Source organism: Pezoporus flaviventris, unplaced genomic scaffold (assembly GCF_033815535.1).
Source record: "Pezoporus flaviventris isolate CSIRO_AGI_PZ_B2104156 unplaced genomic scaffold, CSIRO_AGI_Pfla_v1 ptg000009l, whole genome shotgun sequence".
In the NCBI taxonomy this organism is placed as follows: Eukaryota; Metazoa; Chordata; class Aves; order Psittaciformes; family Psittacidae; genus Pezoporus; species Pezoporus flaviventris.
In genome coordinates, this window is record NW_026892557.1 from 3,164,479 (window position 1) to 3,235,919 (window position 71,441).

The window sequence follows — 71,441 nt, forward strand, 5'->3', positions numbered from 1 at the left end:
GGACTCTGCGTTACGAAGGGGCTGAGCATTATCATCTTGATCATCCCAGCAACATTCAGCTCTGCCGCCTGGCCAGATTACAGAGGAAACCACTACATACAGCATTCTAAAGGCAGCGTGGAACTCAAACCCTGCTAAGCCACTGGACTGACTTGCACACACCAGAATTATACACAGCGTAGTAACTTGTTGCTCATTTGTACTCTCCAATCATACACAAACACGCACTTCTAGCTGGTACTACCATTTATTTCAAGAAGTCACTATCACACTTTGTATATAATACAAATGTTTATATACATTGTATATGCACTTCAAAATAGGAAATCATTGCTAAGTATACCATATGTATAACATATAAGAATACATATGTTTAACAACATGTTTGTAGACACCAGTTGTATTCTTGAATACATTTTCTGCTGCATATTTTGGCATATGCTTTGGTCCCGTGTATATAAAATACCTGTATTCAATGAGTACTCTGCCTTTCCTCCTATTTTGAACAAGTTTCCACTACTAATGTTCTCATCAAAAATTACCATTCCCTTTGCCTTCTGGCGATCCACATATTCTACTTTATACACACATGAAGATTTCCATGGAGATTTCCAAACACTTGGAGATCTGGATATACTTGGTGATCATGAGTAATTCCATTTGTTGGGAGGACAGCAGGGATGCTGCTCAATATGTTAACATGACATTTTCTCAGTGGGTGTTTGAAGAAATGCAGGGAAGAAAGAAGTGGCATTGAGCAGCCATCTCTCGATAGTCACTCAACAGCTAGCACCAGGATTGTGGTGCTACTCCACTAGACCAAGAAGAAATAACCTGAAGAAATGGAAGCAAAAAGGAAGCTGGCTAGGTTCATCAGGGGAGATTCTTCACCTAATGTAAGGAAAGTTCATTTGGGAACCAAACTGAAACACTGCAGATACCTGTACTGAGAAAAGAGAGGAAGGCTCTGCTTAAGCATCTCAGAGCTGTAAGACAAGATACAAGTTCAGTTATAAGGCAGGTCTTTGGCTTTCCCTGTTTTGTGTCTGCTCAAGGATCAGCTCTTACAGCTTCCTCAATACTTTATTCAATTCCAAGACAATTCCCTATCCTTATATACAGAACTGGCTAGAAACGCACAGAGGACTATAGCCACTCAGTCCTGGCAACAGGGATGCTGTGCACAGGATCTGCTCAAGAGAAAGAATCACATCATTCCACCAAGAACAGCTACTCCCATGGCTCCTAACACCAAACGGGCACTCAACGAGCCCCAGAGGAACTAAAGTACAACTAAACAGGACATCCCCTCCACATCCAGCCACAGAACACTGACACATCATGTGTTACTACAATCCATTAGCTCAGAAACACAGGAAACGGTAACAGAACGTGGAGTCAGTTTTTGATGAGACTAGAATTGAAGTCAATTTGTTCTTCCTGGATAGGAAGTCGGCAGCTGTTTTCTTCTGAAAGACAGGTAATAAAACATAAGATACAATAAATAAGTGTACAGAGCAGAAAGAGCAGGGAAAGAGAAGCCAGGGACTTTCCTAGTTTCATGGATGGTGAGGCACCTACAGATGACATTTGGGTCAGCGCCTGTCTTTCCAGTCAGGGCTAGGAAACATCAAGTGTCAGGAACAGTGAAAATACACTTTACCATTACTCTATGAATGGAACATGAGGCAGCTGTGGGCTGACTCAAGAGCTAAACTACTGCTTGATTCTGAATACAGAGGTCAGCTCTTCTCAGTCAAACCTTTCTTCTGTTTGCAGGAGATACTTTAAGGCTGTTCACTTCTATGTCGGCAAAAGATTTCACAATACACTCTTCTAAAGTCTGTTGATTCTGGATCTTCTCTGTACTGAATAGAATTTCCTGCACAAAATCATTACACCATTTTTGCAGGGACTAAGGGCTAGCTTAGAAAGCTGGGAAGAGCTAAAAACAGAGAGAGAATCCTTCTGCATGACGACGAGCAAGGGAATCCATGCTCTATAAGAACTGAAACATTGAATTGAAACAACTGACATTCAGCGCATAAGGACTACATAGAGGATCAACTACTGTTGGATGTCACTGTGCTACCTGGCAAAGTAGGCTTCATTGTGACTGAAACAATTAGTAAAGTTCAAACAAGGGGCCCTGACTATTCTCTCCTATACATTTTTCCATATAAAAAGAAACTCACCATTATGGTTGTTTCTATGGGGCCTCCTCTTGGTCTCCTTTTTGGCTGCTTGGATAATCAACAGGAGGATGGACATTCCACTCACCATGAGCAATATCAGACAAATAAAGATAAGTGATACAGACCCTGTAAGAAAAACAGAAGAACACCACACTAAGAAAGATTCATGGCTCTAATGGGAGTTTCCATGGCTTCCCAGATTCAAAAGGAACCTAGATGTCCCGAAGTACCCCTGAACCACTCAGCCTACACAAAATCCCAGCTGCCAAGCTGACGGGGAAGTAACGTGAAAACCTGTGTCTCACTGAAGACTGTATAAAATACAGATATAGCTTCTGAGAAAGAGTGTGGTTTCATTTCCATTAAATTCCTGGCAAGCTCTAGTAATAAAGAGAGAGACTACACTTGGTCATTCCCTCTCCTTACCCCAGTTAGTCGCCATGGGGCTGTTTGTATCCAAACAAATGGAAGGAATCAGGCTGGGTCTGGATGGTGAGAACGCTGCAGTTGATGTATTATTCTTGTGGTGTGTGGTGGAAAGGTTCAAAGCAGGTGTTGTACTCTGAGAGGCAGTTGCCTGTGGGATCTGGCTGCTGCAAACAGCATCATCTGTTTTCGTCCCTGGTCGAAGAGTCCTTTTCCCAAGAAGGCTGCAGCTAAAGATGTAAGACAAATCAGTGTTATTTTCAAACAGTTGTAGTAATGACTTTAATGCAGGTTTTCTCTACACACCATGATTTAGGCAGCAACTGCTATAGAAGTAAACTGAAAGTAAGCATAGAATGTTGCTCTGAACATACTGGATCAGTGATACATACTTGGTCCAAGGTTGACACTTCTCATAACCCCCTATGGAATAAGACCCTTCAGGACATGGTAAGCATTCTAGAAAAAAAGAAAGAGGCAGAATTTGAGGTCAGTTAGCAACATAATTGTACGACAGCTAAACAGTAACTACACTAACAGCTTATACTAGTAGTCTAGCTTTTAGACCAGAGCCAAGAAAACCCATATAGCCTCTAAAATCTATAGCCACTGAGTCAGAAGTATCATAACATGCTTAGTGGTCCATTTTAGTCTGCAATGGGCAAGGTTTCCTGATCTCTCTACTGACTGATTATGGATATTAACAAGAGAGCATTAAGATTTCTGACAGCTCAGGAATCACAGAGCAACAGTCCACACAACCACCCTGCTGCAACACTCGTGTGGAGATACCAATGAGACAAATGACAATAGCTTTTACATTAGAAATAACAACCTTCTTAAGTGGGAGCAAGAGTTTGGAGTCTGACACACCACTAACTTACCATGTCTCAGTTTGCTTCTGGCATCTGGCATATAACCTGCCACACACTTACAAATTCTGTCAGAGGTCTTCTCACACTTCTTCACTTCCACACTCCCCTTTCCTAGCAACAGTGGAATAAAGGGCAAGTGATAAACAAGAAGTTAAGGAATTAAATAACAGAATTATTCAGTGTCTATCTGTTGTGTGCAGAAACAACTGCAGAGAATAGTTTATTAACAATTCTGAAGACACCAGTTTTCCGGCAGTACAAGCCTGCTTCTCTCTGAAGACTCAACCATCAGCTATTGAAACGATAACCCAGTTCTGGACTTGGCTGTCTCAAGTGACAGGCTTTACGGCATCATAAGCCTTTGAGGGGCATGCAAAGAAAAGAAAGCATAGGAAGACCCGATTGCTTCCCCAAAACCCAAAATCAAGGGCCCGCTATAAGCTGACTTACTAGTGTTGCAGACTGTACAAACATGGCAGAACTCGAGATTGTGCTTACTACTGAAGTATTCATCTTTACAGGGGACACAGACTGTGTCTGTTGTTGAAGTGCAGCGGTAGCTCATTTCTTCACCTAAAACAAGGACAAGGAAGCACTGATTATTAGCTGAAGGAAACGCTCTTTGTTTTCATGCATTAGAATGGAAGAGTGCCCAGAAACTAACAGTTCCACTTACAACTCTGGCTGAAAACATTCAGCAGATTTAAATAGGCTGGAATCCGCAAAAGTTTTGACCCATTGCATCACTGCAAATTAAGCAGCTAAAAGGGGCTACAAGGGCCTGATGACAGGCTTTTAGCTGGAAATATGGCTGATCTCCAATGTAATACAATGGCTTTAAGACCGACCCTACATTCCCTTGCAAGACAAATCAAGCAATTCAACCCAAAGCGATCCCAAACAGGTACAGAAGATGGCAATGGACTGCTCAGGTTTGCAGTTAAAATTCATTAGTGAAGCAGCCAAGTATAAATGGTTGGAGAATCTCCTGCTGACATTCTGAAAGCCCATTAGGCATGAAAGAATGTGGTTGTATTTTAATCTGTATTGGCACCTAACAATATCAAAGATGTTACTAGCTCCATTTCACGAACAGCAAGACACAATGCAAGGCATTTGTTACCATTCCAGACAGTATGCCTGTATCATAAGAGGCATATAGAAATGAGCTCTGAGAGCTAGCACCAACAAATTCCAAACTGAATGATACTCAGTACTTACACGGAGGTTCAGATTAATGTGCTAGGATGACAAGGTCTGCGTGCCCAAACTGAAACAGCAAGTTACCAGTGGAGTTTGGAAAAGGTGTCAAGTATGTTCCTCCTATCTCACTAGCTTCTCTCCATGCAGGAATGACAGACAGTTTTAATTACTTGGGGGTTTACAGTTGAGCTTAAATACATCCTTATTCTCACAGACCTTTCCTTTCATTTTGGTTCTCCATTTCCCCATTCTGCAGGTAACAATGAGCATCAAGTCTCTTGCTCACTCTAATTTTCTCCGTGTTTTAGTGAGTACTATCAGTGGCAAAACACAGGAGGTTTTTAATGACTACAATATTGTAATACACTTCTATATCTTTATTCTCTACACAACCTATGACGACACGTTTCCCCAACAGCGGCAGATTTGCCAACAGACACAATTTACGCTCCCCCTAGGCACGTACATGTACCCTTCTTTTAATACAGTCAACACTGACAGTACTACAAGTAATCCCTTACGTTAAGAGGGCTGTCCTCCAAAAGCAGTATTACCTGTTAACTGTTGTTACTCTTCATCACCGAGTAATTTCTATAATGAAATCCCAACTATTAGAGTATTTGAGGTTTGCTATTTTGCATTCGTGCCTCTTAATATTGCACTGCCTTCAGAGATACTCAGATTGTGGGGAAATAACATGCAAACCCCAAAATTCAGCCTCATTCAGTTTCGACAAGAACGGAGGATGCTCACATTTCCTGTCAAGTTATGCTTTCCTAATCTCTGCTATGAATCAAGCGTATTTTTTTCCTTTAAAACCCACCAAGTCTTATGTAGCATAAACTTTGCTTCAAAAGATAAGCTTCAAAAACATCTGCAGCAACAGAATTAAATACCTAAAGTTCTCCATTAGACAAGATTTCTGAGCTTCTTTATGCAATAGGTAAAAGACAGTAACATAAATGCTCTTGAGAGCATTTATATAAAACATGAACATCTTTTCTCAGCTAATACTCCCACAATAAAATGCACCAGACTGACACATTAAGGAAGCAGTCACACAAAAGAAGTTAAAGAACATGTAGCTCTTCCAAAGGGGGTTCCTAAATTTAGTATGTTATGGAAATAATCTTTGTCAGTCTAGACTGATTGAAAGTCTCATCAAATGCTTTTTCACCATGTTATGCTTCCTACATCTGAACGATATTTCCGTCAAGCTGTATTTTATTAACTGATAGCTATTATATTGAGCAAGTATAAGCAACATCCAAAATCACTTACCAGGGGCACACTCCTTGCAGCATTTGTCACGAAAAGGATATTGATGTTCTTTGCATTTCAATCCCAAGCAGTGGCTAATACTGACTGCCAGCAGCAACAACCAAACAGTAGAAAAACGGGAGTAAAATCTTACAGCTCCCATAATACTATTGTCCCAGCTAAATTCTGATAGCTGCAAACTCTAGGAGAAGAGATTGTAACTCACTGGTGATCAGAACAAGTTCATATGTCAGTTGCTCGGAAATTCCCAGCTTGTGTTCCACGCCCCCATCCTTTTTCCCACTCCCACCCCTCCCTTACCTATTTTTGGCAGTTCACAACTAAAATATACTTAGGCAAAAAAGACAATATGGTGAACAGCATTTGGAAAGAGTTTCTATTCGTAGCTTTAAAACAGAGAGCCTTCAGCCAGGTACATACCTCTCTACGTAGAACAGAATTAAACACAGCCCTTGAATGCCAGGAGAGCTAAAGAGATGATCCATGTGACTGTAAAGAGGAGTATTAAAGCAATACAGAGGTAATGCCTGAAAACCTTCACATATGAAAGCCACAGGTAAAATGAAACAGAGCCCACATGGGCTTCCTCCTTAAAAGGCAAAGCACAGATTAGCTCCCCTTGCTCTCACTCTTAACAGCAGACCCGTAACTTTCACTGCGGCATAAAAACCCAACATTGTTAATACTCTGTTGTTTCTCTTCTCAGGAAGAGTGTGGAATCACAAATTGTCAGTCATCTTGATACTGCCCTCAGGAGCTAGCAAAAGCTACAAAGAAGCATTTACAGTCTCCTTTTCAACTCTGTATCAGACACCCTGCATTGCCGCTAAAGAAAAGGAAGCTCCAACTCCAAAACGGATACTTTTGGAGAGAGAGACGCTATTTCCTCCCATGGAATTAAATGTTCCAGCAGAGGCGTGCTGTATGACAGCAAAGGATGCCATATTCACGTACCAGCTGCTTCTGATGTCTATTTTGTTCCACAGAAGCATGTTAACTCTGGAATACAAACCCCAGGCAGATTCTCCATCCAGCTGTGCAAGCCAGCAACAGGATAGCAAAGGAGCATGCTGGCAAGGCAGTCCTGCCCTCACCTACCACAAGCACATGGAGAAAGTAGTGATCACACTTGGAACTAGGGGTTTTAATCTTTCCAGGCTCACTATTAGAATTTTACTCATTTGATCTTATTGATCTCAGATCCGAATTTTAGGTCTTCTAGTTCTAAGAGACCTGAGCAACTTCTATGAAAAGGCCCACGTTAACAAGACATCCTGCAGTGATCAAAGATGCTGTGTTAACAGCAGTTAAACACAGCCAGACCCACTCTTCCCACTGCAAGATTACACTCAATGCCATTTAAGTGGGTTTATACCTCATTACTCAAATCATTCCCTCAGCAATATTCAACCAGACTCCCTCCCCCAGCAATCTTTCAGACTTTACCTAGTGAATAATTACTGACTTACTGAATTAGAACCTGAAAATGCAAACTGCCATGATGTTCACAAAAAAGGTAAGGTTAAAAACTTGTGCACATTTAAACTGAAAGCTCCCAAAACAGTAGAGCAGCCATGATGACGCATTGATATTTTTGTTACAGATACTTAAATACAAATTAAATGCTCATTTAATAAATCCATCTTCAGAATTCAACCTTTACGTATGGCATCATTAAGTGTTACGAGGTTTGATATTGCCAGATCCCTTTACATGGGGGATATAATTTACTATTATTCAAGTAAATAAGACAGGGAGAGAACACGGTGATTATCTCATAGCATTTCACATCTAGCACACTCCTTGGCTGGATTTTCACCAAAGCAAACTAACCCCTCCCAAATGCTGCCTGGCATTCCCACGGGGATCATGTGCACCACAGGCTGCTCTCAAAAGAGAGCCTTGATGCAGCTACTTGGGTTGTAGAAGGGAGCATCATAGAAGTGACTTGAACCATGGTATGGGTCAGAAATAAGACCCATTTCTGCTTTCATTTAATGCAAGTGTATCATTTTTTACTACAGATACTTATTCTAGCTATTCTATACAAGCTTAAAGATGAAATTGAATCCATGAGAACATAGCCTTCACATACCAAGTCCTATTAAGAGTAGGCAGATTATCTTTCTTCATGTACACAGGCAAAAAGCATGAAACTCAAAAGCACTCCTTAATAAAAGGCTTTAAAGAGAAAGCCACTGGATTCCTTAGGGATTACAGGCAAGTAAGGGTTTTCCAATGGGAAAGGACCCAGCAGAATCTGAGAAAGACTGAGTGCACATAAAACACTTGAAGGTTCTTTAAAAATAAGTCTACAGACAACCTGGAATAGTCTGAATTTCTAAGACAGGAATAAATTTCATGTACCTCCAAATCTCACCATGCAGTCCACTTTATCCTTACAGCTGTTAGTTAAGAAGCGATCCTGATTTCTGGCAGAGAAAAACAAAACACGGTAAGGTGCGGAACTCCATGCATACACTAAAAAAGGGGGGGGGTTGGCAGCTGTTCCTCAAGTTTCAGATTTATCAGCTGCAACAACACTACATACTTCAGTATTTTTGCAGTTGCTAGCTAAATACTGTGGTACCTTGTATTTCCCAAGGGGTTCCATGCTCACATTATCAGAAGATTAAGACTGTGTATGCATAATCTTTGCCTCTATTGACAAAGTTCCTCCTATTTCAGCTGCAAACTGGAACTTGCTTTCTGAGCAGCAAGTGTGACAAGATGGAACTTGTCCATTCAAATTATATCTAACTAACTGAACTGTACAAACAACTGGAGTATAACGCAAGGACGCAGCCCAGACATTTATACAATTATCAACTGATATTGCTAAAACCTTTGTCTTGACTAGATTGTGAACAAAACACTCGCAAAACTATGTTCACGCGCTTCATTTTGTTTAGTTTGAAGTGCAGGTCACTGCGTATTTTAACCAAGGCTTTATAAGTAACAGCAAAGCAAAAGCTAGACCTTTTGCCAGTCAGTCTAAACCAGCCCTCCCTATGACTTGTATTAAGCATCACATTTTTAGACACGGGTTTGTCTATACGAAAATCTCACTAACCTGCAACCAAGTGCACATGGAGCGCTGGTAACGGGTGGACGGGAGCAGAGTCTGACTTACATGGCAGATGCTCTGAGCTCATTTCAACATGAGCTTATCAGCTGAAGTTATCCCATTTACCCAACCTTACAGTTCTTTCAAAAGTCTTATTTTGTACTCTGGAGAATTCCAGTTTTTCCTATTCACTGACAAACCTAAACCCAGCAACATTTCCAAAGCACAGAGAAAAGTATTTAATGAGAAAAAGATAGAAGTGTATATAAAAAGACTCTGATACAAGCCACTTCACAAAAATAACCAAAAAAATCCAATAAAAAAAAAGAGAGAGGGAATAGTGAAACAGAAACAGACAGCAATACTTATATTTACATTATATTAAGAGAATAAATTTAATCAAATATAACATCTCACTTGGTTTTCAGGCAACCCTTCCAAAAGAGGGGTTGTTACAGTAAAGATGGAACCAGAGTAAAAATACATTTTCTGTTTTAGACAGTAGTGGATATGACCCTTGTGTTGCAAGATGCTTTCAGAGACTACCCAAAACCAGACAGATTAAAAAGGTTCCCAAGCGCTGACTGTACATTGCTCTGGCGGGAGCAGTTCAAAAGCAAAGCCTGTATTTCTGCCAGCTTCATCATACACAAGTTCATCAGCATCATTCATTTGGACAGAGGCAAGTAAGTTTAGTAGGTTTAACAATGAACTCCAGTCAAGTAGTAACCATACACCTAAGGGAATCCTACTGCTCTCTCCAATGTCTTTAAGTCCACAAAGAAACCTTCCACATCGCTTCATTTTAGAATGAAATCTGATTTTGAAATACATAAGCCGTTTTCCCACATTCCCAGTGCAGTCACAAACTCAAATCCTGCCACACTATAAAACCAGTTTTCCTTTTCAACCAGAAGCAGAACAGCTTCTCTCCAACATTTAAAGTAAGTTCTTCCCCACAGCTCCTAGGAATAGTTTAGCAATGGAGAGAGAACTTATTAAAAAGTATTAAATCCTCAACAATACACAAGTAGGTTGAGACACACTGAGAAAAATCCTAGCAAATCAGTCTACACATGGATACTCTCACAGGGCCAAAACACATGTATGTGAACCACAACTGCCTTTACGAAAGCCAGCATCTCTCAGTGTTATTTGTGATTTCCATGGATCAGCAGCTATGAGGGCAACAAGAAGAGTTAAATAGTTAAGCCTCCACCAAACATGATTAACCAAAAGCAGCTGAAACTTCAGCGGGATTAACTGTACAAACCAGGGTGAACTCATGTAGTCCAGGACCCGCCCCATCATTTACGGTCATTTTCTTCCCTCATACCGAAGGCAACAGTGCTGTAGATCTTATGTACGGACGGACTATGTTTTAGTCTAGGACAACACACTGTAGGCATATAACACAGATAGCAGCAAAGTAACTTTGTCTGTTTGGGAGTTGGACTTCTTTTCCTTTTTTTCCTGGGGTTTTATTTTTTTGAAAACAAGAAAGTGCTTCAGAGCTCTGGAAAAGCGAGCAGGATCAGAACTCCTCATGGACATTACGTGCATAGTCCATAAGCTTGCTGCCTGTGAAGTACTCGCTGTATTTCAGGATCTCTTCCAGCTCTAAGTGATGGTTTTGATTTTCATCTGCTACTGCTATCATTTGCTTCGCTTCATTTAGGGCATTGTATTCATTCATAGGATCCATATATTCCTAAAGCAAATAAGAAAACGATTGTCAATGACTAAGCACAACGTTCCTACACATCAGAATGATGAACCTTAGCTCTAGATAAGCTTCAGCAATTATGAGACCAACTAAGCCATCCCAAAGTGAACATAAGTCATGGAAAAAAGTGGTAGCACAGCTTTTTAACGGGCTTGCTTCTGTTCTCTTTGCTATTTTTCCATTCATTGCTCCCTTGGCTGTTCTAACAGAAATCCAGATTTTCTCACAGCTTATGTCAAAGTCTACAATAAAAATATCTTTGACGTACTGGTTGAAAACTGAACTATCAAATCTGGTGGGGTTTTGTGAAGAAATGCCAATTCAAAATGAAAAAGTGGCATGCTACTGATCTGCATGACCAATACAGATGTATTTTCTTGTTTCTTACATATGTTTTTAGAATGATGTTGGATTTAAAACTGTCTTGCTTCATTTTAAACCTACAGGCAGACATTCTGAGGTCAAGTCTCAGAAACAAAGCATTCTGCTCCTTTACCTAACCTGAAACAGATAAATCGTTTCCAAGCAGTGCACTTTTAGCTCATGATGTAAAAGACTTAAGATCATCTTCAGTTCTTTCCAGACGTGACATATGTAAGAGCATGTGTCTATGTGCAGACACGTATACAAAGACTTCACACTAAAATGGCTATTTTTAGAAGAAAATTATCCATTAAAAGGTTTTAACATTGACTATGTTACAAAACAACTGTTTATCCATACTACCACTATGTTCATACCCACGTTATTTGCATCCTGAGCTTTTGACTTTCAACATTCACCCTGTCTCAGGGAGAAGATGAACATTTGAGAGGTTCTCCTTTCACCTGCCTATGCTGCAGTATGAATTCTGCTACTCAAAGTATATTCCTGCAGCCAGAAAGGGAAAAAAGCCAGAAGTGAACCACAAACCTCTTCCATTGGCCACAAAACTGCCACAACTACAGGGTGCAAAGTATTTTGTGTTGTTTCATAGACTCTTCTGCAGACAGAATTAATAGAAGAAAGGGTTTTGAAAAACACTCTAAAAGAGATCTCTGCTATTTTCTAGGCTCCTGGGCCCCAAGGTTTGCTGGTCATTGGGGCTTTTATGGTTTATTTTGGGGTTGTTTTCTTTAATACATAAGTTGCCCGTTACTCCTTTTGCAGCTGAAAGTATGACTCACTGCCCATTACCCAGGGCACCTGATGAAGGTTGTGACTTGCTTTCATATGCTCCATACCCATGTAAGTGTCTCTGTGACAAAAAAAAACTAAAAGCATACCTGTGAATAACAGTTAGGATACAAAAACTTCCCCTCTGCTTTAACAAAAAGTATAACACTATCTGCAAGCACTACAGAACTATACTATAATCCATAGTAGACACACACACTGCACTGTTAATTCAAATATTTTTGGACGTCATACTCTCTAAAACAGTTTCAATCCTGTATTTAAAATCCTGCTATTGGCTTTATAAGCACTAGAACTGTTTGAGGAAGACTTACCTCCAGCTCTTCCATTGTGACAATACCATCGTGGTTAGCATCAATCACCTCCTCAAATTCCTTTCTCCTGTCTTTTACCCAGTCATCATCAATATCTTGAGCTTGCTGGTTCTCTACAGTACCAACAGGCAATGAAATGAACTCTGAAAGGGTGAGTTTCTTATCTCCGTCTTGATCTACAACAGAAGGACAGAGGAAGTGAAAAGTGTCTGCTGAATGCCCACTGAGAAATTCCTTCCTGTCTGAGATGTCACTGGTACAGTCTGCCTGGTTCCAGCAGTCCACAACCCTGACTGTAGCAGAGAATAGTTTCCATTTATAGCTTTGGATAGCCAAAACTTCTCTGCGTTATGGCATACATACAATGTTTTAGAAGGCTAAAAAACATAGGAACAGACGAATCAATAAGAGGCTTTCTGGATCTGAAGGACACACCAGGCGGCAAGTTAAGCCTTTTTCTTTTTTAATCTACAATCCACGCAACAGACATTTCTTGCAGCTGTATCCAGTCTCCCCTCGTGTTAACATTCACATAAATTACCCCTCACAAATGACTGTACTGGAGTTGGTTTGGCTGTGTGCTTCACATAAGTATCACTGGAAAGTCTTCATATTTTTGAAGCTAACAACTAGCAAAGTCATAGCTCTCTTTCTCTTTACTCCAGGTGTTCTAACCGTTTAAATAAGCATCACTAGTGACTCAATAGGAAAAAAAAGTGCCAATACTTATGAATTTAAGAAAAAAAATACTATTTTCTTAGGAACTTCAACCATTACTTTCCACATTCAGGACTGTACATCCCAATTCTTGCTCAGTTGCTGGGCTGGGGAAATATGAAACTATAACTGCCCTCCTCATGGAGCACTCACATGAATGTATTTTACAGTATGTTACTACTTACAAAACCTTTTCTACTGTTGCTACAGTGACCCTCCAGTGCAGAAGCACTTCAGAGTGATGCAGCATCAGCTGAACTTCTTTGTAGAAGTATTCAGTGTATCTTTCTAATATACAATAAATATTGTGCTGTTCTTTAACATCCAGAGACTAGTCTTGAGAGAGGCACGGACATCTCCAGAGATGACAGCATTAACAGTTTGTTTTTCTTACTGACCACATTACAAAGCATGTAGAACAGAGCAATTAAGATATGCCAAAATTTCAGATAGACCCATGACAGTGCAATGACCTAACACCTACCCAATAAAATGGTTTGCAATTAAACAACTCTCAAGAAAGAGAGTTGGCATACCCAAATCTCGGATGATTTCTTTCACCATGAACTTCAGCATCCCCCTACTATGCTCTGGATGGAGAAATGACAAGAACTCTTCTTCATTCAACATCAGATCAGGAGGTGGGTTGTCAGCTTGGTACCACCGATCCTTCAGGTTATCTAGAACTTCCTGTGCTAGAAATGTAAGAAGAAGATTAAAGCTATCATGTTCAATCTACTTAAAGTTCTTCAAATATAACTTCCTCTGACACTGAATTGTTTAAGCAAGGATGACCAGCTCAACACCCAGGGAAAGCAGGAAAACAAAATGCAATTAGTTTAGTCTAGTTTGTGCTAGCAAAGGTCCTTTAACCAAATAACCAAACTGAAATTAGGGATGAAAGCAAAGATTTAACTACACCAGTATCAAACCTCAGCATATCAAGTGAAAAGTATCATCCTACCAGCACTGTTAGCTGGTTCTGGTAGGAGGTATGAATAATCCAACTTGCTCTCCATTCTTAATTTCATATTTTGAAGCCCATTACCAACAGAAAACTTTTGCCTGCCTGAATACCAGTAGTACCTTAGTACCTTTCTTCTGAACAAAACATCTTTTTTTTCTACATTTTTTCTACATTATGTGTACTTAATGGTCCCGAACATAACTAAACAGGGAAAAAACACCTGTGTGCAGGGTATTCTTTTTCTGGTGTAGGCATTTTCTAAATGACACAGTGGAAAAAATACTGCCTGTAACACACGCTGCGTATCTGCAAACTACACTAACAAACACAAAGCTGAAGCAATTGCTGCTCGCAAGTCTTAAAAACACTCTGAAAGACTACAGTCTTCATACAAACTTTTTTTATTACTTTAATAAACTATCTTAAATAGCTCCTGCATGCTCTTGGTTGCTGAGTTTACACTACTAATTGCAATAATACAGTTGCAATGAAGAGTTAAGTCTTCAGTGAATGTTTTGTTGTGAAGAGTGAAGAAAACCTTCAGAGACTGAATATGAATCTTAGGGCAAGCTTGTAAAAGGCAAGTTTTAGTTACGCCAAGGACATAAGTAACCACAGAATAAACAAATCACTTGCTTATGGTCTTCCAGTGTAGCCAACCCCAACTGTTAGAAGTCACAAGTCAGTCTCCCTTTTGCCTACCTTTCCTACTCGGCCTTAAACGAAACTCAACTGTCAGTCATCACTGAAACCTTTATTTAACCCTAAGTTAAATGAAGTTGTGTCCCTAGTTTTGCCCTGGCACCCAAACTGCAGCATGCTTCTGTGCAGGACTCAGAACATACCTTAAGATCCACAAGTTGTTCTTTTTTATTATACGGGCCAAAACAAAAGTACCTTTACATTGCATTATAGCATGAAAACAAGTTGTGCCTATCCTCCTCAGCAAGCAGTAGACAACTAATGTGACTTTCCCAAACAATGCTTGCTACCTAGGTAGAAAGAAGATTATGTACCCATTTCCCTTATTCAGCAAATCTTTAATCTGATGAGCATTCCTGTAAACTGCAGTTAACCACACTGCCATAGAATACGCTGCACAGGTGTTTTCCCTGCCAGAAAACTCAAAGGCCCATTTGCATTTTAGTTGCTTTTTGATAAATGGAAAATATAACAACATAACCCACTTTAAAATGACTAATTCCTGCAAGGAAAGGCTAAGGTTGCGTGCTTTACTTAACAGTAAGTTTAAAAACCCTTTTAGATGGCGAGGCAGAGAGATTACTTTCTTGTTGCCAAGTTTATAACAAGCCAGATTCAATCGAAAGTTTCAGAAGTAATAAGGAAGAAACAATCTCACTAACCTAAAAAATCATTCTCTATAAAGAAAACTCAGATGAAATAACTGCTAGGCAACCTTCTGCTATTCCAGTATGCTCTGCAGTGCCTAAGCCCGCACCTATTTAAACGTAACACTGGTAGCACATGCACCCCTTCTCAATTTTAGAACAGAATTCTTTATAGCAGGTCCCTTTCGTTTGGAGCAAGAAGGGTCCTAGCTCCTCAATTAACAATGTAAAGGTTCACAGACAACACAGGTCTGACAAATTTTGGCAGACTCTTAAATGTAACTACCTGAGAATTATTCAAACAGGCAGTAACAATTAAGCAATTAATTTTTTTTTAGTGTTAAGGTAGATTTGAGTTAGAAAGAAATCTAGTGTTTCTGTGTAATGATTTACACAGTCTGTATTTGTGAAGAAGCAGAATAACGAAACATTAATCTCATTTTAAGAACAGTTTTGACACTCAGGTTTTAGGAATGTAAAAGAAAAACATACACCAACGCTCTGCACTTACTTTCTTCATCTATTTTCAACTCTTCATTATTTTTGATCTTCTCTGCAATCTCTTTTTCATTAAAGCCTTTGCTTGCCAAAAATTTAATTTTATATTCATCCCAGGACACATGGCCTGTAAGAAAGAGCCATATCTCAGACACGGTATCACATGCTTAACAACAAACTTTCTTATCACTTAAAATAGTAGGTGCTAAATTCTTTTGGCTCACCTCTATAACCATCACATTAAGCTTTATGAATGGCAATATGAAAATTATCACCTAATTTATGTTTTAGGCCACACAGGCCTTGTGAAAATAAGCCATTTTTGTCACCATCCTTACCCCATCCCTGGCAGAGCCATAATTTCCTATGACCACAAGTGAAATAACACAACAGACAATACAGAACTACCACTCTGACTGGAGCACGTTACTTCTTTGCTTTATTGTCTTGTGTAGGGATCAAATCTCATGATTACATGCAGACCAAAAGAACTTGCATTTTGTCACAGCACATTTGAAGAGCAGGTTTGGCTACTGGCAAGAGACTGAAGACATCATCAGGAGATGGAGGAAATCATTCATCTTACCATCACCATCAGGGTCCACAGCTCGGAAGTGCATTTTATTCTCTTCCACAGCTTCCTGGAAGTGTTCATCTGTCTTTTCCATGATCCAGCGCTGCATCTCTTTGGCACCTATCTTTTTATCATTATTTATATCCACCCTGCAGATGAACAGCAAACAAGAATTAGATTTGGAGACTGACGGGGACAAAGATGTAATGTATTTTTAGATTGTAACTTATATACTTTATTCAACAGTAATATAGGTTGCTATAGAAAAGAGTATTTATAACCCTCTCTGAGAAGGTGTTTATATTTCAAAGAATGTACAAGTAGCAAGTTAGTCCTTTATTTCGTAATTAAACTTAAGTCATTACAACACCTAGGTTACTACCCAGTGAAAAGCATTCAGCCATACTTCACTTTGGTGTAAGTTAACTCATTTCAATATTAGGTTTTTCAGTAAATTTCTGAAGTACAGGAAACCAGAAATACACCAAATTAGTTTATTTCATATTAGTTCAGAACTGCCAACTGCCAGCTGCTGCAGACTGTCATGACTGAAAAATTTCTTCTCTAACATTACCTCAATTTATCTTTCTAAGTCCTTTTTACCTTTATCTTCCAAGAGCTGCCTCCCTGTGCCTGCCTAGGTGTCAACTGCCACAACCATTAAAAACAAGCAAAATGGTACTTCTGCCAAGAAAGGATGGACCAGGCAATCCTTAAGGTCCCTCCCAACCTGGTATTCTGTGATTCTATGAAAATATAGAGCAAGGACTTCCAAACTGTTTAATACTTTGAGCTACAGAACTAAACTTTTTCTACCCGACTGACCGCTTGGCTTTGCAAGCGAAGATTTGGGAAGGGCTTTAACCACGAATACTACAAGCACGATGACCAAGGGCATGTGGGGTATCCAAATCTGGTAGGAAAAAAAAGGCTGCTTAGGCAATCAGGAAGTGTCCGACCACGACTGTCAACTCCTGAGCTAACTCGAGTTACCCATGCACTGGTCCACCCACATAAAACGTTGGATCTGCAGCTTCCCATGCGCTTTGTCACCTACCGCTTGGACCCTCACCTGTCCATACAGACAAGTGAGAATAAGCCCTTCCAGCCTGCACAGTGGATTTAGGTGAAACGCAGCTAAATTATCAGTAAACATCCAATCTGACAACCCATTTTATTCCTTGATGGACTACCAATACTGCTTTATTGTACTCAGATGCACTGCCACACCAGCAATTCCATTAATGGGTATTTCATTAAAATGCAATAATACACAAATTACAGTTGAAGACCAAACACAAAACCATAACATGCCACTTCAAAGGTTTGTTTTTTCTGAGGATATCATTAAGTATTTATTCTGAAACAATACATTATTTAAAATCAAAAAGCCATCACTAACACTTAGGAGGCAAGATTCTATTTAGAGCACACCAAAAACACTCTTGTTCAATAAGAACAACAAACCACCATAAACACACACACAAAAGAAGAGGGGAAAAAAAAAAAAGACAAACACACACAAAAAAACAGCTTAACTTTGGCTTTTTTATCTGTTTGTGTTGCTGTCTTAGCAGTACTTAAGTGTTATCATTGAAATTCAAGTTATTAAATGTGATTTCCTTTTAAATGTCAACTAAATGTTAAAAGCTTAAGCCAAATAACTCTAATCTTCTACAATACTTAGCTCTAAGAATAAATACAGAAAGAGTGGGTTTAAATATTGTATCACATCTTTCCTCACACATACGAGCACGTTCATTATTAGTAACTTTTCAGTATGACAAGACCAGTAAAATGGCCACACTCCACTCCCACCACCCTGCACGTGCACGTGAATAAATGTGGAGCGTGATATGGAACAGGTACCGTCAAAAATGAGCAGAGAAAACAAAGCATTTCTCCCTCAACATTTAACATCCTAGTTTCCTTAGATCAAAGCTATCAAACTCACTAGTCTCTAACTGTACTTTCCATATAAATGACATTGTAACTGGGGACAAAGGTAAGAAACATCCCATTTATTGCTCTTGTAGGTCATGAAAGTATACCTCTGTTCTGCTACCAGAGAGCACAAGAAGTCTCCAGTGACTCAGATTTTCATGAACTAAAAGACATTCACTGTACAAGGGGAGCTGAAATCCTTCTGCTGGCCATAAACAGCACTTCTGCTTCCAAGAGTCATAAATGACTGTATGAAATAGCAGATGTGGTCCTGCTGCGAGGTTACCACCTAAGGCAATAAAAACAAAAGACTGGCCATGCTTCCTCAGGTAACCATCTCATACAGAACAGGCTACTGAAAACGTTTCCACTAGTAATGGCAAGCTTAGATAATTACACGTGGCTGAACAATCTCATACTGGGAAGTCATGGAAAATCGATTTTAACACTGAGATGGGCAATCAGTTTTCTAAGGCAGACAGGCCTGAGCACACAAAGGATGCGAGTAAAGAGTGGTACCTTCTAACATGCTCCTTAAAAAAAAAAGGCCAAAGAACAAGTACTGGCAAGAAAGAATTTAAGATCAAGAAAACAAGAGGAATCCAAGCAAGGGTATCTTGCCAATTTACAACATACTGGGGGGAGCAGGAAGGCAGTGTTCTTACCCAGAGGACTAACGATAACTATTTCCTTGAGTATCTAATGTGTATCACTTTAGAATTGGTTTGTTTCATCCAAATAATGAAACACAGATCCAGGATTTTTTTAAGAACAGAAAACAAAGCAAAGCTCTACTTTAGATGGTAGGTTGCAAAATGCATTGGATGTACATTTAAATGTGTGGGTTAGGAAAAACACAAATCAGGATGCACCCGTCACTTAAAAGCTTCCAATGGCATAAAGCATAAACAGGTTTTTAACTGATTAACACAAATCTAATCTAAACCAAAGATATTAAAACGGGAATACTTAAAATGTCACTTCATTCTTTATTCTACCTGCTATTGTCCAACATTGGCTGTCATTACCAGCACCTTCCCACCACAGACAGAATGCATACCAGTAGAAATAAATGCTGTGGCAGACTACAAGGCAAACTGAAATTAAGAAAGGGGGCATGGATATTACCCAAACCACTCTCCCCTTGTAGTCCAAAGACAAAGAGTCCCAGCTGTGGAGTCTATCAGAGCTACACTTACAAGCACTGGGGGATTCAGGAGTTCTGCTTTAGGAAAGACTAAGTTTATGACTTTTAAACAAGGGGAATGAAAACCAAAAAGCCTCTGTACACCACAGGAGCAAGCGGAAGGCTATTTAAGCCTGCGTCCTGATGAACGACCATCAGGGTAAGGCACTTGGCTAACACAAAGCTTTCCATTTTTAAATCGCCACTAGGACAGCTACCCAATAGCTGAAAACATCAGCAAAATGCAACTGATAGAAGGCTATGCAACTTTCAGACTCACAGAGGTAACTCCATCACCACAAACACACTCTGTCAGAAAGTACACACATTACAGACTTCTTCACTTCATCAGTTTTGTTCAGTACATGCAATTTAATTTACAAGTTGTGACCCTCAGAAGCACCAAACTGAAGCCTAGTACCCAATGCCATTGATTTAGCAAAATCAGCATTACCATAAACACACCTGATTGCTTTCAATATCCTTCCACCTCCCCTGCTATCAACACCCACCTTCACAAGCCAAACTACACCATACAGTAACACAATAGAGAACCCACAGATTCCAGGCTGATTTAAACTATATCAGTGAAGACAAATTTAGACTTACTAGTTTTCCACAGACGTTCATACTATTTCTCTTTTCAGCCTTTAAGAGTGTGTCTAGAAAGCAAGTGAATTCCTCAGAGTGCTCTTCTACATTTCTAATCTGATCATCTGATGGAATGTAATTATATCCGAGTGAAGTTGATCTTGAATCCAACTGCTTTTAAGCTGCTTAAGACTCTTTCATCACAAAGAGGCAGAAATGGAGTTTGCAATTTGTGAATGACAATCACTAACCACCCGTTAAGTGTTTCCAATAAACATACAGCAATAAAGAAAATGAAATCTTTTGAGCACAATCTTAATTTTTGGATATATCCTACCAATGAAGTGAGTGGTCAGAAGCGCAGACACAGTAATAAAGGATTCTGCTCTATATGAGAAAGGCACTCTGGTTTGCCTGTTTGATTTACCAACTTTATTCAGGAGAACACCAATGTTATAACTGATATTTTTTCCCTGTTAATGAAAAGTTTGCATTCAAGTGCATCCCCACACCATCATGAGCATTAAAAGCACCGATGTAATCGAAACTGTTCTAATAAAATTAATCCTCCATTGCAAAAAGGCAAACAAAGCAAATTCTGCCACCTATTGCCTAAAATATGCACTGACTTCGATTTCCAATTCCATTACTTTAAGTGACCTCCAAGCACCTGACAGTTCATCAGCTCACACAAACCTTACCTAGCACAAGAAACGCTTTAAAAAAGAAAAAATGCTTGAATGTCTAGAATTCAGTATTTTTACACCAAGATATGGACACAGGCTTTGAAAAGGCTACAAAAAGAAAAAACTAATCTTTCTATTCTCATGCTTCATTCTCTTTTCTAAATTCTAAAGAATTAAATGTTAACAACGCTTCATACAGAAAACTGTCACATGGATTTCCACATTCTTGGTATATGCAGTTAGGCACAAGTATTTTTACCCTTCATGTACTTCATTCAAACACTGACACTTTAGACACTCAGCATCTACTAGGAAGTTTTATGAACAGAAAGTAACTGTTAAGTTTATTTACCACACTCTCACCCGTATATCAGTATGTTTTATCATACCATTCCATTCTCACTCCTGAGGACGGTTTACACAGATACGGTAATACCTTAGTAACAAGAACACAGTGCTTACAGTATTCTGCTTTCCCCCTCATCATCACAGGTTTTGAGCACTACAGAAAAACTTGCAAATTTTACTTGAAATCAGAGAGAGGCTGCACTGCTCGTGGCAACGTACATAAACTTACTTGGAAAAGATGACCATGAGCTTCTTCCTATTTCTTCTGGGTTCTGAGTCTTCCTCAAACTCTTCCATCTCTTTTCCTAGGAAAACTTCTTGATGAAATTCCTTGTTAAGGTGTCCATCCATCTCCATTTTGACCCCGTTCAAGTGATCTGGGGGCAAGATCTCATTCTCATCTTTACTGTCAGCGGGCTTTTCTTTGAGGGCTGAATTATTTGCAGGCCTTGCATAAACATCCATGAGGAGAAATACAAACAGAAGGGACAAATACAGAGATCCCAAACTGCAGAGAAAGGCCTGTCTTGACATCATTTTTTTTTTTTCCTTTTAATTCAAAGTACTGGCTGCTTAAATCTCTGTGAATGGATTAAATGATCTAAAAACAAAAAGGAAAAAGCAGAGACAAATTCAACTCCAGAACATTATATCATTAATAAAACTTCTAAAATCCAGAATCTATACACACATTTCCTATGAAAGAATTAAAAAGCCTGTTAAATAATAAATATGCAACAAGTGATTAACTGTGCTTGTTTTCAGCCTGGACAACTGTAACCTCTGTCAGAGGACTACAGGAAAGATGGAGGGGGACTTTTGACAAGGGCCTGTAGGGATTGGCCAAGTGGGCTTTAAACTGATAGAGGGGAGATGTGGATTAAACATTAGGAAGGAATTCTTCCCTGTTCAAGGCCAGGTTGGACACAGGGGCTTGGAGCAAACTGCTCTAGTGGAAGGTGGCAGGGGGTTGGAACTGGATGAGCTTTAAGCTCTCTCCCAACACAAAACATTCCATGAATTTGGAAAGTCTGAGAGACACAGGGTTATAAAAGCCACCACAGGAAGGGGAGCTGGAAACACGCAGGAAACAGCCGGCAGGAAAAAGCAACCAAAGGGGCGGACCTGTCATGCCCTGCCTGCCGGCGTCTGAAACCCTCTGCCACAGAGGAGTTCGCACACACACACAGGACCCCGTTAGAGCGCTGAGGAGCACAAACCCCCCACAGCCGCGAGTCTCAGCCCCGGGACAGGGAAAACCCACCCGGCCAGCGGGCAGGAGCCACGGATGGAGAAGGGGAGCCTGGCACGCACTCACCGAGAGCTCCGGGTGCCCTTTTCCTGCAGGAGGGGGAAGCAGCCTCCGAGAAGCGAGACGGAACGGGCCCGGCCTCGCTGCCCCGGCGGCTCCGCTCGGAACGACCCCGAGCCCGCTCCCGCCCGACGAGCACGGCCTGAGGGAGCGGGAGGGGGGCGAGGGCGCTGCGCGGGAACTGCGTCAGGACGCCGCGCGTGCGTGAGGGGCGGCCAGCGGCCATCTTGGAGCAGGGCAGAAAGCGCCCTGAGGTGAGGCAGCCGCCATTTTCCTTCACGGCGGGCCCGGTGAGGAGAGCGGGCAGAACTCGCTCAGTGCTGAAGAGCTGAACGTCCTTCCTCACATGGAACCAAATGGGTTGGAAAAGACCTTGGAGATCATCAAGCCCAACCGTTTGCAGCACTGCCAAGGCCACCGCTAACCCATGGCACTGAGGACCTCGTCTACACAGTGTGTGAACACTTGAGGGTCAGTGACTCCCTGAGCACCCTTTGGGGAAGGAACTGTTCCTCAGCTCCATCTAAACCTCCCCTGGTGCAGCTTGAAGCCATTTTTTCTCGTCTATTACTTGTTACTGGAGAGAAAAGACCAACCTCACGTCACTACAACCTCCTTTCAGGCAGTTGGGGAAAGCAGTAAGATCCTTCCTGAGCCTTCTCCAGCCTAAACTCCCCAATTCCCTCAGCCGCTCCTCATCGTTGTGCTCCAGGCCCTTCACCAGCTTTGTTGCCCTTCTCTGGACCTGCTCCAGTGCTGAAGACAGCCTCTCCAAAGCTACCTCAGCAAACCGTGCTCCTTTTTACCTCAGTTAACAATAAAGCAGAACTCCAGGCGTTATAATTCCCTGTCAGGACGCTTTTCCCTGGCCATACGTCCATCTCCAGCTTTGCGCTTATTTCCCACCTATTTTCCTTGGGAGCCCTTAAATTACTGTTTTCTCTACATAATGCGGTATTGGCAGTCCTTATGGAATCAGGACGTTACCTAACACGCAACTCCTTTCACAAGACTACGTGCTAACTGTGCCACAAGGACGAGCAACCGCCACGCACCACAGGGTAACCACCTTTGCTCCCCTGCCTTCCACAGCGCGCCCGGAGCCACAATGGCACCGCCTTGGCTTCACATGCCCTGCTCCAAGATGGCCGCCGCAAGGCGCCGCTGTCTACGGTCAGGTGGTGCGGGGCGCGGCCACGCCTCCTGCTCCTTCCCGTACCAGGCCAGCGGCGAGCGGAGCGGCAGCGGCGGCTGCACACAGCGAGTCCCGGCGGGAGGCCCAGCAGGTACGCGGGAGCCGAACTGGTCCTGTCCCGGCGCTTTCCCGAGGAGAAGCAGGCCGGAGGCATGAAACCACCTCTGAGGCACGGCGAAGCGCGGTGAGGCTTCCCGCAGGAAGCTTGTCCCCTCTCGGCGGCCGTACGCGGCTCGGCCTTCTGCCGTTCCCGCCTAAACCTTGGTGAAGGGGCCTGGAAGGGAGGTCGAGGTCCCGCGGCCATGAAGCCGCTGCGGCTGCTGTGCCGCCACAAGACGGCCCTGGGCCTAGGTGGGCTCTCGCTCTTCGCCGTGGTCCTGCTCTACCTGGCCAAGTGCACCTCCGAGGGCCTCCGTCCTCTGGCAGCCCCCCGCGGGCTCCCGCACAACCAGCCCGCCGCCCTGCCTCCGCGGGGTGCCCGGGGACCGCACCCCCCCGCAGCCCCGCCGCCCTCCCCTCAGGAGACCGCCTTCGTGGCCGTGCTCATCACCAGTGGCCCCAAGTACAGCGAGCGGCGCAGCATCATCCGAAGCACGTGGCTCTCGGGCACAGGGCGCCCACCTCACGATGATGTCTGGAGCCGCTTCGTCATCGGCACAGCGGGGCTCGGGGCAGAGGAGCTCCGTAGCCTGGAGCTGGAGCAGAGCCGGCACAGAGACCTCCTCCTCCTGCCGGAGCTGCGGGATTCCTACGAGAACCTGACTGCTAAAGTCCTGGCCACGTATGTGTGGCTGGATCTGCACCTGGACTTTCAGTTTGCCCTAAAGGCCGATGACGATACCTTTGTCCGCTTGGATGTGCTCGTGGAAGAGCTGAGAGCCAAGGAGCCACGTCGTCTCTACTGGGGCTTCTTTTCCGGCCGCGGTCGAGTGAAATCTGGTGGCAAATGGAAGGAGAGTGCCTGGGTGCTCTGTGACTACTACCTACCCTATGCTCTGGGTGGTGGTTACGTGATTTCTGCCGATCTGGTGCACTATTTGCGTATTAGTAGGGACTACCTGAACATGTGGCAGAGTGAAGATGTCTCCCTGGGCGTGTGGCTGGCTCCCATTGACGTGAAGAGAGTGCACGACCCTCGCTTTGACACTGAGTATAAGTCACGAGGTTGCAACAATAAGTATATAGTAACTCATAAGCAAAGCATTGAGGACATGCTGGAAAAGCACCAGACCCTGGCTAAAGAAGGAAAGCTCTGTAAGGAGGAGGTTAAGCTCAGGCTTTCCTACATGTATGACTGGGGAGTGCCTCCTTCACAGTGTTGCCAAAGGAAGGATGGCATCCCTTGAAAGGCTGAGGAAGGAGAAGGCAGAATGGTGGTGGACTCTTGGTTACTGTTGGGGAGAATCCCAGTAACTAGGGCTTAAAGATTACTCTAAAGATTTTGCACGTTTCATTATGTCACAATCAATGAAACCCTGAAACTCCTAAGAGCTACTGATGTGGGATGATGCAGAGATGCTTAAAAGAAAAAAAGAAATAGATGACAAAAAGCATGGAAAGGCTCAGATGACAGGATTGAAGGCAAGTAACAGGTTGCAAAATTTGGATAGTACAGAAAGTTTGGGGGGGGGGGAATAACTTCAATGAAAAGTCGCTGGAAAATTTATTTGTTAAAGAGCATGACTGGCCTTTTTGCTGGCTATAAGATTATCAAACTAGCATCTGCTGTTTATTTCTTGGCAAGGAAAAGTGGCAGCTTGGCAAGGTTTGAAGGTTCTAGTGGGGCTGCAAATCAGCTGCTAATGCCAGTGGGAGCAGGTGGCTGGTTATTGACACAAGCAGTCAAGTGAAGGGAACAGTTTTATGGAGGATATTTGTGTTAGGGGAGGGAGAAAGCCTCTTTCTCTGGCCAGTGCTCCAGTTTACAAGAATGGCATTATTAGACCTGTATAACTTGTCTTTAAGCTTTTTGTTGTTTTAAAGAAATAATGTATATAAATTACCTGGCAGCTACAGGGTAAGTCAATATTTAAGAAGGTGGATGACTTACGGTATTTGGCAGATATAGAACATATTATCTCATTTTGGGGGCAAATAATTAGGCTATGAAGCTAGCCTTGTTAGGCATAGGTGTTTTTTTGCTTATCCTCCTGTATATGAAGAAACATTTCCTCTCCCACCAGTAAGTAATCTCACTGCTGACTACAAGGTCAGACACTGTAAAGTGTAAATTAGCAGGATTAGATCGGTGGAAGCTGTGGGTACTTCAGCTAAGAAAGTAAACTCTGAGTGTAGTCAAGAGAAATTGGTTCCCCCACCACCCAAATTCCTGTTTGGGGAGAGCCTTGTCTCTCTTTTTGGGAGATACATTGCAATCTAAGGAAAATAATCCAACAGCACCAGCAACAGTCACCTGTAGATGCTCAAAGCTCAACTCTATGAATTCCCTCCTTCTCTCCAACAGAACTTTTAGTGGAACTAAAAATAATAGCACACAAGGTCTAAGTGCTCAATTGACTCATCAATAAGTGGGATCATGACCCTTAGTCCTGTCTACGCTACAAGTAATTCTTGTACTGACAGAGCTGGACAGTAAATGCAGACAGGACAATCACACAATCTCACCATGTTACTTATCTTCAAACCCTGTTTATCATTCAAACACTTTTGAAAGGCAGGTGTTCCAATACACAGAAATCCTTTCTTTCTCAGCACTAGTACAGAGCAACTGACTTCCAGTAACCTTTGTCAGCATCAGATCTTTCAGTGTAAGCAGAGTTTTCACTTTTATGCCTTAAGGGCATTCTTAATGATCAGTTTTACTGTTTGTTGCACACTGCACTTTGACACAATTCCATTTCCTCCTCCCCCACGGTCAGTGTCTGCAGGAGGACACTAACTGCAGAATAATTAAAAGGAAAAGGGTGCTAATATCTCTCTAACAAATCAGCAAGTTAGCAACTCATACCAAAGGAATCAAGTATGAGGGGGGTTTGTTACTCTTCTCTTGGTATAATCCAATTATTGACAATTAAGGAAAGTTTTCTGCAGAGGATAATTGTCTATGTTGAAAATTGGAATGATTCTTTGACTTCCTTCCAAAACAAGATACCGAAGAAAAAGTAAGTTATTTTAGCATGTGTCCATTCTAATGCATGCTTATGTACTGAGCTAAGCAAATGTGCTTTGCAGCAAGGTATGCTATTCCAAAACAAGAATTTAACAAGATTACAGGAAACTTCAATTGATTTTTAGCATTAAGAACAAAATACCTATTTGCCATTTGGGGTTCACTAGTATTGTGTGTGTATATATGTGATTAAATGCTTGTGAGTATTTATTTATAATTATTGAAAATGTATTCTGTATAGGAAAAATAGAATAGATAGATGTAATTTTAAATTTAAGGAGGTACTGTTACATCCAGGGGTTTTACATATCAAGCAGTGCTTGAATTTATTGGTGTACAAGCCATTATTTAAAGTACTGGGATCTGAACTGCAGATCAGAATCTGCTGCATGTCTCTGGAGCTAGTGGAGTGTATCATTTCTCCATTTCCATCAAGAACTGTGCTCACAGAAGCTGTTTACATTGTTGACTTTGACTCCCCCAACCCACAACTCCCATCTTCACTCAGAGAAATAGTGGTTTTCATAGCTAGCAGAATTAATGGGAGAGAAGTGCTGGATCTCCAGCTGATATTTGACCCCATGGAAAACACTGTGCATATAAATACCTACTAGTTAAGAAATCCTCTTGCATCAGAACTGGTGTGCACCCTAAAATACATAGCTGATCTTAACAGCAGCACAGCATATTGCTTCCCCAGTGCACAGCTTAAGTGATGGGGACCACTCTTACATTTTGGTCTGACACAGCTGTGTCTGTGTTATACCATTTTCTGTTTAAGGTTACCCATGTTTTGCTCTAACTGTAGAGCCCTAAACTCATGGAATGGTTTGTGTTGGAAGGGAGCTTAGAGCTCAAATAGTTCCAATCCCTGCCACGGGCAGGGACCCCTTCCATTGGACCAGGTTGCTCCAAGCCCCTGTGTCCAACCTGGCCTTGAACACTGCCAAGGATGGGGCAGCCACAGCTTCTCTGGGCACCCTGTGCCAGCCCCTCAGCACCCTCACAGGGAAGAGCTTCTGCCTAAGAGCTCATCTCAGTCTCCCCTCGGGCAGCTTAAAGCCACTCCCCTTGTCCTGTCACTATTTCCTCTTACAAAGAGTTGCAAAACATTAATGTGGAAAACACCTCCCTTTCTACAAATAAAGCACTTAGATTTCAATCCCACTCAACTGAAAAAAGTAAAAAGTTTTTAGACTTTTTTCCTATGTTAAAAATAAGTTGAAACGTTTGGAAGAGAGCAGACACCCCACATGTTCTGTGGGAAAACCCTGAAAAACAGTAACTACTACAGTATTATTATTTTATACATATTTTACTAGCAAGTATTTGCATGTGAAAGACCTGTGAGTGTTATTTTGCATAATGAAGAAACATCTGCATTGCATGAGTGATTCACTAATGTTTGAAAACAAGGTTTCAGTCCAAACTTCATTTCTGAGCCCATTTTGCCTAAAGCAAAATCTGAAGCACATTCTGAACTACATATATATAGTGTTTTAAACGTAGTAATTAAAGGCTGTGTTCATACCTGCTCAGTACTAGATTCCATGATAGCATCTCAGAAGTTTAATATGTGATGTTTTTATACTTGAAAACTATCTTTATCTCTCTTGAAAGTCAGAAGGAGGAGTCTGACTTCAGTGAGCGCAGCATCTAAAAAGATGTTTTAATGCTGCTGAGAAATAAGCAGGGTTTGGTCTTTATAGCAGCTATATTAGCTTGGAAAGTTGTCTTGTTGGCCTTAGTGAAACAAGGTTATCCAGGAACAGATTTACCTTTTTTCTTGTAGCCATTCTCAGTGGCAAGAGGTTAGTGATATGTTGGGCTTATTATTTCTTTAAATAGTATTTTTTCCGGTTTCCAAGTTTTTTCTTCAGAAATACTTTGCGTTTTTAATATTAATATGGGGAAAATTATCACTTTGGCTTTTCTAGAGGTTAATGTGTTACATGTTATAAGTTAAGCTTATATAGACTTGAAACAGTTGCCTGTGTTGGCATCCCTTCAGGGCTACCACTGAGTTGATCTGTGACACACCTAAGCCTTTTGTTACCATTACAGACTCATTCTACAAAGCTGGTAGGTACAATAGAGAAGTTAATGGTTCATGACATGTGATCATATCTAAGAGACTTGATGCTGGAATATTTAGAGCTGACAATGGCATAAACTCAACTAGAAAGTTGATTTTATTTCCCAGTGATTTTCATGTTATGTGTGTAAAAATAAGCAGCTAAACCATGAATTGCCATAGTAAATAGACAAACAGTTCCACTTAAACCCTCAAGCTTCCAAGAATTCCTATGGTCAGCTAAAGACTTAAAAAACAAACCCAACTTAGAAATGACTATTCCTGTAAGCAAACACTTTCCTTTCTGAATGTCTAGCCTTGTTCATTGTAAGTTTGCTAAAATACAGCTTCTGTGTGTCATACTTTTAACAAACATTCCACTTTCTGGAGCTGAAATGCCTCATTTTTGAGCATTTCAGTTTGTATTTCATACCTGTTAACGCCAGTATTTTGAGGGCCATAAAATAAAAGCCCAGCAGCATGGGAAAGCCATTTAAGACTTGCTTTTCTAATAGTTTCTGTTCAGCTCAGCTCCAGCATCAGAGTCAAAATATGGTTTTGATATTGCTGTGTGCTTGACAAGATGTCAACACCTTCACTACTGAATGCACTGCCCGTTGCTACAAATTGACTTGTGTAAGATGCTTTTATCTTGGAACTGGAACTACTTTATGCCAACATAATACACCAGTTATTTCTTTCTATTACTACTTAGTTAATGTCTAGTAAAACTTGGGAACAGATTCATTTGCTACTTGTAGCCTGTTTGCAGCTGAAGGATACTACATCCGTGTGCCTTTATGAACCAGAAGTAGCGTGGGGTACTGTGCTGCGTATGTTTTAAGCAGTTGAATGAAATTGCACATGTTTTGCAGCCACAACTTTCCCATTTGGGGGTGGAGTGTGGCACACAGCTTGTTTGCTGAGCATTTCTATAGGAAATAAACTCCCCGAAACCTGAAGCTCTCTGTGATGATGAAAACTCTTGGTTATTGCCTAAGCGTGTTGTATATGTATTTATGTCCTTTCATGTATGCCTTTATTGGCTAAAGGATGTGTGCTGTGAGTTTTAATAAACGACTTTTGCTGTATAGGTGATGGCTTGTGCTGTGTAGGAAAAGAGACAAGTGTGGTTATTTTCGGTTTGTTATGCCACTGGGAGGCACAGAGCATTGGCTCCGTCTTAAGCAACTGCCCAAAAATGCTTCAGTCGAGGTCAGTAATAATGATGAATCAGCATGCCAGAGCCCTGCAGAAGCTGCTGGCCCAGAAGTGATGCCATGGTCACATATACACAGAAATAAATGTGCCTGATCATCCAGATTTTACATTAGTTGCAGTACAGAGGCATGACTTAAATTCTAATGCACTCAGAAAAAGGGTTTCTCTAGCTAAAAAGCACATTGATTCTGGTCTTAGCCAAGAAGTATTTTAAGCAGTTGGACATCCATTAACACCATTGGCTATAGTCCCATTTGATGTAAAACAAAAACCCCAAATACTAGCAATATTCTGACAGAGAACTGAAAATATTTTCAATGTAACATCTGCTCAAATCATGTCAACACTTCAGGCAGTTTGAACAGCGCTAGCTTTCTGCTGGTTAAGTAGGTAGTCCATTCTCTTTAATGTGTGTTCTTGCTGCTTCTGCCAAACTCTTGGAAGCATATTTTGGGCTCCAGCCCAGATAAACACCTCTGGTTTTAGCTAAACAAACTGATCTGTTTGAACCCAGGAGCACAAGATGGCACTGAGCAAGAGCAAGTTATTACTTTGCATCAGAAGCATTCTGGTTCTCACCAGCAGTTCTTCAATTACCTGTTGTGATTTTTCTTGGAGATGTCTGTAGTAAAGTGCACTCCGACCAGAAAACAAACTAATTCTCCCTTTTAGTGCTATGATCTCAAAATATCACAGTCACCTCTGACACGTGGGAGAGGCTGGAACTAGATGAGCTTTAAGGTCCCTTCCAACCCAAACCATTCTATGATCTCAGGATCTACATACTTAGCAATTCACAGTAACGATGCATCAAGCTTCTAAAATTGGCACATCTTAAGCAGCTTGTGATCTGTATTTTTCCACAGTGTGGAAGCCTCTGAGGAGCACAAGCCCAGGTATCATACCTGACACTCCTTCTGCAGAAGGCAGGAGATTTGGCATACCTGGGAAGCCACATCCAAGTAGTGCAAGTGAAGGGAAGAGTCCAGAGTAGCATTCCCTTGAAAGAGAGCTCTGGAGATGCAGGCAGTAGGTTGCTCATTCAGAGTAACAGGTATTTTACGTACACGGTATAATTCAGAACCATGGCAAGCCAAATAGTAAGATTTGTGACTCATTTATAGATGCATTGCTAAGTAAACACGTGCCTGTTCATTTTGAGAAGTGCAAGTCTGAAATTCTTTGTCTACAGAAACCGTAACAAGGAAGTATTTCAATGCTCTGGAATTTTTAAGGCAAGCCAAGTGACCACAAAGAATGGGGGGTTTGGATTCCACACTTGCATCTTGGCCCACAGGCCATGATTAAATTCAGAATTCCACACTCACCTCATTCCAGCAGCAGTGGTATTGAGCTCTAGTTGAAAGTCATAAAGCACTAGATTGCCAAAGAATACATGGGAACTCTTGTACCGAAATAGTAAGTCCAAAGGTAAATCAAGTTAAATCCCGTCAGTTACAAATACTGTATTCAAATATTAAGAACACACTTGAACAGCAGTCTAACCTGTGCTCAGTAGTAACCTTGGCTACGCTGTGTAGACTTGGGGACCAGCAGATCTTAGCAGATCCCTTATTACTTTATTCACATGTCAATCTTGTATGGGAGTTTCAGTCATTTCGTGCTCCAAGCCCCTGTGTCCAACCTGGCCTTGAACACTGCCAGGGATGGGGCAGCCACAGCTTCTCTGGGCACCCTGTGCCAGCGCCTCAGCACCCTCACAGGGAAGAGCTTCTGCCTAAGAGCTCATCTCAGTCTCCCCTCTGCCAGGTTAAAGCCATTCCCCCTTGCCCTGTCCCTACATCCCTTGTCCAAAGCCCCTCTCCGGGTTTCCTGTAGCCCCTTTAGGCACTGGAGCTGCTCTAAGGTCTCCCCTTAAAGGAGCCTTCTCCAGGCTGACCCACCCCAGCTCTCTCAGCCTGGCTCCAGAGCTCCACCCCTCGTATCATCTTCATGGCCCTTCCCTGATAACCTTTAATTATCAGTCTCCATCAATTTCTACAAGCTTTGGAGGAGATCAGGAGCAAGTGGATTGAACCAGATTTGGTGGATTTGCTCTTCCACCCCAAGCTTGGTGGGAGGCACCACAAATTGTGCTTTATCTGCTCTACTTAGGAGCTACCCACCCTGTAGTTTTAACTTACTGTCTCTGAGACACAAGAAGTTTTCATTGCTCAAAGCTTGCTTCAGACTTGGCCATCCAATTCCAAAGAAAGCTCACTCCTGTTATTCCAAGGCCAAGCAATCCAAGGCACAAATATAAAACCTTGACTCTAGAATGAGTTATTTTGCTACATGATGTTAGAGGTTTTAGTTCCAGCACAAATGATCAAGTTGCTGTTGAAGTGAACATAAGGTGGACAAATAATTCAAGTCAAGGGAGCCAATTCAAAACAGGCTGTCCCCATCACCAATCAAAGAAGAGATTTATTAAGATTTCTGCCACTAAGAAGGGTGCCTAACACTAGAATTCATGGATTATAGAAAAACATAGGGACAATCAGTGTCTTTCACACTGCATTTCAGTTCTACAGTGAAAACAAGTCAGCTGAGGTAAAGTTGTCCTAGATCACATAGGAAGCTAGAAACTAGTTCTTTGTGCCATTAGGCTAATAATGCTGTCTTCTTAAGGAGGCTGGTGCTAGCCTTCCAAGTCTTACTCACAAGCTGATCATAAGCCTTTCCTTTCCAAAGGAACATTCCAGAACTGTACAAATCCAACAGGTTTTCATCCTGTTTGTGACAACAGAACTAAGCCATCAGACCATGACCTGAGCACAATAGTCAGGTTTGCTTCCACCTGTAACTTCCCCAAGTCATGGATATGTAGGCACTTCTAGCAGCTTCTCAGTGAGTAACAGTGGTATTTTTCAGCCTTTGAGGCTGAAAGGATTAGCCCTTCAGAGTGCTTTTCATCAGGTGCTGGGGTTATTAACCCCAAAACATGTTCCTACATGGTAAAAGAGAAGCGAGCAAGATGGGGCTAAGCTGGTTCATGCACAACACCAGAAACCAAGTGTAAGTTTTCAGAGCAGTGTCAAAGTTGCTTTTCTTCTTCCCCACCCCATAACACAGAACAAACAGCATCACCTCTTCTAAATTCAAACCCACCCTCCTTTGCAGCAGCCCGACCAATCTTAGATCAGCACTATTCAACAGCCATCCACCTGAGAGCCAAAACAAGCCTTTCACTTCATCTGCCTTACCTTTCAGCCATGAAGATTGCAAAGAAAAGCTGTTTGCCCAACATGACTTCCACAGGATGATGCCCATTACCACAGTCCAAGCACTCCACGCCAAAAAAGAAAAAAGCCCCTTAGTTCTTTTCTTGCTGCTTTTATAAAGACCTCACCTTATTACAGACCTCAGAGAATCAGCTGGGAAGCAGCAAATCAGCTACAGATGAGGGTTAGATTCAACTATTTTAAAGGGACATCCCCTGGTTGGTTTTGCCCATCAGTTTTGCCTGCTACCATTAAAATGTTGAGTCCAATTTGTTTAAAATGCATTTTTATCCATATATATAAAATCTTTTCACATGCGTATCATGAACCCGCTGCTTTTTGCATCCTTGCCACAAAAATTTACAATAAGACTTTTCTTCCTTTATTTTTTCCCATAATTAATTCAAAATAACTTTGGTATTTGTTATTAAAAGGGACCTTTGAAGCAAGGGGATCTGTTCGAACTCCAGTTTTCCCGTTTCCTTGCCCTGTCCAATTCAGTCACTAGATGTCACCATGTGCCTTTTAACAGCACGTCATGGGCTGTGTGCCGTGCTGAAAAGCAGGAACCCAGGCAGTGTCACAACGCGGTTGTTTATGACTAAAATCTAGCTATGTTCTCTAATAAGTATCTGCTGTTTAACATAGACTCGAATGAATGATCGGGGAGAAAAGGAACAAAGGTTTTCCAATTCAGAGATGGAATTTTGAAGGAATTGCTGAGGTTGAAGCCAACATACTGTTCCATGCGATTGATGATTGCTTTTAAGGCCAAACCTTTGCAGAAGCCCCCAAAATGGAGAAAGCAAAGTAACTAAAACTGATTTGGTCAGTGTGAAAGTGAAGTTTAGACACCATTTGGGAGCTGCAATAACTCGGGATTATGGAAAGACAACTAAATGTGTCTGTTATGGGGAAAAAAACACAGCTGTGATTTGCCAAAATCTTTGGATGACTTTTGCATGTCTGTGGATGTTTGTGGTTAAACTGGCCCCAAATTCCACATCAAAGGACTCTGTTGGTCTTGGGGGAGGGCTGGCAGGTGAAGAGAAATAGCTTTTGGGTGAGGTGGACATTTCTTATAGAACAAACCAAAACCCCCAGTTCTCCCCTACCCCTCCCCTTCAGTCAAGTCTTTCCATGGTTCCATCAGCTGAAAATACCATTGGTTTGAGTTGTCAAATTTAGCTTTATAAGGGAAACCCTCCCCCAGAATATCCAAAGAAGAATCCAGTTCCAAACAGGGTCTGTGCATGACTCCTTGAACTTTTGGGTTGATTAAAGAATATGTATTGAGAATTATCAACACGCTGATTGAACCTTGGAGCTTCTCAGGTGAGCATTTTCTGGGATAGGGAACTAATTCCTCATTATCTTTAATGGAAATATTTCCTTGACATTTGATGCCAAAATGAGTTATCAATACTTCACATGTTATAGCAAGGGAAATAAGTACTTATTGATCCTTATTGATTTGGAACAGCACCCACTGAGCAGAGCAATTCCCCTGTGAGTACACCAGCACTTCCAGGGAAATACAGGGCAGCTCTGAGAACCAGGCCAGGTCTCTGGATTTGCCTGTAATGCTGCTTGGAAATGGGAACTTCAGGGCATGCCAGGCCAAGCGAGCCATGGTGAGGTTCTACACTAGTGTCCCAGTGTGGTTGTCCCTGCATAGTATCCTGCTCACGTCAGCCGGGGTTTCTGTTTCTGTTCATGCAGGCAGGGATGCAGGGATGCTTCTTTGTGCCTTAGTGGGTATGGAGTGGTACAGCTCTATTCTTGTTCCAGCACTGTTATCAAGCTGTCATAGCCTTGTGCTTTTATACCCAGGTCACAAACATTGCATAAAATCCAAGCTTCAGCCATACTTCCCACATCCTGTCCTCTTTCTCTTTTTGCATTATTGGTTTCAATGAAAAACATGGAAAGAATGTGGAAAAATCTAGACACTGATTCATGCTTTGATGAAAACTCAAAAAGCCACAAGCCCACACGTCCATCCCTTTCTGCCCACTATTTGATGATCACTCTGGCCCTGATTCCTGGAGATGCCAAGGCAATCCCTGATCATGGCAGGGGATTGGAACCGGATGATCTTTAAGGTGCCTTCCAACCCAAACCATTCTGTGATTCTATGAGATCTCTGCATAGGAGCCTGCTTTAGCAAGTCAGCAGAGAGGATACACAGCATTTAAGGCCGCAAGCCCCACCTTCTGGTGGTCCGTGTCATTCCTTGCTGTGCTTGACAGCCAAGATCCAGGGAATGTGAGTCCTGTGACAGCATGTGTTTGTTTTCCAGGCAGCAGGCTGATGTGCAGCATTGGAGCCTAAAGTGTTGCACAAGTAGAGAAGCTCCACACAGAGCCTCTAGTGCAGAGTACACCCCATGTCAGCGACAGAGGGGCTGGAGAATTAATAACACTGCCTTCTTTAAATAAAGGAAAAGGTTGTTGTTGTTGCCAATGATCAATTGATTTGGGATAGTGCCAAATGGCTCCAGTTGGCTTTGAAGCATCGTAGCACAAACCACTGCAAAAACATTTATCCAGAACAGACCCGAGCCACAAGAGTTACAAATATTTACTTTCTGTATTTACTTTAGGGAAGGATTCAAGCCAGAGGTAGTAGGTCTTGATTGCAAACATACCAGCAATGGAGGTGCTAAGAACTGGAGTTTTGGGGCTAAGCTTTCTGATCTTATCTTGTCTAATATATTTGTCTTTCTTTCCTTGCCTTGACCTCAATAAAACAAGCACTGGAAAACCAGCCCTCTAAATGTGCTGTGGATCCAGGCCTGAATCTGTGGCTCTGCTGAGGTTAAGGAGGCCAGGAGCTAACCCAGACTTGGATTGATTTTGGTATCTTTTGTCATTCCTTCCACCTCTGTGTAGACGTTTACACACTGCACACACTGTGTGTGCAGCTTCCTCAGCTGGTTCTGCCCTGGTTTGCAGCTAGTCTCTCATGGTCCCTAGAAAGTGGCTTCTCTGTGAGTGCTATGCTGTCCCTTTCTAAAACCACCTTGCATCTTAAGTTTGGATGCAGGGAATGTTAGGGAAGCCTTCAGCCATACAGGGATTTTCCCAACTATTAGGTGCTGTGGACAAGAAGTTAGAAAAGTTATAGCTTTCTATCTTTCTTTCCTATTCCTAGTCCCTGATTTCACAGGGACTGCTGCAATACCCCAATCTTAATGTGTAGTGAATCCATTATTCCAATGGAATCCAGTGGCAATAGTTCTTAAAATGAAACTAGTAACTACTTTGTGCCTCAGTTTCTCCCTCAGTAAGTCGATAACAACATAACCTCTTCTAAGGGCACTGTGAAGCAAAGCTATCAAAGGCTGTGGGATCCAGGCATGGCTGGGCTTAGGGAAGCGCCTGATCATCTTACACTTTGTCAAAGTCCAATCTGGCTCCTGAAAACCTTCATCAAAGCAAAACCCATAGCTGGAAGCTTTACAAGGACTGGGAGAAGGGTAAGAAAACAATAACCAAGATCTAATTTCTTAGGAGTAACAGATAGTCCTGGGAGGATATAATTGGAGTCTCTAATAGCTGCAGATAAGATCAGACTGAGTTACTATTTTCAGCCAGTCTCAGACATCAGGACTGGAGTCACCAAAATAAATTCTAAAACCTGAGACAAATGAAATGCACTGATCAGAAAGCTGCAGGGTCCCAAGGAGCGAGAGATAGCGAGAGATGCATAAATATTGCAACGGGGTGGAATCAGGCACCAGGGATGGCCTGTCCTAAGCGCTGGGGTCACTAAAGAAGAGACAGATGCCTGTTTGGGGAAGGGCTGAGATGAAAAGGAAGAACTTGAAGGGGTAAAATGACCTTGATTTTAATGCCAGCTGTGACAAGGGGAACTTTATCCTCATTACAGTGCACCAGCAACAGCTTTCTGCTCCATTGGCCTTTGGAAAAGATCAGGGCGCAACCACAAAAGACCCTGAGCCTTGTTTTAGCCCAGGGAGTTGCTCTGGGGTGATGGGTATGAGCAATCCCTGAGGGAAGGCAGTGGGGACCTGATCACCAAGCAGTGATAAATCCCTTGGGAAGGAAAAGGAAGGCTGTTGATTAAAGGCGATGTGATCTCAGAAGCCCATTTGCTATGTTACAGGCTTTGCAATTCCTGGGTGCTACGCAGCACCCAGACACCTGCAGGTAGTGCAGATGGGTACCCTGGTTTGAGAATCCTTCCTCTTCTTTTCTGGTGTGTTGCTCACCCACTGTAGCTGCCTTAACCTGCTCATAGGCCTATAAATCCTTGCCTGAGGACTGCAGAACACACCCCCTGCGCTACCAAGGACGTGGGTGCCTTCAGCTGCCTCTTTTCCAGACACAGGCTACTAAGAAGCTACATGGTCAAGGGCCCATGGCTCGTGTAGCCTGGAGAAGAAAAGGGCTGTGCTAATAGCAAGCTTACAATGCCTGTGAGAAGTTAGCAAGAAGATCCAGGCTCTTCACAGTGGTGTATGGCAGGAGGACAAGTGACAATGGGCAGGTTGAAATGAGAGAGGTTCAAACTGGATAAAAAGACATGTATTTTCATCATGCAAACAGTCAATCATTAGGAAAGCTTCCTAACTATGAAAGCTTTCAAAACCCAACTGGTTAAAGCCCAGAGTATCCTGGTCTGCCCCCAACTCTGACCCCACTTTGGATGGTTGGACCATAGGTTGGACCATAGACCTCCAGAGGTCTGTTCCAATGTTAATTATCCCAGGATTGACAGCAAGTCTGCCTCCACTCATCCTTGGCATGTGTGGAAATCAGCCCTAGCCAGGGCACATGACAAATGAGAGATTACATCAGCAGGCAGGGGAACGCTTGGGAAACATCCCATCACTTGCATTGGTTCCATGTCGGCTCGTGCACAGAGCACCCCACCCAATCCATGTGGATCTGTTCACTCCCTACCTCTGACAGCTTGTTTATTCAAAAGCATTTGGCTCTCAATGCCTTCCAGATGAAATAAGAGATCAAAGGCGCTAATTTCCTCCCACTGCATTCTCCTTCCACATTCAGGCTTGGGTTCATATTGACCAAGGATTTCTTCATGGCATGGGAAGTGTGCTTTTGCAAAAGAACAGGCACAAGCCAGGAGCAGGTTGGAAGTGCTGCACGTTCCTTGGTTGGGGAATTGTAAGAGGCTGAGTTAGCAGCAGCTGGGAATAGGGTTGTGCAGAGTAAAGAATAAAGGCAGGTTCAGAGCTATTACCAAACAGGCACAAAGCTAGTTGGAAGGTTCTGCCCTTGAAAACAGGATGCGAAGTGCTAGGTCAGTTCTATGAACAGAGCTGAAGGGACCTACTTCCACTTAATGCTCCCATTACCAGATAACTCATCCCATCCTCATAGTATCTCTACTAAAATGGTTAGTGCTAAGGAATCATTGCAGAGGGGAGCTGAGGCACTGGGATGAGATGACTGCTATACATCGTGCCTTGGATATGAGCTTCGTCTCCTACTCTACAAGCTTGACACAAGCCAGCTGTCTCAGGAACACATTATAACCACGTTAGCGTGATGCTGAACTGGAGCTAATCAAGCCCCAAAAGTTAACAGAACGCAAGGAACTTGCTGACATTGAGGCTCAGGAGCAAATTCAAAGCCCTGAGCCACGTTTTCCTGGTCCCATCCAGGCTGCTGTGGCATCACTCCTTGCTCTCCAAATGCCTCAGTGTCCCTATGCCTTGAATTACTCAGAATGTGTTCTTTCTGCTGTCTGAAAACAACCTGTGATTCACTGATTTCTTCCTAAGCAAACACGCAACCTCTTCCATGTAATCAGAGTTTGTTTACTTCACTGCTTCCCCTTTCATGTGAGGCCTGTGGCTTTCCATTTCTTTTCAGGCATCAAATGCTAATTTCACTTGGCCTTTGTCAGTGAAATGGGCTGGAACAGAGGCTCATAAACAACTGGATCAGTGACACTGATGTTTATTTAAAAGGCGGTTATGATTATTTCTTTCTTTACTGTTGTATTTAACTCTTGAAATCCAGCATCTCTCTGCAGCTGGGTGGCTTCCCTCTGCCTTTACACAGCAAGAAACTGAAGGTGGAGGAAACAAAAGGTGTAAAATGAGCATTGAGCAGTCGTTGATCTTTGGGAGTCAGTCCTGCAGGAGCCAACCCTGCAGTGTCCTTAGTAAGGAGTGCACATACCTTTGTTTGCAGGATCGAGCCCTTATGTGTGAATGACAGGTAGATTAGAGGGAAGGAAATGTGAGGAATTCTTTTCCCCCTGCTTTTTTCCCTGGGTAAATCTAGAACTAGTGAAATGAGGATGAGCAAACAGCATTTTAATGCAGCTGCACTGGGTAGCAATCACAAACTGAAGATGGTAGCACAAGTTTGGCAGGGACTAGAGCCCACAAGAGCACAACCAGAAACACACATGCACTTACAGTCTCAACTGGAGAAACTGTTTTAATATCCCTTGAGCATTTCATGACTACAAAACCTGTGTTTTAGATCTTTCTTCTTTTAATTTGCACAAAGCAGGTGGAAATACAGAAGGAGTCCCTGTATCTGGAGGCTTGAAGTGATGCTGAAGCAATACAGGCTTCTGCTGGGCAAACTTACCCTGATTTAGGCCTGTCTTCTCCTTTCTCAGCTCTGCTACTTGCAAGCGAGAGACCAACTAATGCCACTTGCCACAATGCCCCTCTCAGATAGTGGATTAGGGCTGTTCAATCTATTTTACTTTGCCTGCTTAAGCAAGCTAATGTGCTACCTCTGCCCAGCCCCAAAGCAGCTCTAAGATCCATATGTTAAAACCTGCAGCATCCTACTGAGGAATGCCTCCTCTTCCTGAAGCTTTCAGATTCACACAGAACATTTGCTTGTCCTTGAGGAATGTTGGAAAGAAAACAGTGTTGTTGATAACTGTGAATTGCACTAATTGGGATATTTTATACTTAGTTGCAATTGCACTGGTGCTGAAACCATCATACCCTGGCTATAAAAGACCCTAGTGTCAGAAATACAGTAGGGTTTTTCATGCCAGCTGCTGTTCTGGGTTATGGCTCCAGTCTGGCTGCATTGCTCGGTGAAATATGTTATTAGAAAATTAAACCAACAAAGACAACGTTACAGCAATGTTCAGTCTGAGCCCAACCCACAGAGGGCTGGGACATTCAGCACAGAGCAGGGAATTGCATCCTAGATGCTGCCTCACCCTGCGATGGGCTGAGCTCTCCCCAGGCCTAAAGACTTCAGTGATGGTTAGGATCTTACCCTGCTCCTTACAGGACTGAGCTCCCACCAAGCACCATGACCCCCACATCACATTGCCAGCCTTAATAGCATGGCTTAGCACTTGCTGAGCACCTATGGTAAACTCACCCATCGCTTTGTTTCTCAGGGGATTGAGGATCATAGAATCCCAGACTGGTTTGGGTTGGAAAGGAACTTAAAGCTCATCCTGTTCCAACCCCCCAACCTGGGTTGTGTCCTGGCCCACGGCACAGATGCCATTTGCTTTCTCTCCTGTGCTGAGATGTGGCACCCTTCAAAGCTCTTTCTACGTGCCCTGTTCTCCATGTAGGGCCAGAGGGGCCCCTTGCAAGAATGCTAAGATAATCCACTGCTTAAAGCCCACTCAAAACAGGGTAGCTTTGCCAAGGCCACCAGCAAGCAAAAACATCGGCTCTTTGCAAATGCTGCATGGACTGAACCCGCTCACTCCCTTCCCATTGGCTTCCCAGTACTCCTGTACTGGATCTGAACTCACTACTTAGTGGTAGGAGAGGTTTCATGGTCTATTAGATTGCATGCCATTTAATCACACTCATGCCATGCTCACTCCACTCCCTAGAACTGACATGTGGAGATTTCTTAGCTGAGCCAAAGCCTACTGGAGATGCATGAATATTCATAATCAGGAGTCAAAGAAGAGAAATTCTATCAGTCCATTTGCTGGATGAAAATTGACTTTGCAGCCATGGGTGTGCTTAGTCCAGGGGCTATCTTTGATAAAAAATAATTTGCTATAACAGGGAGTTTGGGTGCTGAGGGAATAGATCAGTGTTTGATTCAGTATTGCCTTTGCCAAGAAGCAGAAGTGATTGATCCCCTTTGTGGTCTGACTGATTTTTCTGAGAAGCTCCACTATATTCAATGAAAACAATTGATTATTTTTGTCCTGCTTACTTGCAAGAGCTGTAAACCAACAGTGAGCATGAACGGGTATCATCTTGCAGCCATCAAACCTGGTGTGCTTTTTCCCCTCTCCAGTTCTCCGGTGCTGCTCAGCCAAACCTTCTGCAGAGGTGGACTCAGAGGCCAAACCAGAGAACCTTCCAGCAGTAATCTCAGCCCCTTCCGCTGGGGTTTATGGGTGAGACAACAACAGGCAGTGTCCCCTGTCTGGTGTGGCACTGCTGGCAGGCGCCGTGGTAATGCTCCCATTTATACATTCATTTCCTACTCTCATCTGTGGTTTTGAGTCCCCAGCTCTGCAGCAGCACGCTCAGCACAGGGACACCCGTTTGCAGAGGAAGAATGAAATAACACTTAATGTGTGCAAGCTGATTTATAAGAGCCCACAGAAACAGAAAGGAAACCAAACCCACAACAAGACACACAACTCGAGAACAAGCACTTTTGCTGTGTTGCTGCTCTTACAAAAGTTATAAGCAAAGGGGGGACAAGATAATATCTGCCCAACCACAGCAAAGCAGTGGAAGCCCATGGCTGTTGATGAAGAGTTTCCTAAACTTAAACCATAAAGGACCATGAGTCCTTTTTGTCAGAACTCTTCTTGGCCATGAGCACAGACATAAACTCCTCTCATTTCAAAATGTAAGAGAAAGAGGAATGTAAGGGACAGCAATATGGGCACTGAACAAGAAGCCTGAACAATCAGGTCATGCTGAGAGAGAAGACCCCATCAAATCCCGCAGGTTTCCCCATGCAGTAGTGCCCACTTCTCACGTTTGAGGGCACTAGTGTGTTTTTAATTGGGAAGAGGTTTACTCTCAGGTCAGCTCATAAGCAGATGTGAAGGAATAAGAAATACAGAAGTTTAAATCTGGCCACAGAACAAAAACTCTGCTTGCAAAGACATCCCTTAGTGAGCCCCCACTAGAGATGGGAGAAAAGCTCTTCGGAAGGGAAGGATTGTGATTAAACACCAAGGAGGAGCTAAGCTAGATTCGGATTTCGGTCTCTGCTATGTCTACCTGGAGTCAGACTTGCACATTCAGGGGTGTTATTTCAGAGCTCACCCCAAGGTTGTTGAGAACTGAATGTAGGTCACTGGACTAAGCAGAAATTGGCCAGAAAATACGTTCCTCTTGACCAAGAGCCAGGCAGATTCTGAGGTTAGTTTCAGGCTTTGGGATAGTGTTCAAATCTGGTTCAGAGTCCAAGCCCAAGGGCTGAAATCTTACAGACCTCATACCAAAGGGGGATTTCAGTGTTTTGAGACTTCTGCCATACTGAATGGCCTAAAACTAGGACATGTGGAACATCCCAGTATCCCAGGTCTGGCTGCCCATGTCCAACAGAATAGAACCTCCAGATCCATTAGTTTTCTCGTCCTTCAGCAGAATTATTTCCTTGGCTTTTCAAAGCCAAGATGCAGAACTAATCCCAGCAATGACCATAAAGAGGTTAACTAAGCACAACAGAGGCCAGTGTATGTATCTCCACATATCCTTGCTGAAGCAATCTGGATTACTGTTCCTGTGTAAATAAAGCACAGGGAGGGTGGGTGGTCAGCTCCCATCCAATCTGCTAGGAAGATTGGATTCTGGGCCTGGAAAATCTCCCGCCACGTGGGCCTGATGTGAGACCTGCTCACTGTGCAGCTCACACAGAACTGCCACCCCACATTCCTGCTTCCCACAGATTCCTCTTTGCATTTATTGTCACCTGCTACTGCGTCAATAATTAATGAAACTGATCACTCATTACTTGAGCTGAAGCCCGTTAATGGAAGGTGGCACCTATTGAATGCAGCTTAGGATGGGGTCCTGGAGAGCTGATGCAGAAGAAAGGGTTATATGGAGATAGACTATAAATAGCTACATTTCATCTCACAATTGCAATAGTTCCTTTAACTTGGTCACTCTTTCTTTCACTATTGTTACTATTATTACTTTGGCCACTGGTGTGTTAGGTGCTGAACAGATCCAGCACACGCTGCCCTGTGCACACACCTGAGCTGCTCTGGAGTTCAGACAGAAGCCAGACTCTGCTCTCTGTAGTAGCTGTTGGTAGTAGCCCTCTCAAAGCCAGCATACAACAATACAGTATAAGGGTATCTGCAGTCAAAAATAAAGTCATTGAGGAGGCTATAAATAACATAGGGCTTGGTAAATCCAAGCCTGAGAGAGAAATCACTTTACCGCCTACAGACATTCAGCCATTTGAATCAAAAGATTAATCCAAAGGGAATAAAGAATGTGAAATAAACCATAATGTAGCCAGGATACAAAAACTAGCACCTGAGTTCAGCAGGATTTATTTCCTTCCATAATTTAATTCCTTTGCTTTCTACCTGAACCTTGACTTTCCCCAACCACTCCCATTTACTTTTAATCTGATTTTAAAAGCCATTTATTAAGCAGTGTTCTTTGCTCTTACCAGAGCTTTTCAAATGTTCTCTTGCTCCAGAGGTTAACACACTCATCAGCTGGAACTAGATGATCTTTATGGTCCCTTCCAACCCAACTGTTCTGTGATTCTGATTATAAAGCTCTATCTGGAAGCTCAGAAAGCTGAGGAGAAAGAGTTCTGAAGAGGTGCTCATCTCCTGCTGCATTTGCACACTTCAGAAACATGTTTCACTGCTCCTAGTGAATTCACTGTCCTCTGTCCCTCCTCTTTACACTATTCCATACTACTGTGAGTGCAAAGACGATGCTACAGACATTACAGGGACTAATACAGGGTACTAGATCACCCTCTATATATGTAATGTTTCCCTTACGTTAATTTCCATCTCTCATGTACTAAGTCTGTTCACCTTGGATGATGTTACAGCCATTCACAGGACCCTGTTGCACACACTGCAGGGCACTATACTTGAAAATGTTGCTTTAGCTACAAGAAGAAGAGCTCTTCTGGGTTAGCCTGGCTTTCCTGGACAGTATACTGAGCTGTTTTCTGCCATCTGGTGTCCAGAGACTAAAGGCAGATGTTACCACTAATCAGAGTCTTCCAGATGGTCACCAGCCTCAGGATGTTTGTCTTACACAACTCTGTAGCCAAGAACCAAAGAGCTCTCCTCATAGCCAAAATCCAACAGTATTACCCAGGGAAATACCATCTGTGTGCTCTCACAGGGATTGAGTTAGACCTAACTCATCTGGAAAGAGCACTGTTTGGCATTTGGGAAGCTTCTTATCCTATCAAAGATCTCCAAGTGCTTTGATAACATTAATCAAGCCTCATTAAGCCTCACATGCACATCTGTAAGGCAAGAAAGGGTTTCTTCTGCCTCAGTTACAGAAGAAAACACTGAGGCATTGGAAAGCAAAGAGACTTGCCATGGGCAGGGTTGTTGAGCCTTATGGTATTAGCTTGACTGTTGTGGTATCTCAAGGTTCTTTCCAACCCTAACTGTTCTATGATTCTATGATACGTTATTAATGTATCATTCCTTTGGGGTCTCAGGCCTTAATTTTGGAAGGTTTATAGTAGGCAATGGGGTATTTGGGGGGCCAGGAAAAGAAAGGAGGAACCGAGTCTTTGTAAAGTAAATTAATTCAAATCTTTTTATAAAGAAAGACTCAAAATAAGCAGTTTCCTGTGTAGCAAGTTGCACTCTGCAGCATCCTCAGATCTCCACTGCCTGCTCATTGTGTGGGCCTGGCCTGTTTGCTAGCCAAGGAATACCTGCTTTCAAACAGGAAGAGGCACCAAGTGATCTTAAGGTCTTCTCCAACCTAGTTGATTCTGTGATTCTCTGTTCCTAAGGGATTGTCCAGGGAAATCACTAGTGCAGGATGTGCTCAGCGAATGTGTGCTTGTGAGGAGATGCAGGCACCCCGCTGATGGAAGATGCTTTTTTACCTTCTTTTCAAGTTTGAATCAACTTTGTCCATCTTTGTTATTCTCCTTGTAACTCAGATGATCTAAAAATTGCCTGGGCCTCCAGTGTTTACTTTGAAAACAATAGAAGATGACTGGCTCTCAGTCACATGGAGCCCAAGAGGGTTTTTTCTGCAGCGTAATTAGAGTTCCTTCCATGGCTAATTAAATTCTCCAGTGAATAAAAACAAATTTCCTGGAATGAATATCAGCTTGATTCACTTTGGGCAAAGCCAGCCTTACGTGCTTCTCCCACTCTGTTCTCGGAGGGTGTTGGCTGCATTGCTGAAATCTTCTTGTCAACACATGACAATGCAGGGAAATCATCTCATCCTGGGGTCTGCATGCTCCTTTGCCAGAGATTACAGGGAATTGTGTCTATCTTATTCCTTTTCTATGCTGTATAGACTTTTATCATCTCCTTCACTAACCTTTTTTCCAAGCTGAACAGTCATAGTCTATTTAACCTCTCTATATACCATATGGTTCCATACTTGTGACTATACCTCTTGGTCTGGACCTTTCCCATTTCTGCTGTATGCTTTTAAACCCAAGATACTGGTTGACTAGATCAGTTATGAGAGTACACTGGGATATATATGGTAGAAATAGGAACCCTTTTCCTATTTACAGGATTCAGGATGTCAGCTCACAGCCCAACAAATTGTCCTTAGTGCCCCAGTTCCTCCCAATAACTGCTCAAGAAAATGGCACTGGTTTACCTTCAAATGTTGCTCTAAGCTCCCAGTGATGGAAGGATGCAGCCTTTTGCATGATGACACTCATTGGTTTTGAGAGCAGCTTGCTCATAGCTTGCCGAAGACCACCAAGTTGACAAACCACTTTGGACTGAAGAGAGGCAGATTCTTCCTAGGATCTGTACCTGGCCAAATCACCTCCTTTCCTATGCTTATTCCCAGCTGTCATCTCCCCTCTGAGCTTGCATTTTGTACTGTGTGTTCCCTGGGGCAAGGCAGGCCTATACTCTGCATTTGGCAGCAAACTGAAGTTAAAGTCAGCCCAAAGGAGACAATAAATCATTATCATGGTTAGACTGAGAGCAGATGGCTTTGGAGGCCATCCATTTTGAAGGCAAATTCCTTCCCTCTCTGACGTTTGCTTTCCTGTTTATTCCTTTCAAAGCCTCCATAAATGGTGCTCAGTTCGCCATCTTTTGACACTGAACTCTGTGTCCAACAGGCCTCCAATCGTCTCTTGATGGTAAACACCATCCCATTCTCTCATGTGCTGGAGAACTTCATCCTCCAAACTTGCAGTTTATCATTTTATCACCCAATTTCCATTGTCCTCTCAGAAAGGAGATTTGGACCATGCACTGAATAGCAAGACAAAGCAAGGCGACACTTCATAGTTGAACACAAGCAAGGTTTTCAGGATGTGGCCTCTGAGGTCTGCTTTCTCTACATCTACATGATGTCTACTATGACTGTTAGCTTGGGGATGTGAACTCAGACAGCTGTGTTAGCACAGCACTGTTTTACCTGGATGTTCAGGCTGTGATCAGCTAGTTCAGTGGAATGAGGTATCATTCCTCTTCCCTGCTGCAGTGACTGATGGTTGTTAGCACTGCAGTTCCACATCATTTCTGCTTTGAAGATAAAACCAGTTCTTAGGCCTTATGCACAATCTTAGTTTATTATGGATAATTCCAATAGGTTTTTGGTTTAAGTTTTAGGATTAACCCCCTTGACTTTGTCTTTTGGAAACATCTAACTTATAAACAGAGTGCTGGTTATTCCCAGCTCCTTGCTAAAATGGTGTAAACCAAGTAGGCTGTTTTCATCTACCTGTCAGGCCAGTAGAGAACAGAAAAGCTGTGTTAGGAATGGGATGGACATGATCTCATCCTGTAGGAGCTGCCGTTCCTGAATCCCTGTTGTTTGCCTAGGTATGTGAGAGTTGTTACATGTGAAATTGCAGCTCTACTGTGTCAATTCACTTCGTTATGCCATGAAATACCAGCGAATCTGACAGTAAACGGCTGATTTCAGACACAGCCTTCTGTTGCCAAGAAGTGAGCTTGTGTGTGTGCTCAAATGAGCCTTGGAGGCCACAGCTTGTGATTCAGTTTATGTCTGCCACAAATACCTTGTCAACTGAGATTCTCAGGAGCCATAAAGCAGCAGCATGGCAGTGACTCCAGCCACCCTCCATAGCTGTGCTGTTCTAAACCTTAGCAAATTCCCTGGGTGAGATGGTTCCTAAAACACGCCGACACAAGACCTAAACTCACCTGGGTCATCTGCTCTCCTCTTTCTCCCGGCATCCCTCCCTCTCCCCACGTTGCCTCCCAGACACAATGACACAGTGTGTGTTGATCTTTCTTAGCTCTCAGAGAAGCAGTCATAAAGGACCTATGCCAAGAATAATCTATCAACAGGAAAGCATAGTCTACTTGGATTGGATATGCCACCCATGTTGTGATGAGTGGAGCCAGGGGAGGTAAGGAGAGGGTAACACTGAAGGCTGTGCACTCAAAGCAATGCTTCAGCTTGGTATTGATATGGGATTGTCCAGGGAAACAGCTATGGGCTCTTGGTCTCTTCCACTCAACAAGACGACCTGTGTAAAGCTCCTTCATTCTAAGACCACCATATGCAACCACAACTTGCTCACCTCCTGTGACAAGCCAGTGGGATGACATCTCTGCATTAACTTCATCACAAACCAACATTCCACTCCTTGGCTACACTTCTCATGCAGGGCAGGGTTTGAATACAGTAGCAGCTTTATTTACTGTGAGGAAAGCAGGGTTTGCCCCACTCATACCTGCAGTGACTGCCCCATGACAAGATTTCTCTCAACAGCATACAGGTAGAACTCCTGTCAGAGAGGGAGTCAAACGGTTCAGCCAGTAAGGGAAGCTGCCTTCAACCCAGCCAGGCTGTTCCCCTCATAACTCCCCCGTCAGAAGGCAAGGAGGAGGACTCAGCTGTGTGAAGCATCAAGAATATTGTGCAAGGTGAGGTAGGGATTGTGTCCATGATAACAGGATAAAGGGAAAGCCTTTTCCTCCCTGCTGCCCGCCTTCCCTTTCACCAACTTTAGCAGCCTCTAGTGTCAGCTCTGACTGAGGCCCTGACTGAAACAGAAACACATCTGCAGGAATTTTCCAAGCTGCAACACACAAATAAACACATTAACCGTCTTCTCCTCAGCAACCACAGAGCATCCTCCCAAAAGCAACACAGCAAGTCACTTATTAGGGACTTAATGAGCTGTGGAAAAACAACACTATTCATTCGCAGCTACTTATTCGCTATCCTGTCTGAAGTCATAGCTCAGGCCACCACAGAACCACACAGGCAGAACGCAAACTCATGGGCAAAGGCACAAGCTCGTTTCAGCACACAAGCTCCCAAACAGCATTTGTTGGCTCCTAGCTTTGACTCTGACCTGGTTTGACTCCAGCCTCAGTTGTATTAGCCCTAAATCCAAATTGGATTGAGTTATGAAAGCTGTAAATTACTACCAGAAGAATGGTAGGAAGAGTTATCCCTTCTAGCAGTTGATAAGCTATGTACTTCATCTTTACTTTGTCAGAGCTGCAGATACCTCTATGGTACCCTGGTTCCCAGGATCTCAAAGCACATCATGAAGTGAGGGTTACTCATAGCTCGTTTTCTGTGTTCTGAGGTACAAGGAAATAATGTGACTTGACCACATAAGACAGCGGCAGGATAGAAACCGTGTCTAATGTGCTTAGACTGGAACATTAAGGCCTCAAGCACAGTGCCTCCTCCAACAAGCTTCTACCAAGGTGGAAGGGTGATTTCATTCCTATGCTCTTTGCCTTCCTGGTGTGGTTGGTGCTGCATCCCTGCCCTCACACTATCTTTTCCTCACAGTTTAACTTGGAAATGTCTAATGAACTTCAGAAAGACATTCAAGGCTTTCTGCCTCTTATGCAAACCAGATTTGGAGCTGGGGGAAGGAGTTATCTGCTATTCCATTGAAAATTCACATTCTTCACACAGTTCAGGTGATGGACTGAGTGAAGTTGGTTGCATTCACATCTCAGAACTTAACCAAAATTGCTTCCTAACCTGCTTGTTTCAAAGAGCAGTCACAATCTAACAGGAATATCAACTATTTACTTTCTGCAAAAGGTCTGCCAAAGAAAACTTGTATAAAACCACAAGTTTGTTCAAAATGTGGTCATATTCCATCCGTGCTGTTTGCAAAGCTGAGAGCACCTGTGGGCTAGTAAAGAAATGCCACAAATAGAGCTGCTACAGGCACATCTCTTTCCTCATGATTTGCCTTTCTTAGTCCTGTATAAATGAGATCCAGAGATCATTCACAAAGGCTCTGTTGATTCCCTGGAGACAGTTTTATAGATGGGATTTGAGCTAGGAATAGCATGCATCATTCATTTTCTTTCATGACTGGAAAAAGACCACTAAACAGAAGCAACCCGTTGGTGTTTACGAAGAAGAAATTATCTGCTTGTCTGGGATTTAGCTTCAAGCATCTCAAAATCCAATGAAGACCTCTGCTTGTACTAAAACCTCACAGAAGTCTCAGGAGGAAAAGAGCCTGTACATGTCCCAGGGACAGTGAGAAGTTTGAAACAGCTACACAACGCACCTAGAAATTGAGTTAATATCTGGTTCATATTAGAACTGGGAAAATTATAGCCCAAAGCTTTGTCTCCTTCTCAATGAGTGAGACCAGTTCATCTTCTGCATCTCCTTTCTCCTCCATGATATGAAACCATTTCTGTTGAAAAGACAATCATGGCTTTAAAAGCCTTATCACTGCTGTATCAGCTTGCAAAAGAGGAATAGCCCCTGCCACAGGTCCTTGTGTTCCCCATAGCCACAGACTGTTTGAGGCTTTTCTGGTTTAAGAACAAAACCCAGCACATGATAAACCCATGGTTGCCACTGTGTGGTAATAGTCACACCTGCCTCCTCCTCTCATTTTCCCCACACAAGCAACAGTTGGGAATGCCATAGGGAAATGAAGGATGAGGCTGTAGTGGGTGAACAAACCTCTGCAGAGAGGTGCAGCTCCTAGCATTGAGCTTTTATTTATGCCATAGAATCACAGAATAGTTCGGGTTGGAAAGGACCTTAAGATCATTCAGTTCCAACCCCCCTGCCATGGGCAGGGACACCTCACACTAAACCATGGCACCCAAGGCTCTGTGCAACCTGGTCTTGAACACTGCCAGGGATGGAGCATTCCATGGGCAACCCATTCCAGTGCCTCAGCACCCTCACAGGAAAGAATTTCCTCCTTAGATCCAACCTAAACTTCCCCTGTTTCAGTTTGAACCCGTTACCCCTTGTCCTGTCACTACAGTCCCTAATGAAGAGTCCCTCTCCAGCATCCCTATAGGCCCCCTTCAGATACTGGAAGGCTTCTATGAGGTCTCCACGCAGCCTTCTCTTCTCCAGGCTGAACAGCCCCAACTTTCTCAGCCTATCTTCATACAGGAGGTGCTCCAGACCCTGATCATCCTCGTGGCCTCCTCTGGACTTGTTCCAGCAGTTCCATGTCCTTTTTATGTTGAGGACACCAGAACTGCACACAATGCTCCAGGTGAGGTCTCACAAGAGCAGAGTAAAGGGGCAGGATCACCTCCTTTGACCTGCTGGTCACGCTCCTTTTGATGCAGCCCAGGTTACAGTTGCTTTCTGGGCTGCGAGCGCACACTGAAGCAGGCTCATGTTCATTTTCTCATCCACCAACACCCCCAAGTCCGTCTCCTTGGGCTGCTCTGAATCTCTTCTCTGCCCAACCTGTAGCTGTGCTGGGATTGCTCCGACCCAGGTGTAGGACCTTGCACTTGCCATGGTTAAACCCCATGAGGTTGGCATGAGCCCACCTCACAAGCGTGTCAAGGTCCCTCTGGATGGCATTCCTTCCCTCCAGGGTATCAACCGAACCACACAGCTCGGTGTCATCGGCAAACTTGCTGAGGGCGCACTCAATCCCACTGTCCATGGCAGCGACGAAGATGTTGAACAAGACCGGTCCCAACACCGATCCCTGAGGGACACCACTCGTTACTGGTTTCCAGCCAGACATTGAGCCACTGACCACAACTCTTTGTGTGCGGCCATCCAGCCAGTTCTTTATCCACCGAGTGGTCCATCCATCAAATTGATGTCTCTCCAGTTTAGAGACAAGGATGTCGTGTGGGACAGTGTCGAGCACTTTGCACAAGTCCAGGTAGATGACATCAACTGCTCTACCCCTGTCCATCAGTTCTGTAGCCCCATCATAGAAGGCCACCACATTGGTCAGGCAGGATTTCCCCTTAGTGAAGCCATGCTGGCTGCCACCAAGCACCTTGTTTTTCATGTGCCTTAGCATGCCTTCCAGGAGAATCTGTTCCAAGATTTTGCCAGGCACAGGGGTGAGACTGACTGGTCTGTAATTCCCCGGGTCATCCATTTTCCCCTTCTTGAAAATGGGGGTTATATTTCCCTTTTTCCAGTTGTTGGGAGCCTCACCTGACTGCCATGATTTCTCAAATATGGCGGACAGTGGCTTAGCAACTTCATTCGCCAGCTCCCTCAGGACCCGTGGATGGATTTCATCAGGTCCCGTGGGCTGGTGCACATTCAGGTTCCTAAGATGGTCTTGAACCAGCTCCCCTCCTACAGGGGCCTAAGGTCTTCACTCTGACAGCCCCTGCATCTGCCTTCCAAGACTTAGGTGATGTGGTCAGAGCATTTGCCAGTGAAGACTGAGGCAAAGAAGTCATTAAGAACCTCAGCCTTCTCCAGTATACACAATACAGTTCCTTACTTCTATAGCCCATCACTGTATTTGCCCCTTCTCCCCATTACATTTGTTTCCAGGCCTTCTATTCCCCCTCCCAGTCCAATTTTCCAGTGCAACTGCTTGCTCAGGGCATCTTAGCACAGAGAACTCCCTTTGCGCCGTCCAAGCTTGCGAGATGTGTGTGGATTTCGTAACAGATTTGTTTAGCAGGATCTGCTGACCAGTCTCCTTTGCCAATCACGAAATGCTTGTGAAAACCGAGAGCTGTGACACACTCATTCCACAACTTGGAGGATAAGGCCAACTGGATCCTTTCCAAACCAATTGCAGAGCCGGTGACTGGCTCTCTGCTCACACATCTAAACACCCTCCTATGCCAACGGATCATTTTCCTTGAAGACATCCCAATCAAGGCCGTTAAGACAGAACACGCATTTCATTTAAGGGTGGAAATGTCAATAGAGAGGCTCAGACTGAACACTAACTAAGCACATGTCACTGCACGGGATAGGAAGCATCAGAGCTGCCCATCAGGGTCCATAAGCCCTAAAATGCTGCTAGCTAAATTGGACAGTCCCTTAGCTCAAGTGAGAGCCTGTTTCTGAAGCAGAAGGCTGAACATATATCCAGCATATAGAAATCAGGAAAGTCTAGAAAGTGATTACAGCATCTAGCAGAATAAAAGCAGAAAAGTCTTACGTGGTCATTTGGTAATATAAAAACAGGTATGAGCTGAAAGTAATCTTAAAGATTACTTCAGGATGGTGCTGATTACAGAATCCACAGCCATAGGTCCTGTCGGTTGGAGACAAGGGTCTGCAATGTGCCATGACCAGCACAGGGTGCATCTCTCCTCGTTTCTCACTAGAAAAGCAAGACTTCAGCAGATGAGCCACAAATTCAACTGCAGAAGACTAGGAGTCAGAACCTGGATAATCCCAAAGCAGGGAGCTGGTCTGTAGGCCTGTCAACCTGAGTAGTAACCCCCAGACAAAAGAAATACCTATGAGGAAGTATTTATTTTAGTGCACATTCCAGACTATCAGATTTCTGGCAGTTTGACTGCAGCACTCTTGGAATCACAAGGCATGGGCCAACCATGACAATGTCTCTGTGTACTCTTAATCTTATCGCACTGGGAATTGTGGCTTGCCCCAGGCAGTCTCCAAGGAATAAGCTCTCTTTCTGTCTTCTTCTCATGTCACCCCAGTGGTATCTGACATCCCAGGCACATTTTTCAGCTCAGTGTTGCACACTGGAGGGCTGAGCTTTGGAAATGTTCTTCCTAAGGTATTTAACTGGACCTGTCACAAGAAGCCTTCACAAGCTTTCTGGTTTACTTTGCAGACACATAGAGCTCAGGGCAGAAAAGCCCCCAGGTTTGGGGGAGCTTCTCCAAACCCCAAGCACTAAACAGATTGCAGCCTTCCTATGGAGCTGCATTCATGTGCCTGCAAATGGCCTGAGGAAAGAACTGCCCTCCTCTGGAGCTCTAATCATTTGTTTGGGGAAGCATCAAACGCATTTAAGTAAATGCCAAGGAGTCAGACCCAAGATTCTGCAGTGATAAAAGCAGGTAGACCTGGACCTCAAAGGGACCAACTTTCCTTTATAGCAGCGCCAGCGCTGGCCTAAGTGCTTTCTTTAATGAGCAGCGAGTTGGCTGGCACTGCACAGCCCTTCCCAAATCATTTAAGTCACTTTTCCACAGCCAGATGGGCTTTGGAGAGGTGCTTGAGAGCTGAGCAGGGCTAATGGAAACCACCCCTGCAAAATCTGACCAAGGCCAATTAAGAAATGCATTAACAGTTGTCCTTCTGGAGCTCTGACAGAGCCTGTGGATGAATCCTCCCCGTACCCAGAGCTGTGCTGGAAGCTGAGGAAGCTGCTTTAATACTCCAGTGCACTGAGAACAGCCAGCTTGGCACTTGGAGATGACCTTCAGTTTGGCTTTGTTCCCTAGGGAGAAGCTGGATAGCTCACCCACCTTATTTGCAAGGATGCACCCTGTCTGCCGAGACAAACAGAGGAGAAGAGCACGTGCAACAACAAAGCACAGGCTGTTTAAAGAAGCATTCATAATGCTGCCAGCCATGCTCTGCTGGCAGGCACCCAGTATTATGGATAGGGCTTAGCACTACTCAGATGTGATCATGCCAAAAGGCTGGGCAAGCAGACTGTCTTAACATCCCCTGAATGGGACTAGTTAAGTGAGGCTGTAAAGATCAATAGGTAAGTGAGTGAAAACAAAGCCTGCCATTGTCACTCACCACCTGAGTGATGCTGAGCCTGTCACTCACCTCTAGGTTTCTCTCTTCATAGCAGGAGATTAGGAAGTGACTGTCTTATCTGAGAGGCCTCATCCAAGGATACTAATGTAAGGTTAAGAATGAAAAGCAGCAGGTATACACCTGGTTTTCCCCAGATGAAAAGCCAAAGCAGGTACCTTAGAGGGTGGTCCACAGAGAACCATAACCAAAACAGGCATCAAGCATGGAACCTTTCTTTCCTTAGTTCAGATGCACCCAAATGGCCAAAACATCAAGGAAGATCAACTTTTCATTGCCCTGCTTAGGGCTGATTTGTACAACAGACTTTGATAAAGGCTGGTTTGGTGAATACCCCAGTGCTCTGCTTGCTGACCTTATAAACCAGATACATAAACCATATATAGGTTGTCTGACCCATAGAAACACACAAGTTGTATTCAAAAGGGTTTCTTAGGCTCATAGTGAATTAGGAAGGAAGTGACTGTGAGGGGTCATCTACTTCAACACATCACCAGGGCAAGATAAACTACTTGAAGCTAACCTAACTTCTTCCAAAGCCAAGGGTCACCTGTGAAGCATTGAACCCATCTTTTTTATCAGTCCTTTATCAGTCCTGCTTGAACCTGGACCAGTGCTTCTTTTGAAGGCTTCCTCCAAGGGTTTCTTTCCCAAGCTTTACCAGGAGAAAAATGTGAGCAAAGTGCTATAAAATAGAGAAAGTCGTGTTTGTTTCTGCAGTAGGTTAAGCAAAAGGATAGGGAGGCACTGCCAGACCACACAGCTCTCTGTTCAGGTGGTTTTGTATAGAAGAGAGACAACTCAGTTTTTGTTTCTTTGCTTCATAAATACAGCACAATGGGTGGTCTCTGGAGGAGCACACCAGCCTGGGCTTTCCTATCCCTAGTCTCTTCCCAGGCTGCTAATACCTGGTGGTAATGTCATTAGTGTGTTTGTGTGGGCAAGGAAAACACTTCACATGGAACAACAGAACAGACTCTCTTCTAAAGGGACAGCCCCAGCCTCTCTTTTCTGTTGTTGCCAGCATATTGCTTTGTGCCAGTGGTTTGGTGCTTGCAGTTCAATTGGCAATGGACGCTGGAAGGTCCAGCTCCCTGGCTGGTGAGATCTTAAGCCTGCTTGCTGGATGATGGGAAAAGTTAAAATAGAGCTTGTGCTTTATTACAGGCCTGGAAGAAGGCTATTGCTCTGGTTGCCTTTGCACAACAGAGCAAGGAGAGACCTTTTGCAATGGCCAGCAAGTGACGAAAGGTCCATGCTCAGGACAGCCTGAAATGAAGAACGGAGGCCCAGATGTTAGAAAGATGGGAGGCACTGAACACCAGTCACTTTCCCTGCAGTGTTCCTGTCATTTCAGTGTTGAGACTCATAACCTCGACAGATGTGGCACAGATGTGGCCCCTAGAGGTCTGGATGTAGGTAGCTGTTACTTGTACAATACATGTTACTGTTGAGGCACAACAGAGATGGCCAAGCGTAGAATTTCAGGCTTACCATTGCATTTCCTGCCTTTGCCTGGAAGAAAACGATAGCTGTGACACTCAGTGTATGGGAATTTCCCCTCTTAGATTATATAAATGTTATTTAAAGAGGTACTTGAGTAGATTTCAAAACATATTTTCACTTTGGGAAGGAATGTTTGCTATCGATTCATTCAAAATGCTGCATTTAGTGGTGATGCTTGGGTTAAAGATGTTTGAGTTACAAGGCCTTACCATTCTAATAGTTCTACAGCTCTTTTTTGCTGTTACTGTAATAGATTGAAGTTATAAATCAATAGATAACAAATATTAGTGTAATGTTATTGAATACAAACACCCTGATCCTGACAGAATCTAAATACTGACCTCATTATTTGTATTCCTCAGTATGTAATTACATATTCATTTGGTGTAAATCACCTCTGGTTGAAGTCAGTGGGGTTACTGCTGGTCTTTGGGGTCAAAGGTACAGGCGGTTTGATCCCCGTGTCACAGAACTGTCACCAAACTGAGTTGAACTGATGATATTTTGCACAAAGCAAGCTCTCTCTTCCCCCGTTCATGTTGCTTTTCCTAAGCAATGCTGTTAACATGCATTGCCACTGCTTTTGGACAAGTCTTGCTAGTCCCAAACCCCCTTCTGCTCTAATTTTCATACTTAATGCAAAGCAGAACAGGCTCTGGTCCTTCAGGCACGCCACGGGACCGTTCCCTCTTCCCCACCTCTTCAATATAAAAAGCATGCAGCATAATCTTCCCTTCAGTCCTGAAAAATACAGCATAATCTTAAGTAAATATTAGTGTTCCACTTACGTAAATACAAACTGCCATTGAGGGCTAAAGCACTGAGCCTGTCAAAGCCCACACTGAACAGATTTCCTTGGAAAGGACAGTAAGGGTCAGGATAAAAGATACTTTGGTGTTTGCTGTGAGTTAGGGGAAGAGCTCTGCTGGAAGGCCAAATAAGAACTTCATCCTAGAGCTCTTGGGAAAGAGGGAAGAGAGACGCTGCTGGATTTCTTGATGTATTCCTGAACAAATAGCTCCTGCTGGCCATTCTACCCCATTTCTTGCTGCCTTCTGGTGACTGATGAGATGAGGATGGTGTCCTCCCCCTTTGCAGCCATTCCAGCTCAGAGAAGAGGGCAATGTCATAGTACCCACTGCCAAAACATCGTTCAGATTTCTATGTTATAGGCAACACTGCCTCCTGTACCTGAGCTAGGAGAGGTGGTTTTCATTCCCCATCCATTCTCTAGGAATATATCTCATCATATCTAAGGAAGTAGCAAGAAGAGACACTGTGCTGTTTATCAAACTACCATTGAGATCAGCTGCTGCTCACAGAACTTTTAGTAGGACTAGATGTTCTGGGAATGCCAGATCTTAAGGTTTTTAAGGCACCTATGATTCATAATCATAAAAGATCTTCAGAGCATTCCATTTTTCATTAGGGAACACAAGGTTTCCAAACCCGCCAGGCATATTAGGTCCCTTTTCAACCCAACAGTGACCACACTGCCTTTGCATTCCTGTTTTCTTTCGCTCTGGCCAAGGACAGCAGATTTCTACCTCCTGGGTGGGAAGAAGCATAAGGCACTTCCAAAGAGAGCTGGTATATGATAGATAGATCTCACTTTCCAGGCTATTTAACATAGTCTGGCCTTATTATCACACCTGCACTTTATCAGCTGCATATGGATGGTTCTGGTCAGTTTATCCATCACAGAGTTGGGTTTTCCTTTGTCAAGAATTGGAGTGATAACTTGGATATCCCATTGCCCATCGCAGAGTGCATAATAAAATACAAAAGCACTGATTACTGATGATGACTTGAATCTGTAATCATGGGAACAACACACAACATCGTATTTCCAACTGAGTTAAGAGGCATGGCTAGCTGCAGGGGAACACTTGCCAGAATGGGATAACACAAACTGCTGACCAAAGCCAAACATCCCTTGGCTCAGAGGATTCCCATCTCCTAGCATGAGTAGCTAGTCCTTCATGGAGATCACAGCATTTCATCTGCACTAGTGACCAAGTCCTAGTCTGAAGAGGCACTGTTATTCTTCCCATTGCATTCAGGAGACCCTCACTTGAAGGAAAACAAAGCAACACGCCTGAAGTCAGCCAAGGAGTCAGAGCTACAGGTAGAACCTGCACCTTCCAGTCCCTGGTCCCGTGCTTTCCTGTAATGCCCTTGTCCCCTAGCAGAGCAGGGCAGGAGGGAAGGCTGGATCCTGTTAGTGAAGAGATTCATCCTCTCAGGGTTTTATTAGGCCTTAAAGTATTAGAGCCATGGTGGCTACATTTGCCCCATCATTACTTTATCTGAGCATTCATTTCATCCCCTTTTTGTGTCTCATGCCCTTTTAAATTGCCCTGCTCTGTGCCAAAACCCTGCTTGTTTCATAACTGCCATAAATTTGACATAGACATTAGATTTCAGAGCAAAGCTTTGTCAGAAGAAGGCTTCTGAATATTGCTGGTGACAAGAGAAGAAATCAGAGTGCATCTCTGCAGACAAGATTTGCCTTTCTATCGGGTGCTTGTATTGTGGGATAGCACAGAAGTAATCAGCTGCTTACCCTTTGACAGAGCTCTTATCTTCTGACCCCTGTTGCCCACTACATGGGAGAATGGCAGTGAAACCCCCCTGGAAATACCAGAGGACAGCAAAAGCCAAGTCCTGCTTGGCAGGTACGTCCTTTTATATTGCTGCCCTTCTCAAAAGCCATGTGCTAACACAGTGCTGCAGCTGGTCAGCCTGTGCTTATGAGTTCGTCATCCATGCACTGCTTGTAATATGTGCTCAAACCTTTAGCAGCACGCACAGGTTGCCTGGCTCCATGCAGGGATACTGCTTCCATCTATTACATAGAATCATAGAATAGTTAGGGTTGGAAAGGACCTTAAGATCATCAAGTTCCAACCCCCCTGCCATGGGCAGGGACACCTCTCACTAAACCGTATCACCCAAGGCCTCATCCAACCTGGTCTTGAGCACTGGCAGGGATGGAGCATTCACAACCTCCCTGGGCAACCCATTCCAGTGCCTCACCACCCTAACAGGAAAGAATTTCCTTCTTATAGCCAATCTAAACTTCCTCTGTTAAAGTTTTATCCTGTTACCCCTTGTCCTATCACTATGGAGGCCAATTTGTTATTTTGCTTCTAATGTTTCTCTTTTGCCCACTTTCTAGCACGATACCTTTGTGCATTTGTAAAGAGAACCTGAAACCCCATTTAAATGCCACATCCCCACCAGCCTCAGTGGGATTTAGAGCTCAAATATCTTTGTGAATCCCCAAGTGGATAAAATGCCAGGAACCAGTGATAGCAAAAAGACAGAGAGGAGGGGGAAATAGATGAGCCCAAACTCCCAGCCTTGCAGTCAGACTAAACGAAGCCTGCTTCTTCCCCCAGCTTGCCATCCTTAGTACATACAACAGTGAGCACTGGAGAATAATCACCTACATCCAGTTCCTCCCCCCCCCCCAGCTCTGCTTTATGACACTGCAAGCACGCACAGCCCATTTTAACATTTTCCAGCCCGAGAGCTCCAGTCCAAGCAGGGTGGGCAAACAAATGTCTCGTCACCGCCAAGTATGGCCCAACATTGGCTCCAGCAAGAAATTTCCAGCCACTATGGAGCCAGACACATTTACATTCCTCTATTTGAAGTAAAACCCTAATCCTCTGGAAGATTTGCAGTCTGAGCATGAGCTGTGCTCTCACCCATGCCTTTAAGGTTTCTTGCTGTCATGCAGCAAGGGGCAGCAGCAGCCTTCCAAAGAAAGAAGGAGCTGGTAAAGAGAATGCATTGGAAGTGAAGGGGGCTTTTCTTTTGTTTCAATTCCTTGAGGGCTCTGAAGAGTCTCAATGACTTATCCTCACAGTCTTACCTCTAGGAAATGAATGAGTCTTTCTTCCTTATTCTATCAGCAAGAGCACTAAAGTCTGTAGAAGGCAAGTGTCTTCTCTGATACCATCCAAAAGCTAAAGGTTTCACAGCAGAGCCAGCATGGGAACTCAGGACCCTTGGCTGCAGTAAGCCCAATAATAAACACTGACTTAATACACAGGTTTGTCACAACGCTGATTCCTTGACAGCTTTGGCTTTCCTGCTGTTTGCACCCATAATTGTCACTCTCCCATTAGAGGATCAATTTTTACTGCATGCATGATGTTTTGCTTCTCACCCTCCATCTATTGGCAATGGGTGGAATTATTCTAACCATGGGAAGGAGGAAGTGCTAGTGCAGATGAGCATGTAGAGAATTCCTTCTGGAGGTGCTGAAAGCACTCAACACCCCGCTGCTCTCTCCCATTCTCAGCTCAGAGCCTGACAACCCACTTCTCAGCACTCCATGGGGACCAAGACATCCCCAAATGGACAGAGGAGGTAGCTCATGCTTCACGTTGCCACACAGCCAAGCCTACACCTTCCCTGTGACACCCAGCACCTCTCCTGTTCCACTGCAGAGGTGAGGCTGCACCAGTTGCAGCAGAGCTTTGGGGTGAGCACACAATGGTTCTTGCCCAGGCTGGGACTTCAGGATGTGGTTGTGGCCTGAATTTCAGCCCTGGCCCCCAGGCAAGATCACTGTGAGTGTAAGGACTCTCACTTCCTTCTTGATCAAGCCCAAGGATTAGAAGCAGTCTCAGAACGGGTCAGTGGATGCCTTTTCACTCCTGGAATTGGATACAGATTACCTAGCAAACCATGAATTCTGGATTTCCAGTCAAGGGCTTGGCCTTGCTGACCTAGTCTCCTGCTTCTTTCAGCACAGACATTGTGAAACTCTGACTTTCCTGTTTTCTCACGCCTTAAAAAAGAAATAGCAATATTTTAAGCAATCTTAAAAGAACCTAAAGATTCCTTTGCTGGCTGCTTTACACAGCAACTTCCCAAGCATCATTACCACAATGGTTTCCCCTTTCAGAGGTCAGCCTAAAACACTCCTTATTTTGTGTCTGCAGACAGTTCATCTACTCTTGTCAGGAGGACAAGATGTAGGGAGCAAGGGTTAAAACTGGAGGAAAACACATTCATTCCATACTAAGGCATTATTCTCCCCACACTTGACTCAGATCACCTTACCACTGTTAAGGTAGCTATGAAATAGAGTAGATAAACCTGCTGCAAAGCTCACACAGGCAGTGTTCTAATTGTTTTAGCTTTGGCCTGCTATAAGAGCATAGCAAGACACTGCCTTCCAGACAGTAATGCAGGTCTTCTCTAGCCATGCTCTTCAGTGCCTTTTGATCACCTTCTAACATTCACAGTAAGTGACTGAGTGGTGGCAGTGGTGCTTTTACGTGTTGGCCTTTGGTTCTGTGCTCCTGTTGGAACACGGGCTGAAATCATGGTGTGTTTATCCACACAGCAAAGAGCTAAGAGGAAGAGACAGTGGGAAAGATAAATGTTTCTTTGTAGGAAGTCTCCAGTTCATGCCAAAAATGTGGATTCTCCCATCACAATATAGATAAAGATCAATATGCAAAAGCCCACTCTGTAGGCAGTACTGACCATGCCTGTGGTCATATCCTGACTATAAACAACATATGCCTCCAGCTTCCGTTTGCTGGCTCAGGCACATTGCAAAAGCATCACAGTTCCCTACAGCTTTCTCACTGCACTTCATATCACTGGATAAATATAGCAGTATGCAATGAGAAATTAATTACTGCCATTTCAGATCCTGTTGCTTGTGAGAAAAGTAGCTCAGAAACAGAGACTTTCCAAGGATTAGAGTGAAGTGGTCAATAAGCTCCTATGAGGATCAGTAGAATCTGGAAGGAAAAACCAACCAGAGGAAGGGGAAAAGGGAAAAGCAAGCTGGCTCTAGTTCCACAGTGCTATGGCATCTGCTGCTGAACAGCTCTAGCACTCAACCAATTGTAATGCCATAGAAGTCCTTCCAGCTCTATGCCTTTTTGTTATACTTATTTCAGGCTAATATCACAACTCCAAACCTTTTCCTTAGTATAGTGCTTAAATCACACCCAGAAGAGAAAATTAATCCAGTTAAACCACCTCAGTTATACTATCAGTTAACTGAGCAAAGACAACCTCTGCCCACTTGAGAGGGTCAGACGTGATTGTGTTAGACAAATGGTCTCATCACAAGTTGATCAAAAATGACCACATTTTCCAGTTCTAATAAGTCTGTGACAGAATCAAGACCACTGCAGCATAACCTCCTTCTGCCCTGTATGCCCCTGCTCCCAGCTCTGGTTAGAACATTGCTCCTTACAGCAACGTGTCTGGTTGACATCAGGTCCAGGGATTATTCTGTGTGGGATCATTCTATGACTCTCAGAATAGCTCCATGCAGTCTTCCTGAGAAGGCTCCATGGATTCTGGCTGGGTGGAATAGTCTGAACACGAAATGGTTCAGGGAAGCACTCAGCTCTTCTTGATCCTTTATGTTCCTTTAGGTTTTCTTAATATGCTCAGAAAAGGGCACAAGTGATTTTGACAGCTTCTTTATGTCATTTTCCAGAAGCCTGAAATGGGATTCAAGTGACAAACCTCTAAATTCCTGCAGAGTTCCTCTGGATGCCATGGCAAATTAGGAATTTGCTGTCCAAACCACACATATTGAACTGGCGCTGATCCTGCTGCATTGACAGTCTGATGTGTTTTCCTTTCCCTCCGTTTCAGTCCCTTTGGCCAACTGCAATTGTTACACATCTGTGAATCACTACTTCCTACTCAGCTAGGCTGACCCACTAATAACAGCATTATTTGCAGTAGAGTCAGCTTCTTTAGCTAGAGATTGCACAAAACCCTAGAAAATGACAGCCCTTGTCTCAGAGTCCTCAATAGAATTGGACATGTTTGTTCCTTCTACACAGACAAGTGGGAGGTCCTTGAATTCACTTACGTGTGTGTTCAGTGGTTGTCTGAAAATGGTACTTTGAGCGGTCCCTTGACTGACCAGTGTGCACCATGCCAAAAGACCACCCTTCCTAACCATATTTGCCTCTCATCGTCAGAAAGCTCATGGAAGCAATCTCTTGCTTCAAGGCAATTTGGTAAGGAACATGCTTTGCTGGTGGTTTTGCTCTATCTTAATTGTGCCTGACCTAACTAGTGCTCCTCATTTGTTTGTATGTTACCCAGATCATCTTTATGATGGCCACTTCATTCTAGAGTGAGTGATGGTTTTCAGAGCTGACAAGGAACATTCCTGCAATGCTGCTTAGTGCCCAAATGATGGATGATCTGTCTGTCTTTCCCTCGCCACTCATCCCATCCTCACTGATACCTGTATGTGAATCTACATGGCCCAAAATCACATAGGCTACAAGAACCCCAGTGAAGTGAACTGCCTGAAACAGGCATGGAAGTGCTCTGAGGTTTAGCAACATCAGGCTGAGCACAGGAGGTATTTGGTCATCTCTTCCACTTGGGAAGCACAAATATGGTAGTGCAGGTAGTCCTGAAATGCTAACACATCAGTTCACTGGGTGCCATCTGCAACCAAAGATACTCGGTTTCCTTTGCCTCCTCGTTATTTCCTGACTGATACATCCCATGGGTTAGATGTTACTGCCTCTTTTCCCAGACTGAATTAACATTTAAACATGCAGATTCACCACTGGTTTTCCATATCACGAATCAACAGGAAGACAAGAGTTTGCGTGGTGAAATTGAAATGGATGCTAACAGACATTAATGTCAACGCTCCAGAGATATTCTGTGCCCCTATTTTAAGCAAAATCAAACATGTGCAGAAATAAAAGCTATTGGGACTACTGAGAAGTGTTTCAATCCCTAACTACACAAGAAGGGTCACGTCAGCAAAGAAGATGTAACTGTCATGCTCTGACATCTGCTCTGGGAAAAGGGCTTAAATATTTACTGTCCACACTCATCAGCTAAAAGTGTTTTGGAGCAAGGTGCAAGGGGAGAGGATAGAAACCCTCAAGGCTGTTGGCTCAAGAGAATGTGAGTTCTGTGGCGCATGCACTCCAGTCAGATCTGGAACTAACTTGGGAAGGGGAAAACTTGGTCTGTTTAATGCAAAGAGTCAAAACAAATGGTCTCATTTCCAGCCTTCATGATTTCCAGTGAAGCTTTATATCCGAGACTGTTTCTACATTAGGCTGCTTCAGAACCCCAAACGCTTCTGTTAAACTCCTCACTCCCGGCCTCTTCCCATCACTGCCACTTCCAGCTGCCCAGGCCACGTTCCATCTCCTTTCCCCCTGTTTTTCTTTGCCTCCACGGAAGCCATCTCTCCCTCTGCAACAACTTTCCTATATTAGGAAAAACCAGCCTCAAAACCGGGTGCTGAGTGTTCGCAACCCTCAAAGAAGCATCCTGCAGCCGATCAGTTACCGCTGCCTACATCGTTGAACCGAGAGGGATATGCTTCTTGCTGGCAGACTCTGGAGACTTGCTGAACCCGAGCCAAGAAAATAGATGAGGCAAGGGGTGTTAAAAGCTACCGTCTCGCCTCTTGTACGCATTACACGCCTGAGTGCCTTCAGCACCCAGGGCCCGGAGCCCAGACAGTTCGCTGAAAGTCTAATGCATTTCAGATAAGGCCTTTGACTATTACCTGGATTGACAGGCAGAGAATGGGAGGAAAAACCCAGGCTCCGGCCTACCCAGCCAGGCAGAAAGCAGCCCAGCTCCCAGGCTAACCTAGGTCAAGTGATTTGGCGCCTGCGGTGTATTAAAGCTATTTACGAGAGAGGAGAGGGAGGGATTTACACAGTTTGAAGGGAACCAACTCTCCCAGTGAAAATTGGGTTTATTATTTTAATTCATGCTATGTCCTGGCTCTGTGCCCACGGTCAGGGTTGGGAAGCCACTGGCTTTAGTGGAAACAATGGCAAAAATGAACAATATTTCTTGAAGCCGTCCGTTTCACAACTACCCAGCTCCCATGCTTTGCTTTCATTCTATGGACCGTGACCAGAAAGCTGTTCCTTCTGGCTGGAGGTGGAAAGAATCAACTCTCTCAAGTTCCCAAGAGCCATGTGCCAGATTGCTGAAAGATAACAAGACATTTGGGGCTGATAGAGTTGACTCTTTCATAGAACTCGTGAGTGTTTTGGGTTGGAAGGGACCTTCCACCTTCCACTGGAGCAGCTTGCTCCAAGCCCCAGTGTCCAACCTGGCCTTGAACACTGCCAGGGATGGGGCAGCCACAGCTTCTCTGGGCACCCTGTGCCAGCGCCTCAGCACCCTCACAGTACCTTGAACTGTCTTGACTGCCAGCCCAAAGGCAGGGATGGGCACAGTTACTCTGAGTGGCAAAGGTGGGCTCACAGTAGCCAGTGCATCGTCTCAGTGTAAAGCTTCTGTGTTCTCCAGTTTATCCAGAAGGAAAACCAAAGGGGGAATTGCTCCTGAAGGAACTGGGCATTCATCCTCTTTTGGAGTCTTAGGAAGCTGCCTTTCCCACCGCTTTTTGTCTTTCAGTTATCTTGTGCCATCACTGGCTGTAAAGTAGCCGGCACTTCTGCCAAGTCTGTTCACCACAGCTGAGAAGCAGATCTTGCCTCAAGGCTCTCTGAGGGACCCGTGTGTCTCATGCTGCCTGCCATGTGAGTGACAGCAGCCCTGTGTGGGACAGGTCTGGCACCCTCCTGTGGTCTCGATGTGAGCACGCAGGGCTGGGAGGCTCTGTATGGACTGGAACCCACACCAGTTCAGTGCCTGTGTTAGTCCTCATGGTTTGATCTGAGCCCAGACATACCACATCGGGACAATGAGCACAACCATTCTCTAGAACATCGTGACTTTCCCCCCTGCTTCTGTTTTCTCTTTTCCTCCTTTTCTCCTCCTGGGTTGTTTGTTGGGAAATCTAATATTCTGTGACCAATTTGCCCCTAACCTGCCCCCCCGCCCCATCCCCTTTGCTCTTTGATCTGAAGATCAAAGTGAGGCAAAAGCACAAGCTGGGGACAGTAAGAAAATCAACACTCACACGGAAAGAAAGAAACCACCTACTTATAACAAGGAGTAGTAGTATCTGCTCCTCCTCTTGTGATGGCCCCACATGCAGCTCTGTTCCTTGATTCTCAGGTAAAAGACTGACAAATACCCCAAGCTAACTATGATATTCAGTCTCACTGGAATTAATCTGCTATTAAACACCCAGAAGTCTAACAAAGCTAAAGCATTGTCCAATGACAGCATGTCCAAAGCAGTACCCCTGAGGTTTCTTTGGAATGCTCCTATCACGCATCCATGTTTTAGCAACGAGGACTAACACAGCATGGCAATGTGGACATCTGCATGGTGTCATAACGCTTCCCAAGACTGTGCACAGCAGACTCCAGAGGATTAGAACAGGATCACAACACTTGTGCTATGGGCTCTGAGCGGTGACTATTAATATACCAAGCACATCCTTTGTAAAACATTGAAGATCCTGGCTTTTAGAGCAACCCTGCATTGAGCTCTGCCCTTGCTGCTCATCGTGCTGCTGGCGGGGGGCCAGGGCTGTCACTCAGCAGCAGGCAGATTCGCTGTCAGCGTGCTCTTTAGCCATCACAACACTGTCAGCCCTGGCGCCTAGGCAACTGGGGGAGGATGCTTAATGAGGTCCAATTTGTCTGGCTGTAAGGGAGGAGAAGCCAGGGACGTGTTGCAGGATGTGTCCTCAAAAAGAACTAATCGAGGCAGAAGCTGCGGGGCCCAAGTAGAAAGAGACAGAAGCTAATGCAGCAAATAGCCTCTTCTTCCCCTGTGCTCTGGGAATCTTAGGGGTTGAACAGGCCTCTCTGCCTCCATGTGCAGCAATGTCTCTCTCTGAACTCCTTAATCTCTTCTTGCAACTCCAGGCTTTGCAGTGTTCTTTATAAACACGCTTCTGCTCAGCATGGCTAAATGCATCTTTATCTAGCACACACTTAGAGTGAGGCACTTCTATCCTGCTTCCGACCAGCAGCATGGAACTCCACATAGCTCTTCTATGCGCATATAACTGTGACTCCCTGCTTCCTTAATCCCTCCAGCCAAACCTTATTGCAGTGCAACAATTCACCTGTCTCCTTGTAAGTCCTGCAGCATTCCCCCCACCATCCTCATGCCTTTCTGCCAAGCTACATCCTGCTCTTTTTAATATAGGTGACTAATTCTCCACACTTCTCTGCATCACATTAAAAGGTTTCACTTGGGGCTGTGTCTGCTTAAAACAAACCAAAGCACAGCAGAAAAATTGCTTCTAGCTAAAAGAAACATTCTTTCACTATTATATCACCATTCCTTTCCATCACATCTCACATTAGCAGTTCCAAGGCACTCAATGAAAGCACATTTTACCTGTAAGCAGAAGATGGGTAATCCTGATTTCCCCTGAGTTCATAGACAGCCACAGTAGGAAGGGGGGTGGATTTCCACTTTAATCAAGACAGGAAAGATGAGTTCAGGTGGAAATGCAGAAGCTTCCCCTTGATACGCTGGCCCACCACTGCAGATCACCAAATGAGAATGGTTGCTTCATTGGGCTTCAGTCAGAAAAGCACCAGTTTAAACTCGAGAGTCAGGCTATGTGTGCAGGATTTAGGTAATGAAACATAGCTGCCTCTGCTAGAAATCAAACCAACAGCAGTTCTGTTGCTCACTGGGATTTGTTAACCTGGAACAAGAACAGGCTAGAGCAATTACAAAGGTGAGAGAATCCAGGAAATTTGGGGATGGAAGAGAAGGGCAAATTGTGGAGTGCTTCTTTTTACTGCATCCAGACAAATATGACAACAAACCCAGGGTCTGAAGAAAGCTCATCTGGTACACTCGATTTCTGCTTAGCTTGGAAATGAGCATCTGAATACCTTTTGCCATTGAGAACTAGCAGAGACCAAGGTACAAACCAGCACAGCAACTAGCACACTGTGGGTTTTAAGGCACAGACTCTGCCTGAATAAGACACTGCATGGAATGATGGAATGGTTTGGGTTGGCTCATCCAGTTCCAACCCCTTGCCATGGGCAGGGACACCTTCCACTAGAGCAGCTTGCTCCAAGCCTCATGCAGCCTGGCCTTGAACACTGCCATGGATGGGGTACAGGAGACAGGAGCAGCCAACCTCCCTGCAACCCCCCTTTGTAGCTGTGGCTGGGGCCACAGTGGCAGGACACAGTCCCACTGGGAGGCAGTGGCTCGTTGTGCAAGATGAGAGCTGTGGGTAGCAGAGCTCAGCCCCGTGTCTGTGTTGTGCCCATGTGCCTCAGGTCATCTCGGGAAGCACCTGCTGTGGAGGTGCCAGACAGAGATGGTATCAAATGAAAGTTTGGCACCAAAATTGACATACTTCTGCAAAGCCAATTTACATTCCTTGCTCTGGGCTTCGGGAGCCAAAGAGGGAAAAAAAAAGGGGGGGGGGAGAAAGCACTTTGGATCCAGACTTGACTCCGTGGCTCCGCTTTGCCGAGCATATTTTCCCTGGTATAATGCTAAAATGAGGTTCTGGCTCACAGTGCTGTGTCCTAGAAGAGTCCCCAGTGGGTATTGCAAAGTCTATCACAAGAGCTGACTGGGAACAAGACAGCAGTTATGAGATTGTGATGAAAAACGGTCTGTTTGTTGCATTGCCCAACCCTGTTCCCATCTTTGTCCTCAAGGGCTTCTTTGCAGACACTGTGATTTGCTTTTCTGCTCAACGATGTTGGTTTGGAAAAGAGGCTCCTTTTTTTCCACCCTCCTGACACATAATCCATGTGATCCCTCCTCCCCAGCGTGCTTCTCCCTGCAGCAGCCAGGATTCTCAGCAAGGGAGATGAGCACATTCACAGCCGTAGAGACCCTACCCCAGAGATGAAGCAGCACCAAATACTTGCTTGTTTATTGATACCAAACCGCCCCTGTTGGCTCCTGGTAGAAAATAGAGTTGGGTAATCTGCGTTTTCTACTCTTGAATCTCTTACTTTATACTATGAGTTATTGCTTTACAAAGGTGGTTCTGTTGCAAGGCCTTCAACAGCTTGCTACATGCACCTTATCTAGGGATACAGCCTGGATTTTGTCTTACCTTCAAGTCTCAGACAAGTATGCTGCTTGAGCACCCAAAATCCATTTTCTTACACCAATAGCTAACAGATAGGTGCCCTTCAGCTTGATTCCCAATGTAAAGCATGAATTAATAACCCAGCTTGTTCTCATACAACATAATACTGATGGAATAGTATAACATACAATATTACCCATATATTATAAGGCAAGATATTCATTTGTCCACTTGTTTCTTTCATGAAGGCACCACGTTAATATAACTCTATTAACACAAGAGTTATTTTAACAACACATATATTTCATGTTTAGGCTTCTCACTCAGACCTGGCAAATACTTCTGCCCATGTTCAACAAGTCACTACTGGCTCACTGCAGTGTAAGACAAGGACTTTGGTTTCCCAGTTTTGCCTGTTCACTCTGCCTGCCTTCTGCAGCATCCCTCCACGCCAGCAGCCATCACCAGGAGCACACAGGTGCTTTCTGCTTCTGAGCTCACATTCTGCCCAAATGCCTGTACTTAGTTCTTCCCAGACTTCAACACTGTGTCTGACACATTCTTGCTGCTTCCTTTCTGCCTCTGTGGTCCTTCTGACCATCTTTTCTCCTTTGCTTTCTCTCTCCCACAACTCCATAACCCCATCCTTCTGCATCTGAACTCTGTGGACACAGCTCTGCTCTGGCATATCTCACACAGTCCCTGGGATCTGATACCTCCTACACTTCCAGTGGTGCGATTTCCTAAAGGAGCTTTGTAGCACCTTCCATTTCTCCTGAATGAAGAGCAGGTCTTACAGCTTCTTACAGCCCACACCATTGTAATATTAACCTGTTATGCTCTCTGAGAGTAGCGCAAGCTTTTAAATAAGGCACTTAAGAAACCAGAACTTCTGTTTTTATTGGAGCAAGTGGAAGCCAAAAGCAGCCAGAATTATATGAACTTCAAGTTTTCAGAAACACCCCCTTGGCCTCTGCAGTTTCGACCCAAAGCAAATACGCTCAGGCTATAAGGCTTGGCTGAAATGAAGGTACTACTCATTAGAGTATAAAAGCTTCACCTTTATGAGTAAGGCAACATTAAAATACCACTGAACTGATTATTGAAAGACACATATTTCATGCAGCCTTTATTGATTCTCTTCTCTGAGGTGCTGATTTGGCAAATACTTATACAGATGCGGAGCTGCAGCCCTGAGGAGTGCCAGGCAGGGATTATTTGCAGGCATGGAGAGGCTTTTGTGCCAGCTAACTAATGCAATGTACCTTTGCAAACCTGTCAGTGAATAAGCTGGTCTCCTTTCGCTGAGTGTTGCTCCATCTTTGTGCTGGGGTTGTGTTAGGCAGCATTCCCTGGCAATGAAAAACCAGTGATTGAGAAATTTCCCAGTCTGTTCCCAGTTGGGGAACAGTTGTCACTGGGGGCAGCATTTTGTTTTCACTGTTCTCTTGTGATCATCTTTCCTGGGCAGGAATGTTTCAAGTGAGGGTTTGTGATTAAAACTGATCTTGTTAATGCTCCTCACTATAAAACCAACTCATCTACATCCAGATAGCTTTTCTCAAGGCAGTCCTGCTTCACGCACGAGAGGCACGAGCCCTTCTGGATATACACCCGTTGGATATACATCCAAGACAAACAGCTAATGGGAGGGATTCAGACTGTTTCTTTCTAGTAGGGATGTGTACGCAGGAAACCAGCAGCCAGCCCCTAGAAAACAACCAAAGCAAGCATAGCTAAGAGTAAAAACAGGCTTATACTTGGAAGTATAAGATCAGATTTGGAACTTTGCTCCCTCCTACCAGGGAGAGTCTTGCTCCAGTGAAAGAAGTTGTCCTCAAATTCCCTGACTCCTCAGTGCATGCCCAGCCATCAGTGCCCATGGCCTGACCTTTCAGGGGAGGTGCAATATCTTGTTTCAAGCCTTTTTGTCTTTACTGTGGGAGACGAGCTGTCAACCTGCCCAAACCTCACTGACATTCACGCTGGTGAGTTCAGAGATCAAGGAAGGTGCAATAATGCCCTTGGGCTGAGAGCTGTTTGAATGATGGCATTTCGTTTCCTCACTCAATGCCCTCCACACCTTCCCTGGCTGCCACTTTGCCACCATCACTGTAGCACTGCATCACCCACTGGGAAAGAACACATTTCAGAGGGACCCACAGAACCAGCCCAGCTCTGTTCTTCCCTTTGCCTGCAAAGGGCTCTGCAGTGGTGTCTGACCCTAGTTTGTGGTGTGTTCTCTTCTTGCTCTTCCTCATTTGATGTCCTGTTAATGACATTGTCCCACCCAAGTTCTTGGTGACTCCTTATGCTAACAGTCAGCAGTGCCTCAAAAAAGGGCTACAGAGAGAAGAGAAGGAGATAAAGGGCACATGCAGAGGATGGCCTTGTCTTCATCTGCACAGCATTTCCATGTGACATCTAGGCATATTCCCAGTGCTTTCTGGCTAGTGTCACTCAGGTCTTCACAGGTGGGATGTTTTACACAAGACACCCCAGATCCTGAAAGATGGGTGCTCTTATCTGTGTCTTGTCCTCCCTTCGGAATCTTACAACCATTTTCCACTGACACTCTCTACTCTTACACAGGTTGTT

General features: G+C 43.9%; 3 protein-coding genes across 5 annotated transcripts; 1 reads left to right on the top strand and 2 right to left on the bottom strand.

The window, feature by feature from the left end:
• Nucleotides 1–228: 228 nt before the first annotated feature.
• TNFRSF4 (TNF receptor superfamily member 4) lies at nucleotides 229–9,255 on the bottom strand. Of its 3 annotated transcripts, none has more exons than XM_061450230.1 (7): nucleotides 8,348–9,255; nucleotides 3,947–4,069; nucleotides 3,506–3,607; nucleotides 3,014–3,080; nucleotides 2,622–2,851; nucleotides 2,196–2,321; nucleotides 229–1,469 (listed from the first exon to the last, which is right to left on the bottom strand). In XM_061450230.1, exons 1-7 carry the CDS (start codon nucleotides 8,361–8,363, stop codon nucleotides 1,399–1,401), a joined length of 735 nt encoding a protein of 244 aa, XP_061306214.1. In that variant the 5' UTR covers nucleotides 8,364–9,255; the 3' UTR covers nucleotides 229–1,398. The 3 variants fall into 3 exon arrangements, with proteins under 3 accessions (XP_061306214.1, XP_061306213.1, XP_061306215.1); XM_061450229.1 differs by lacking the exon at nucleotides 8,348–9,255 and adding an exon at nucleotides 5,981–7,046; XM_061450231.1 differs by lacking the exon at nucleotides 8,348–9,255 and adding an exon at nucleotides 6,401–7,045.
• A 1,248-nt stretch (nucleotides 9,256–10,503) lies between these two features.
• SDF4 (stromal cell derived factor 4) lies at nucleotides 10,504–22,708 on the bottom strand. Its single transcript, XM_061450227.1, has 7 exons — nucleotides 22,442–22,708; nucleotides 21,353–21,724; nucleotides 16,381–16,517; nucleotides 15,808–15,921; nucleotides 13,517–13,675; nucleotides 12,264–12,439; nucleotides 10,504–10,758 (listed from the first exon to the last, which is right to left on the bottom strand). Exons 2-7 carry the CDS (start codon nucleotides 21,658–21,660, stop codon nucleotides 10,582–10,584), a joined length of 1,071 nt encoding a protein of 356 aa, XP_061306211.1. The 5' UTR covers nucleotides 21,661–21,724; nucleotides 22,442–22,708; the 3' UTR covers nucleotides 10,504–10,581.
• A 1,155-nt stretch (nucleotides 22,709–23,863) lies between these two features.
• Nucleotides 23,864–25,254, top strand: B3GALT6 (beta-1,3-galactosyltransferase 6). The gene has a single exon (XM_061450228.1). It carries the CDS (start codon nucleotides 23,933–23,935, stop codon nucleotides 24,974–24,976), a length of 1,044 nt encoding a protein of 347 aa, XP_061306212.1. The 5' UTR covers nucleotides 23,864–23,932; the 3' UTR covers nucleotides 24,977–25,254.
• Nucleotides 25,255–71,441: the final 46,187 nt, after the last annotated feature.

Coding starts and splice junctions, on each gene's coding strand:
- TNFRSF4 (XM_061450229.1), bottom strand. CDS start 6,122: ATGGGAGCTGTAAGATTTTACTCCCGTTTTTCTACTGTTTGGTTGTTG. Junction 3,608..3,946: donor TTGTACAGTCTGCAACACTA/GTAAGTCAGCTT, acceptor CACTGTTGCTAG/GAAAGGGGAGTGTGGAAGTG. Junction 3,081..3,505: donor CAGAAGCAAACTGAGACATG/GTAAGTTAGTGG, acceptor CTTTTTTTCTAG/AATGCTTACCATGTCCTGAA.
- SDF4 (XM_061450227.1), bottom strand. CDS start 21,660: ATGATGTCAAGACAGGCCTTTCTCTGCAGTTTGGGATCTCTGTATTTG. Junction 16,518..21,352: donor CTCATGGTCATCTTTTCCAA/GTAAGTTTATGT, acceptor GTTCATCTGCAG/GGTGGATATAAATAATGATA. Junction 13,676..15,807: donor GTTGAAAATAGATGAAGAAA/GTAAGTGCAGAG, acceptor TTACATTTCTAG/CACAGGAAGTTCTAGATAAC.
- B3GALT6 (XM_061450228.1), top strand. CDS start 23,933: ATGAAGCCGCTGCGGCTGCTGTGCCGCCACAAGACGGCCCTGGGCCTA.